The following is a 71,742-nucleotide window of genomic DNA, read 5'->3' as shown; positions in this document are numbered from 1 at the left end:
GGAACAAAGTTCCAGTCATTTTTTTTTTATGCAGCAGGGGTTCAGGGACAGTGATGCAAAATGTGTGTTATGGGACCAGGGGAGTTTGCCTGGAGGCTGCATCTCCTTAAAGGTACTTTATTTGGATTATGCTTTTATTTGGGGTGGCATGGTGAGCAGATGGCAGCTTGCAGCAGCGGCAGTAGAACCCGAAGCTGCTCTAAGTCATCCCTGCTTTCAGGTGTGTGATGAAATGAGTTCCTTCCGTGGGTCAGCAAGCAAGAGAAGAAGCCAGAGAGATGGGACCAGGGGGCAGGGAGAGGTCTGGAGTCTTAAGAAAAGGTAAGCAGGAGAAAAAGTGTTTCAGATACAGTGGCTCCTTCCTGAGAATCGTTTAGGAAAGTGGCTGTTTATGAACTGCCCAAGACCATATCCAGGGCCTTCCCACAAAGACACTGTGGCTGGGGTGGAGTTGGGGGGAGGCGGTGTGCAAGGGTAGAAGGTGAGCTGCCTACAGCCCATGTCTAAGGGCTATAAGGACCAGGTCTCCTCTCCCCACAGAGCCCTAGTTTAGGATGATGCCTTGTTCATGGCTGGCCCTTATTAGATAATCAGGAACATTTTCCCATCTCCACTCACAGATTTAAGAGGGGAATACAATTACTGGAGTAATTTTCTTGAGATTTGATCCTCTGAGCTTTCACCTGGACGGTTCGAGTAGGGGACTCACTTAGTCCATCTGGACCTCCATCATCTTGTTTATCCCACAGCCACCAGAGCCGCCAACCCAGTTTCTGCTCCTCCTCTCAGAAAGCCCCAGCCCCCACAAAGACACAATGCCTCTTTCCCTGTCCCCAGCAGCCCAGCTGACACAGGCTGGCATTTTAAAAAGAACCTCCCTTCATCGCCCCCTCCAAATAGGAGATAATGAATAGGAAAGAAATGATCAATAACATCAAATGGAAGCCTCCCCAAAGCACGGAGACAATTAATTGGACTCACTCACTGGCAGAGAATGGAGTTTCCCAAAGCAGGTTTCAGAGAATGCCAGTCCCACTGGATTCTGAAAGGTGGCTCTGAGGAGAAATCTGGGCTGTGAAAGGCTGGGTTAACCAGAGTTTAAAAAATTTTTAAAAAATGTTTCCACTCTGAGACTGCTCAGAACCTCCAATATCCTAATAGGCATTATGGTCTCTAAAAGATGGAGGGCATGGATGCCATTTAGCAAGCGCTTACTGCTAGGCTCTGAGCTCAGTGCTCCGCATGTACTAACTGTCCCGTAACCCTCATCCCATAAGACAGATGCCGCTGTCCTCTTCATTCTAGAGATAAGGTAACTGAGGCACAGAGAAGTTAAGTAACTTCACCCAAGGTCACAATCTATAATTAGCAGAGCAGATACTTTGGGAGATCACGCTATAGAGTATCAGGTCAGGGTGGCAGAGACTAGAGATGCTCACCAAACTCATTCTTCTTCTTAAGGATCTATCCCCAAATTAAATCACCCAGGCTCCCTTGCAATGAGGTAGTCAGTTCTCACCTTTGGAATGTGAACAGAAACAAAGTGAGGCAGTTAAGAAAGAATCCTTTTGCCTCCTTCACCTTCTCCCTTCTCCCCTCACCTCTTGGCAAAATATAGAGGATCCAGTAGAAGACTCCAGGGACGGAGAGGTATCCAGGCCACACTATGAAATGAGCTTGGGTCGCTAGATGACTGTGTAGACCAGAGCCCCTCAGCCCAGCCGAACCCTACTCTTTCCAAGCAGCCTTGGAGTGTAACATGGATAAAAAATAAAACATAATTGTTGACTGCATTAACCCACTGAGATTTAGGGGGTGTTTGTTACAATATCCTGTCCTATCCTGATTAATACAATCAATTCAACACAACATTGTAAGTCAACTATATGCCCATAAAATTTTTAAAAAATAAAAATAAAAAATATATATTAGCTCCCCCAAAATAAAAATAAATTGGGAATATAACATTTTTTTAAGTATTTTTCCCCTAGAATATTTCCTGAAACAAGGATTCTAAGGAGTTTACACTGAGGAACATCTATGTAGTATAATGAGTACCAGCTTTGAAGTCAGTCAGAACTTGGAGTTCCCACTGTAGCACAGTAGGTTAAGAATCTGACTGCAGGAGTTCCCGTCGTGGCGCAGTGGTTAACGAATCCAACTAGGAACCATGAGGTTGCGGGTTCGACCCCTGCACTTGCTCAGTGGGTTAATGATCCGGCGTTGCCGTGAGCTGTGGTGTAGGTCGCAGATGCAGCTCGGATCCCGCGTTGCTGTGGCTGTGGCGTAGGCTGGCAGATGCAGCTCCGATTCGACCCCTAGCCTGGGAACCTCCATATGCCGTGGGAGCGGCCCAAGAAATGGCAAAAAGACAAAAAAAAAAAAAAAAAGAATCTGACTGCAGCAGCTTGGTTCACTGCAGAGGTGCGGGTTCAATCCCTGGCCTGGCAAATTGGGTTAAAGGATATGATGTTGTCACAGCTGCAGCCTAGGTCGCAGCTGTGACTCAGATTCGGTCCCTGGCCCAGGAACTTCCATATGCTGCAGATGCAGCCATAAAAACAAAACAAAACAAAAAAGTCAGAACTAGATTCAGATCTCAGTTCTGCACCTGCCATGCTACACTGGGCAAGTCACTTAACTCTTCTGAGCTTCTGTTGCCTAATTTAAAAATGGAGGTAATAATGCCAAACTCAAGGAGTAGTTGTGCAGATTAAGTGAGAAAGTGAACAGAAAGTCACTGATGCACTGTAGGTGTTCATTAAAAGGTAGCTATCATTATAGGAAAGCCCTGCCTGACACAAAATAGGGACCTAATAAAGAGTAGTTCCCTCTCTTTAATTCCTTCCTGCATGCCCGTAGCCTAAGGGCTGGCTTAGGCCAGCACTTTCTTGGGATTTCTACCCACCAGTTCCCTCTTAACCAGTGCCTTCCTGGCAGCACCTTCGTTTACCACACCCTCCAGAGCTGGTCCATGCCCCATCATCATCCTATCCCCGACGAATCACCAAACCCCAAGGGCAATGACTCTTTACTAAATACCTGCCTCTTTAAAGGGTTTTGTAGGGTGGATAATGTCCCTCTTCCCAAATCAAGCCCTCAGCTCAAAGCTCCTCTGGAGTCCTCCGAGCTGATTCTGATGGCTGGGATGGGCAGGACTACACTGCCACCTTCCTTTTCCAAAGTCTAATCTAAGGCCACCTTCAGTGCACAGGGATCAAATGTGCATCCTCCAAGGGTCAGCCAACATGGTGCCACTGAATCCTGCAAAGGGGCATGGCCAGGGAACACCAGAAGTTGCAATGGCTGCAGAGGACTGGGCTGGAGGTATGGGAGGGAGTGCCTGCTACAGAGAATTCTAGTGGCAAGGGGCTCCTTGATCTGTGGTGAGATGTGACCACTCCAGGCAGTGATCCCGAAAATTGAATTCACACCCACTTGCCTCTTCCTGGAGCAGGCAGAACAAATGGTTCTTTCTTCCTGTCCAGCTCTGGCACCCTCCTAATGCCCAACCCCAAATAAAAGAAAATAATAAGTTCAGCTATTTTTAATTCTCTGAGTCTTCAGAGTTGTCCTGGATCTCTCAACTGTTTTTCCTCTTCCCTTTGGCCTGGAGTTTTCATTGATTTGAGACTCTCTTATTCCCTTAGGCTGATCAACCTCCCAAGATCACCTCTTTGGAGGCTTGCATTGGTGAGTGGGTGGCCGTGGGGAATATGCTCTTGCTGGAGACATGGAACACCTTCCCTCAGCCCCAGCAGGCCTCAACCTCTTCCTGAGCTCCTTTGGGTGTTTCCTGCTGTTCTTGACTTCAAAGCTCAGAGGCACCTATGTTCACTCTCAATCTAGACGATTCTGTCCTCTGTGTGAAGTAGATGACTGGGCCTTAAGCCCAAAAGGAATGATGGTGTTGAAATTAACACACACAGAACTTCCAGAAGTCAAGGCTTCAGGGCTGATTATATTGGGCTGAGGCTGAGCTAAAAATCCAAGGAGAGAAACCCTTAGAAGATTCCATGACCCCTCATCAGGGCAGGGATCTAATAGAAACTTGAGAATAAATCTTCCTGCCTATCCCCTAGACAGCAGAGTAAAATAACATCAATAACAATTGGATTGGGGATGGGGGGTTGGGGGTGGGTGGAGAGACAACACTCCCAAAAGGCAGACAAGCTCCAGCCTTAGCAGGCCACGGCTGGCCGAAGGATGGTCCATTATTGACCTCATCCTGCCTTGACTGCAGGTGGAGAATGGGGAAGGGAAAATAACGAGTACAGCTAATAGTAATTATTATTAGTCAATTATTAGTAGGGGTAGTTATTGAGTGTTTTGGTATGTGTCCAGCCCTATTTTAACCACTTTATGCACAATAGTATGTTCAATCTGTAAAAAAACAAAAAACAAAACAAAACAAAAAACCTATAAGGAAGGTGTTATTATCCCCATTTTATTTTTTATTTTTCTAGTTTTATTTGATTTTAATTTTTTTTATGGTCACACACATGACATAGGGAAGTTCCTCAGCCAGGGAACCAAATCCAAGCCACAGTTGCAGCAATGCCAAATCCTTTAACCCATTGTTCAAGGTTGGGGAATGAACCTGTGCCTCGGCTGCTACAGTAGGATTCTTTTCTTTCTTTCTTTCTTTCTTTCTTTCTTTTTTTTTTTTTTTTTTGATTTTTAGGGCCAAACCTGCAGCATATGTAAGTTCCCAGGCTAGGGGTTCAATCAGAGCTATAGCTGCCGGCCTACACCACAGCCACAGCAACACAGGATCCAAGCCAGCCATGTCTGCAACCTACACCATAGCTCACAGCAACGCTGAATCCTTAACCCACTGAGTGAGGCCAGGGATCAAATCCACCACCTCATGGTTCCTAGTCAGATTCGTTTCTGCTGTGCCACAACAGGAACTCCTACAGTTGGATTCTTAACCCACTATACCACAGGAGGAACTCCTATCCCCATTTTAGAGGTGAGGCAACTGAGGCACAGAGGGGTTACACAGCTGGTAGGATAAGAACCAAGGTTTGAACCTAGACAACTGGCCTTCCAATCCCATGCTCCTAACCACTGTGCCTAGTGCCTGGCTAGTGTGCTTCTGTATAGATGAGCCCCCTCCCCAGCCTTCCACCTCCTGATTTAGTCCCTCTCCTCTCAGGACCTGGTTCCCTATGCCTGGTGGCTTCATCTACCTCAGAGAAAATCCTAGTGTTTTGCCCTAGTAAGGCCCTGGGTCTTTGGGCACAGAGCAGGGAGCCCCTGGGAGAACTCTGAAGAGGGCCAGGAAAGGAAAGGAGGGAAAGTAGCTAATTTCTTTTTTTGTTCTTTCTTTTTTTTTTTTTTCAGGGCTGTACTTGTGGCATATGGAACTTCCCAGGCTAGCGGTCGAATCAGAGCTACAGCTGCCAGCCTGCACCACAGCCACAGCAACAGAGAATCCGAGCCACATCTGTGACCCACACCACACCTCTCGGCAACATGGGATCCTTAACCCACTGAGTGAGGCCAGGGATCAAACCTATGTCCTCCTGGATCCTAGTCAGGTTTGTCAGCATTGAGCCACAATGGGAACTCGGAAAGCAGCTAATTTTGATGTCTGGAGAAGGAGGCAGCTAGTAGAAGTAATTGCAAAGCAAGAGAGGATGCCCTCCCTCCACCCCTCCCCAGTCAATACAATTATTCACCAAGCCCCTCCCCCATACACACACTTGCACATACTCACAGGCACATAGTTCTGTGCTCAATTATTCCAGCAGAAGGGCAAAGCAGGGCTGCCAGAGAAGAGATTGCTTGTTAGCGAGGGAGCTTGGCAAACATGCCCTCCAGCTCTGCTTTTGAAAGCTCCAGCGTGTTGGGAGCTGGGTGACCTGCAGAACTCCTGGTGCTCAGAGAGCACTCCTAGCAAGGGCAGAGTCTTAGAAGACACTAGGCTGTGTGAAGGACTGGCTTGCTCAAGACCCTGTGGCTAGCCTCCTGGACTCCAAATCAAGTCCCAAGGCTCCACTCTAGAACCTTTCTAAGGCAGACTCAATAGGGATATGCAGAGAGACCCCCTCCATCTTCTCATCCAGGAGTCTTGCTGAGAACGGCGCTCAGGTTCCGCCAGTTCCGGAGGCTTTGACTCCTCTGCATAAAAGTACAGTCCTGGAGTTTCCCTGGTAGCCTAGTGGTTAAGGATTCAGTGTTGTCACTGCTGTGGCTCTGGTTCAATCCCTGGCCAGGGAACTTTCACATGCCATGGGCACAGCCAAAAAAAAAAAGTACATTCATGACAGCCCTGGCATCTGGCCCCTCAGTTCCCCAGGAATAAGCACACTAAACATGAAGCAAAGCTGCCCACACTGGGTCATTAGAACCCATCCACTTCTCATCATCTCACATCTCTGAAGTTACCACCTACTTTTCTTTTCTTTTCTTTTTTTTTTTTTTTTTGTCTTCTTAGGGCTGCACATGCAGCATATGGAAGTTCCCGGCCTAGGGTTCAAATCAGTGCTGCGGCTGCTGGCCACAGCCACAGCCACAACACCAGATCCAAGCCATGTCTGTGACCTACACCACAGCTCATGGCAATGCCAGATCCTTAACCCAGTGATCGAAGTCAGGGATCAAACCCGCATCCTCATGGTTCTTAACCTGTGGAGTCACAACAGGAACTCTGTCCACCTATTCTTCTTACTCTTCTACTTCCACAGACATATGGTCTCACATGTACTTACATGGCTCAGTTTACTCCTCCGTAAAATGAAGATGATACTGCCCTGCAGTCTCCTAGAAGTTTTGCAAATCTAATGAGATACAGTTCTGAATGCTCTCATAAAGTACGCACAAGGCTGCACGCACTAGAAAACATGTCCGTCTCACCCACCAGCCTGTGAGCTTCTCCTCTACTTCATTGTTTCCTTCCTAGTGTCCAGCAGAATATTTCACACCTAATCAATCACCCAATAAAATGGTGCTTCACCAATTCAAGATGCGACTGGGAGCATAGGATTTTAGGGCTGCAAATGACAATCAAGCCTCAGTTACCATGAGCTGCTCCCCAACATAAGCCTGAGACCAGACTCTCCCATATTTCCAAAAGCAGCATCAGGTGGCACCAAGTGAAGCCAACATCACTCATTTTTCTTCAGAGGGGTCCAGTGGGAGTAGAGCTGTGTGGGGCTAAGGAGACTGGGTCAAGGCACAGTCTCTTTGCCATTGATTGACAAGGAGAAGGGGGTGGGCAATACCTAGGACCAGCACCTTGGTGGCAGAAGGAGAAAGGAGGCCAGCAGAAGACAAGGAGACTGGGCTCTGGCTCTGTGTTCATTTCAAACTGTTTCAGACCCAGTCAATGTGAGCACAGTGAAAGAATAAGGCTGGATGAGACCAATTCATGCTAACAGTGGGCAGATGGCCTAAGACTGGAGAGAGGAGAAATAATCAGGAACCCACAGACAAGGATGGATGGGACCTTCAAGGAAACTTCCTTGATTGTACAGTTGAGCCCCAGAAACCTGAAGTCTTTCACTCAAGGTCACAGAACTGGAGAAGTTCATAGTCACGAGTGGAACCTGGCAGCCCAACTCACAGACCAGTGGTCACTCTATTCTCCATCTTCCCACAGTGGGGGAATGGTTCTTTATTCTTTCATACCTCCTAACTGATTTATCTCTGTGGCAATCCCAGGAGGCAGGCAGGACAGGGGCTGTCATTTCCATTTGATACCAGAGGAAACCGAAGCCCAGAGATGTGTTTGCATTAATAGCCACAGATATTGGTGACAATGCCAAGGGCATAACCTAACGCTCCTGACAAGGGCAGCTGAGTTATCAAGGGCACCACAGCTGGAGTCCAACAAACCTGGCTTTGAATCTCAGCTCCACAGATTACTGTCTCTGAGACTCTGGGGAAGTTACCCATCCTTTGGGGGCCTCAGTTTTCTCAACTATTAACTGGAGAATGATAATAGCACTGACTTCAGAGGTACATAGGGATGCTCTATAACTCTTACAAATTCTTCTTTTATCTCTGTACCCTCATCCCCACCTGGCCCCTGCCCCTCCTCCTGCTCTCATCTGGCCAAGGACACTAGACAAGAGAGTCCTCTGAGTGAGCTGGCACTCCCCATGCCATTTGTGTTCCTGGGCAGGCAGCCTGAAACATCTTTAAATACAAATCTGAAAGAAAAAAAAATCAGCAAATCCCAATTGCCTGACCTTGGAAGAAAAGAGACAGACAGATAGACAACAGATGAACAGGGATGAGCCAGGAGGACTGCTGGCCCCACAGCTTGCAGGAGCGGGAGGAGGTGGAGGTGAAGAGAAAACGAAGGCAAGGAGGTAAGAGTGCAGAAAGCATGGATGCTAACCCTGTGACTAGGTCCCTTTCCTCCTAGACAGACAGACAAGCAGATTTGTGGCCTGGTGGGACCAGGCCTCCAGCTCCCTTAGCACTACCAAAACCAAGGTAAATGCCAAGTCCTGGCTGCGAATCCCAGCAAGTGGGAGCTGGGTGCAGAAGAGGAGAGAAAATGATAAGCAATTGTTCTTTCCCCAAGCCCTTCCCCTTTATGCCCTCATGCATACTTGTCTGTCACTTTCCCATCAATACCGTTTTCCTGGTTCTTAGAACCCTGGCCTGGTTCTGTCTTGGGACCTCTATGAAGAAATGTCATCTCTCAGTTACAAGATAGGTCAGAGCCAGAATGGAGACTTGAGGCTTTCCTGTCTGGTTGCCTCCACCATCATGACCTGGAGTCTCACAGATTGCTCTTCCTAAACTGTGCCCTTGGAAGCCATACTTTGCCCATTCTTTCTCTTGCTTCTCTTCTTTAGCAGCAGGTCCCTAAAGGCTGCTCTCTCCATAACGGGCCCAGGTCAGGCTGAGTTAGGCTGGGCTAAACTGATAGGTCTCCAGCCGAAATCCAGCCTGTGGCCAAGTGAAAAGTAGGCTTTCCAGGCACCTCCCTGCTAGGGCCCCTCCAGCTCAGCATGTGGGCTAAGTTTCTTCCACAGTATCATTGCCTCTGGTTTTGTTTCCTGTGTCCTTATACAAGAAGGGCAATTTCCTTAAACCAGCTGTCAAGTGTCTTGACCCTTGGGTTCCTGGGCTATAGAGTCCATTTCTCAGAGCAACCAGGGATCTCTGGGTTGGTACAGGGTTGGATCAGTCAAGAGAAGAGCCAAAGCATCTCTCCATCCTTGAGTGAACAGCAAGGATAGTCTCATTGGATCCGGGACTGCCAGGCTAGCAATGCAATTGACTGGGCTCCTTAGATTAAGTTCTCAGTACAAAGATGGTGGGATTACAAACCTGAAGAGCAAAGGGAAGTCACATCATAATGGGAAACATTCAGGATGTGGAGACCTCTGACTAGTCTCTAACCATGTGTCCTCATTTCACTCTTGGTGTCCTCTAGCAGGGGCACCTCTTCCAGGTGGACCAACTGGCATCCATGGACAGATCCAAATGCCCAGGTGTTTGGCTTCTGGGCTCTTATTACTCCCTACTCACTGCCATTTCTCTCTCAAAGAAGAAAAAAAGATGAATCAGGAGAAAGGAAATTCACATTTGCTGAGCAAGTATCAGTTGCTCAGCACTGTCTTGGGCACTATCCTATACCTTCTCCAATTTCTATTGTCTATTTTTTTTTCTGGTGGGGGGTAGGGGTTGTACCTCAGTTGCAAAGAATGATATTGCTTGGAATTCTGTTAAAGTTACACTATCTGTTCACACATGGCCCACTTTTATTTCTATTTTTATTCATCTTACTTTTTTTTTTGGTCTTTTTGTATTTTTCTAGGGTTGCACCTGCAGCATATGGAGGTTCCCAGCCTAGGGGTCTGCTCGGAACTATAGCCGCAGGCCTATGTCAAAGCCACAGAAATGATGGATCCAAGCTGCATCTGTGACCTACACCACAACTCACAGCAACGCTGGATCCTTAACCCACTGAGTGAGGCCAGGGATCGAATCAGCAACCTCATGGTTCCTAGTCGGATTTGTTAACCACTGAGCCATGACAGGAACTCCTCATCTTACTTTTTAATTAAAGTGTAGTTGATCTACAACATTGTGCTAGTTTCAGGTGTACAGCAAAGTAATTCAGTTATATATATACATATACATATGCATATATATATATATTCTTTTTCGGATTCTTTTCCATTAAGTGTTATTACAAGGTACTGAATATAGTTCCCTGTGCTACACAGTAGGTCGTAGGTGTTTATCTATACATCTTAATTTATTTCTTCCCCTCTTTGTCACCTTTCCAAGTGCCACTTGGACACCCACTTTTATATGTTTGATTTATATAAATGATATTATTATGTACATCTTTTTTTTGCTTCTTTGTTTCACACGGTATCACAATTTTAGAGGGCTGATGATGTTGATCTCTATGGATCTAGTGTGTTCGTTTTGACTACTACATAGTATTCCATGATTTGTATATTTTGCATTTTATTTATTCATTCCCCTTTTGGTGAACATTTAGGTTGTTCCTGATTCCTCTCTGTTGCAATATTGCAATGGACATTTTCATATAAGACACTTTGTGTACCTGTGAGAACAGCTCTTGTGGGACACATATCTAGACATAAAATTGCTCTGTCATAAGGTAGGTATAAATTAAAATTTTCTAAGTACTTGCAAATTCCTTTCCAAAATGGCTGCTTCCATTTACACAATTCCCAGCAATGTGTGAGGATCCCTATTTCCTACATTGATATTAACACTTGTTATTAGTTTACTCTTTTTAAATGTTTTGCCAGTCTGATGGGTATTAAAAAAAACCTTGCTGCTGTTTTAATTTGCTTTTTCCTAATGATAATGAAGTTGAACATTTCTTCAGATGATTACGATCCTCTTTTTTGAGCTTTCCCTTCTGTAAGTTTTCTATTTGTATATTTTCTGTTTTTTTTTTTTCTATCAGATTTCCTGTCTCTTTCTTGCCCTACATATTCTGGATATTAATCCGTTTTGCTCATATACATTGCAAGTATTTTCTCCAAGTCTGTCACCTCTCTGTTCGATTTCCTTAGTGTGTTGTCTGTAGAAAAGAATCCTTTGGAGTTCCCTGATGGTTCAGCAGATTAAGGATATAGCATTGTCATTGCTATGGCTCAGGTTGCTGCTGTAGCACTTTCTTTTCTTTTTTTTATATATATATTTTTTATTTTCCCACTGTACAGCAAGGGGGTCAGGTTATCCTTACATGTATACATTACAATTACATTTTTTCCCCACCCTTTCTTCTGTTGCAACTAGCACTTTCGATTTTGATCCCTGGCCCAGGAACTTCCGAATGCAGTGGGCACAGGCAAAAAAGAAAAAGAAAAGAAATCTTTACTTTTAACAGATATTAATCAAATCCATTCACTTTTGTCTTTATGGTTTGTGTTCTCCATACCTTAAGAAAACATTCCCACCACAATGCCACAAAGATATTCTCCTACATTTTCTACCGAGTTGTATAACTTTGCCTTTAATATTTGTCTTCCATATCTCTAGAGTTTATTTTGTATATGGTGTGAGAAAAGCATTTAATCTTATTTTTTCTATGTAATAAGCCAATTTTCTCACTATCGCTACATTATGCCAGTTTTACATAAGGCCTTTCCTCAGTTTATTTTTTAATGGACAAATAGGACTATATGAGTCCACATTTTATTTACCCATTCCTCAGTTGATTGACATTTAGGTTGTTTCTACAATTTGATTACTATGAATAATGCTGCAATAGATATTCATATGCAAAAAAAAAAAAAAAAAAGAATGGGCCTTTCCTACGGCCTTCAGTTTTGATCAATAGTAAGTCAAGATCCATTTCCCAAGCCTCTACTGTGTTCTAAAGCCCTAAAGAGGAAGACCAGTGGAGCTTATGGTACCAAACCTGCCTTTAGGAAACATGCCATCTCACTAGAAGAATAAAACATGGACAGAAGGACTTGAGAATATACACAAAGCAACACACAAGTGAGGATGCATAAAGAACTTGGAAGCAGAGAATACAAGTTTAGAGAATTAAAAAGGGAGCAGGGTCCCTATTCCAAGGCTAGGATGGATAAAAGATTTGGATGAGCGGTACAGAGACAGCATTTGATGTCATAGCTCTGAGATGCTCATCCAATCAAGCTAGCTCTATGCAATTGCCACAGAATGAAAGAGGAGATGGGAGCTGCTAAGACTTCACCATTTGCCATGACCCAGCTTTGTAGCTACACTCAGGGTTTCCTTCCCATGCCCTTCTTTCTTCATAGAGTGCCCCAGCCCCAGGATACCAATTAAGAAGGAAGGAAAGTCATTTTTGACTAGAGTCCAGGCACTCACTCCACAAAATCTCCCTGAATCAACTGTCTCCTCAGAATATTGGACCAGATTGAAGGGAACTAGTTATAAAATAATAATACTCTCACAGCCCTTCTGGAGCCCCCATTTTCTCCACAAATATGTTCTCCCTCGGTCACCACCAGGAAGGGAGGCAGCTGACAGAGGGGAGAATGTGTGGCCTACGTGCCTGAACTTTTCCAGTCAAAGGACCTTGGGATGAGAGAGATTCCGGACACGGAGTTCCCAGACTGACAGGACTGATTTGCCTCCCTTTTTCCAGAGATTTCCCTCAGTCCAAACTCTTGGCTTTTTTTTTTTTTTTTTGGTCTTTTGTATTTTCTAGGGCCGCACCCTCAGCATATGGAGGTTCCCAGGCTAGGGGTCGAATCGGAGCTACAGCTGCCGGCCTATACCAAAGCCACAGCGACGCCAGATCCGAGCCATATTTGCGACCTACACCACAGCTCATGGCAACGCTGGATCCTTAACACACTGGGGTGAGGCCAGGGGTCGAACCCACAACCTCATGGTTCCTAGTTGGATTGGTTAACCACTGAGCCACAACGGGAACTCCCCAAATTCCTGGCTTTTCGTTTGCCTATGCTTTTACTCTTCTGTGGCCAGAAAGGGGAAATTATGGAGGCTTCAGAGAGCAAGAGCGCATGCCCCCCCACCCCGCCCAGCAGTGCCCCTCTGACTCAGGATGTGTGCCACGACCACACAGGTGTAACATCTTGCCTTCCAAATGTGGCTCTCCCAGGAGTCTGCATTGCAAAGTACATACCAGTTTTCCTCAGCAGGGCAGTCTGTATTTAGTGTAGCCCGCATCAGGAACTGATTTTGCTCCTGGTAATCTCCTTCTGCTTTAGTGCTTTGAGACTTTGGATGGGTGAGTGGGAGGGGGAACAGGGGGGAAGCGGGGTAGGGGAAGAAAAGCAAACAGAACTCATCAAAACCAACAAACAATAAAGTGCAAGCTCCTAGCTCCTTAATCCTCTCAGGGCCTACTCCTCACCATGGCAACCAGTAAGCCTCCAGGCCTCGTCAGTCCTCAATCCAGTTGTTAGTGAAGAGCGGAGGCTGGGTGCTTTGCCTGGGATGATTTCAATACTGGGCAAATTAAACTGGGCCTGAGGAGATGAGGAAATTGAAGGAGGGGGAAAGCGACAGAGAAAGGAGAAGGAAGACTGAGGTGAGGAATGGCAGGTTTCCGTTAGGCAGCATCTCTGAAGAACTCTCTTTGGAAGACGGAGGACCTCCAGTGCCAACTTAGATTAACCCTCAAAGGTCCACGTGGAGGCTGGCCCTCCCCACTTTCTGCGCCATTCCCCTTAGGCAAGGCTCTGCAGTCTGAGGGATCCTTCGATGTGAGTGGGTACCAGTCAGCTCTTTGTAACCCAAAGTGATTTGCTCTTTCTCTGGCCCAAAAGAAAAAAAGGAGCTAAAAAGTTAAAGTCAGCGGGATTCCCACTTTCACCTCGCACGCCCAGGAGGTAGCTGGTCAGTCGTGAGGGGAGGTCTCTCTCCCTGAAGAAACACAAGGCATTCTCCTCAGGAAAGCTTCTGGCTGCTCACTGCCTCTGAGCAAAAACTCTGCCTCACCAGGCCCCCCAGAAGCACCATTGCCACAGGCCTCATTTGGCGTAGTCTGTCAGCTAAAGGGCCCTGACCACCCCACCACCACCACCCTAAGGGTAGACAGTCATCTGCCAAGCTGGGTGGTCCTTCAGGTCCTATCAGAGGCTCTATAACTCCCACTAGCAACTGCTTTAGCAACTCTCTTTCCTAAGAAACTGAGGCTGAAGCTGGGTACAGGGCTGGAGCAGAGTCACTGACCCGAAAAATGGGATAGGCCTTGACTTTGGAAATCACACCTCAGGCTAATGCCCAGGGTGCTCACACTGGCCCTACCCCACAGCACTGTGGATGAATTCTTCCGTCCTTTCCTGAGTGTGTGCTTTGACAAGGAAAGAAAAGGCAATAGGCTGGGCAGGAAGGCCCTCAGGCATTTTGCTCATGGCCACAACTGGTGAAGGATTGCTTGCTCAATTTGTTCCTAGTGGGTTTGATTTCTCCTCTTGCAAGGGGAACTGGACACCCTTTCCTCCTCTTTTTTTTTTTTTTTTTTTTTTGGTTTTTAGGGCCACACCTGCCGCATACGGAGATTCCCAGGCTAGGGTCGAATCGGAGCTACAGCTGCTGGCCTACACCACAGTCACAGCAACACAGGATCTGAGCCATGTCTGTGACCTGCACCACAGCTCACAACAACGCCAGATCCTTAACCCACTGATTGAGGCCAGGGATTGAACCCACCACCTCATGATTACTACTTGGATTTGTTTCCGCTGTGCCAAAACAGGAACTCCCTCTCCTCCTTTAAAACACATTCTTTCCTTCCTATCATGTCCTTCTGCGCCTGATACCATCTGCACACTCTTTCCATGTGCTGATGGTGCCATGATTTTACTCACCATTTTGTCTCCAGTGCCTACTTGGCGCACAGTAGGTATTCATTTTAGATATTTTTGAATGAAGCCTACTACGTGTATAATTTCAGAGTTTCTTGAGCACTTAAAACAACAGCAGTGGGATTTCCCGTCGTGGCTCAGTGGAAACAAATCTGACTAGCATCCAATAGGACACAAGTTTGATCCCTGGCCTCATTCAGTGGGTTAAGGATCGGCGTTGCCGTGAGCTGTGGTGTAGGTCACAGACATGGCTCCAATCCTGCGTGGCTATGGCGTAGGCCAGTGGCTACAGCTCCAATTCAACCCCTAGCCTGGGAACTTCCATATGCCTCGGGTGCGGCCCTAAACAGAAAAAAAGACAAAAAACAACAGCAGTGGATTTCCCCAGTGGCTTGGCAGTTAAATGATCTGGCCTTTTCAATGCTGTGGCTCAGGTCGCTGCTGTGGTGCAGGATCATCCCTGGCTTCAGAATTCACACACGCCATGGGCATGGCAAAAAAAAAAAAAAAAAAAAAAAAAAAAAAAAAAAAAAAAAAAAAAAAAACAGAAGTGGCATCTAAAGCTTCCCTTTATTGAACAACTATTATATGCCAGCACTTGCGTTAAGTGCTTCAGATGCCCACTCTAATTAAAACCTTGTGGGGGTTCCCATTGCGGTGCAGCAAAAATGAATCCGTCTAGGAACCATGAGGTTGCAGTTTTGATCCCTGGCCTTGCTCATTGGGTTAAGGATCTGACATTGCCATGAGCTGTGGTGTAAGTCACAGACATGGCTTGGACCTGGAGCGTTGCTGTGGCTGTGGTGTAGGGTGGCAGCTGTAGCTCCGATTCAACCCCTAGCCTGGGAACCTCCATATGCCGTGGGTGCAACCCTAAAAGGCAAAAAAATAAAAAATAAAATAAAACCTTGTGACAACACGGAGGGGTAGAAAGTATTATTTAATTCCATTCCATAGATGAGAATAACGAGGCTCAAGGACATTAATGAATTTTTCCAACTCCTATGGTTAATAAGTGGCAGAACTTTGTACCAAACCGAGGTCCCTTGGATTCCAAAGACTGCCTCCTTATACTGGTGATATGGAAGTGCCATTGAGATTAAGGAAACTATTTGGCTCCCCAAAATGCAAGTTAACTTTTCACAGAGACAGTTTCTTGGCCACATACTTTGTTCCCAACACTGGCAAATCAGTTTGTCTGAAGGAGTGGGGGCAGTGGGGGCAGTCGGGGCGGCGAGAGAGTGTGGGGTGCTAAGTGTGCCTTTATACTTATCAATATCCCTCACCCAGGTACAAAGCTTTGATCTCTCCTATAGTCCTCACCTCAATCAGAAGAGTTACTATTCCTCACTTTACAAATGAGGACCCTGAAGCTCAAAGGAGGTGATACTGTTGACTAAAAAAATACGCAACCTGAAAGTTGAGAGTTAAGTTTTATTTGGAGCAAAATTAGGACTTAAGGCCAGGAGACAGCATTTCTGGTAGCCCTGAGAAATCTCTCCAAGGCAGTGAGGGAGGGAGGAGCTAGGATATATAGGAGTTTTTGCAACAAAGGGCAGGGAGCAGGAACAAAAGAGGCCTGGGCTCCCTGAAATCATTCCCTTGATATGCACCTCCACTCTCAGGGCCAGTATACCGAGTTTTCACAGCCTGCAGGACTCACCAGCTCTCACCCTTGAAGGTGACTGCATCCACAGATGCCTGTGACTTTCTTTATCCTTAACTACAGACCAGGCTGAAATACCACCCAAGGAGGAAAAGGGGGAACATCAGGATAGGATAAAGGGGAAGGGGAGGTGCATACAGCACCCACACATTGTGCAAAAGTTTGTGGCTGATCTCCTGAAGGTCACTACCAGTCCCAAGGAGCAGACCTCTCACCATGAAGGATTTCGGTGTTTTTCTAGATATGAGGAGATGCAAGAACTGGGCACCTAAAATCTTCTCCTAAAACATGTGACTATCTGAAGGCCTGTTCTTCCAGGTTTCCCAGAGCACAGAGTGCCTCACTCCTGGTCTCCACCCTGAGCTCCACTCAGGAGGTGCTATGGGTTGGTAGCTGCAGTGGCTCATGTTTTACTTCCTGTGGAGGCTGATGGCAAGTGTCAAACTTCAGTTCACAGTACAAATTGCCTAAGGTCACAAAGTCAAGAAGTAACAGAGCTGGGGTTAAAAATCCACTCTTTTTTGGACTCTTAACACTGAAAAGCAAGAGCCACCAATTCTCCTTGGCACGAAAAGCAATGGAGATATTGCTTCGTGGTAAGTGCCAGTTCCTACTGAAAGACGGCTGCCTTCTATTTAGACAAAAATGATCTAAGGCACCAGCACTGTGTCCCAAATTACCAACTGGGAAGAAGCTTGGCATCTCTTATGTGCTGTCAGAAGTAGAAATACATCACCTTGCAGGCAAACCTTTTGATTTCTCCTCAAAGGTGCTCTCGGAGAATTAGCCTCCCCTCCACCCTGCCACCCCCTAAACTAGGCAGGGATATGTGCTCAGATGCACTGCAAGCTGGCAAGGGCTTTTGTGAGTTTGTTGGTTTTCCCCTGGCACCTAAATGAGGACCAGGAATGCATGTCACTTCTTCCCTCCATCTGTCCTCTTTCCCTCTGAGAACTCTTCATCATTTTTAAAGTCCAATGAATAAAGAAAACAGGCCACCACCCCTAGAGATTATAGCACTGTTCTCTGGAAGTAGGCATTGGTCATAACAGATCACTGCTGGATGGGGCAAAAGCCAACAGATTAGTGGGGATTTGCACCAGCCTAAGTAGGCTTAACTCCTAAGTGGCAAAGTGGCTTGGACAAGGATCTCTCAGAATTCCATTAGTGCCTCTAGTACAACCTTTCTCCTCCTCCACCACCGCCACCACCGCCTCCTTCTCTCCTGGACTGCTGTCACCATGCCCTCATCCTTCCCATTATAAGATGCAGCCCTTCTCTGCCTCTCCCTCTGTCAAGGGACTCTCCTCTGAAAGAATAACATTTCCTGAGCTTCCTTCATTGAATTATTCATCTTTGCTGCCTGGGCATGACAAACCTTCTCATTAACAGCCCTGAGTCGGGGTGACCCACCCCGCCCCAGCCCACACAGCTAGCCCCAGAGAAAGCCAGAAAGCCAGGGCAGGTGAGGGAGGGATGATGCAGTGCGAGGTTCCCCCAAAGGGCCCAGGAGATGGGAGACGAGTCCCTGAGACCCGGGGACTCGGGTGGGTGATGGGACTCGGGCAGGCTCTTCACCGCGGGCTGACCTGCATGCTGCTCTAAAGCTTTGGACAAACACGGGAGGCCTGGTCCGGTCAAGCTTCTCAGCCTTAGAGCCTCCAAGTGCTGAGCAGTCAAGGAATTAGAGTCATGGAATTGAGAGGAGCTCAGCCTCTGTCTCTGCCATCAGCACTCTGCCCAGCTGGGTAAAGTAGGACAACCTACGTACCCCTATTTTACCTGGAGGGACAGAGCTATTGGTGGGGGAGCCCGACTGGGGAGAGGAGACCTCATTTCAGGTCCCCGTTCTGCCATCAGCTGGCTGTGTGACCCTGGGCACTCCGCTTGGCTTCTCTGGGCCTGAGTTTTCACTTGTGCAAGGGAGGCAGCATACATGGTGCAGAGGTTCAAGGCGTGGGTTCTGGAGCCAGGCTGCCCAGGTTCACATCTCGGCTCTGCCTCCTCCGAGGTACGTGCCACTGACACACTCCTGTAGCCCCGACAAAGCCTCAGGCTCCTCATCTGTAAAACAGGGGCATCAACAGTGCCCCCCTCAAAAGAGAGCTGCCCACTGTCCTGCAGTCAGCACACAGCCTTGAGAGACGGGCAGGAAGGCAGCTGCCTGCCTCTCGTCAGAGAGCCTCTTTCTCCAGGGTTTGATCTTGTGAACTGAAACTTGGCACTTGCCATCAGCCTCCACAGGGAGTAAAACATGAGCCACTGCAGCTACCAACCCATAGCACCTCCTGAGTGGAGCTCAGGGTGGAGACCAGGAGTGAGGCACTCTGTGCTCTGGGAAACCTGGAAGAACAGGCCTTCAGATAGTCACATGTTTTAGGAGAAGATTTTAGGTGCCCAGTTCTTGCATCTCCTCATATCTAGAAAAACACCGAAATCCTTCATGGTGAGAGGTCTGCTCCTTGGGACTGGTAGTGACCTTCAGGAGATCAGCCACAAACTTTTGCACAATGTGTGGGTGCTGTATGCACCTCCCCTTCCCCTTTATCCTATCCTGATGTTCCCCCTTTTCCTCCTTGGGTGGTATTTCAGCCTGGTCTGTAGTTAAGGATAAAGAAAGTCACAGGCATCTGTGGATGCAGTCACCTTCAAGGGTGAGAGCTGGTGAGTCCTGCAGGCTGTGAAAACTCGGTATACTGGCCCTGAGAGTGGAGGTGCATATCAAGGGAATGATTTCAGGGAGCCCAGGCCTCTTTTGTTCCTGCTCCCTGCCCTTTGTTGCAAAAACTCCTATATATCCTAGCTCCTCCCTCCCTCACTGCCTTGGAGAGATTTCTCAGGGCTACCAGAAATGCTGTCTCCTGGCCTTAAGTCCTAATTTCGCCCCAAACAAAACTTAAGTAATCTCAACTTTCAAGTTGTGCATTTTGTGTGTGTGTCGACAATCTGTTAACAATAAACTTTCAGGTCTGCCGCTTGTCCCAGTGTTCAAGTCGCTGGGACCTGGCTTTTCATTCTGGAGGGAAGAGCATGACATTATGGTGATGAGATGAGGTTTGCAGGCAGCCCTCTGAACACGTGCCAATGGGCACCCTTCGCATGGGACATCCTGCACATGCTCGTGTGGCCCTCATTTTGCAGGCCCCCTGGGGAACACTGCTGTGGACACCAGTGCTCCTTGGCTTCCAAGGCCATTTGCCCACGACTCTGTGTGCCACAGGGTAAGGGCTGTGAGGGACGAAACATAACTTCCCCTCTACCCTTCCAGGTTCTTCGCTGAGATCCCTCACCCTGTAATAAAAGGCAGATTAACAGGAGAAACACACACGGATGCTTAATAATCTATATACTTCCTGTATACCTGGGAGAGCCCCAGGAAGACTCAGTGATCCCAAAATGGTCCAAGCCACCAACTTCTATGCCACCTCCAGGAGTTCCCGCTGTGGCACAGCAGATCAAGAACCTGACTGTGACAGCTCGGGTCACTGCAGAGGGGTGAGTTTGATCCCTGGCCCAGCATAGTGGGTTAAGGGATTGAGCATTGCCACAGCTGTGGCGGCGGTCACAGCTGTGGCTCAGGGGGTCATCTCTGGCCCTGGGAACTTACATATGCCACAGGTACAATGCATACATACATACATACATACATACATATCACCTCCAGCTAAGAACAAAAGAAGATGATGAGGGGGAGGGGAGGGCCAGTTATGAGAGGTTTTCAGGAAAAGCACAGTGAACAAGGGTGAGATTGTTATGCCTACTTACACTGTTGCCTTCTCCACTGATAAGGTTTCTAGAGATTTAGTCATCCTCCTCTTCCTGGTACAGAAAGGGAGACACTCTTACAAAAGGATATTTCCCTTATAATTGCAAATATCTCTTACTCAAGGGTAACCTCTACTAGCTTCTGGAGTTTTTCCTAGGTCTGCTGCTTCTTAGCAATAATCAGCCTAAAATAATCCTGATGTCACAGAGACCATATTTTGGGGTGGTAAATGCAATTCTTCCACCCTCTGTGCCCACCCTCAGGGAGCCAGAGGTGGGGAGGCCAGGGGAGGGTAAGAGGGCAGCCAGTCCCAGGGCCTCTCCTCCTCCCCCGAGTCTCTGGTACCCAGTCAACCAGCCAGAAATGTGCTGCTTCCCTTGGCCCTTTACACCAGACCTGGCTGCCTTGGCTTCCGTTTGCTTTCCACTTGGGGAGTGACCTAGGATTCTGCCTAGAGCTGTGAACCTGCAGAGAAGGGACCTCGACACAGCCCAGGTCACCTGCAAGTCCATTAATGGTATTGTAAGAAAACTTGCCCACAGAGCAGGCGGAGCTGGCCTCACAGAGGACTGCCACTCAGCACTGTGGTCCCAGTTGGGGCTGCCACCCGTGCCTCCCACCTATACATCCATCCACCCACCCACCCATCCACCCATCCACCCATCCATTCATCCATCCATCCATCCACCACCCACCCACCCATCCACCCACCCACCTATCCACCCATCCACCCATCCATTCATCCATCCATCCATCCATCCATCCACCCATCCACCCATCCACCCATCCATCCACCTAACCATCCACCCATCCATACAACCACTTACATACCCACTCATCCATCCATACAACCACTTACATACCCATCCATCCATCCATCATCTATCAATCCATCCATCCACATATCCACCCACCCACCCATCCATCCCTCCATCCACCTATCCATCCACATATCCATCATCTATCCATCCATCCATCCACTCACAGACCCACCCATTCATCCATCCACCCACCTGTCCATCCACCCACCCACCCATCCATCCATCCATCCACCCATCCATCCATCCACCCACCCACCCATTCTTCCATCCATCCACCAATCCATCCATCTATCCATGCATGCATGCAGTCATTCCAAAACATTTAGCTGTCACTTCCCCTGTGTCTGGCTCTGTACCAGGTGCCATGGCTGCTCAGCAATGAGACAACACAGGCCTGCACCTCAGGGAGCTTACAGTCTAATGGAGGGGGTGGGGCAGCAAATTTTAGGAGGATGCACACACAGGGATATGATTGTCAGCTGTGAGAAGCAGAAGGAAATAAAAAGAAGGGTGTTGTGAACGCCTGTAAGATGGAATAGGAAGCCAGGAAAGAAGCCCAAGGAGATGAAGCCTAGGCCTGCCTGACCTAGAAGGAAAGAAGGCACCAGCCAGGAAAAGTGTGCAGGGGACAGGAGGTAGGAGGGCAAGGTGTGCCCCTACCCCCTGGCTAGGGTGTTTCCAAGCCTCTTGCCTTGGTGGTCAGGCTCTGAGGTCTGGATGCCTGCTGGCTTTCACCTGACAGACGAACTCTGTAACTGCAGCCACCAAAGGCTTTTCAACACCTACCTAGCCCTCACAACATGGGCATCAGAGTCTGTGAGAAATCTTTATAACAGGTAGATGCCTGGGCTGCACAGCCCCCTCTGAGACCTGAATTTAGCTGGTCATGATGGGCCCAAGAATTTGCATTTTTAACAAGGTCGCCAGAGTGTTCTAATGTTATTGGAACTTGGAGAATCTCTTTATATACTATAGCATAAGGAAGATGGTTTGGTGGCAAAAACCAAGCTGTTAAATTATTGTTCAGTTTTATGAGACTGGATTAAATAGTGACTTTCTCTCAAGAGCCTTCTGTGGTCCCTGTATGTGACTTATTTTAATGCTTTTGAGGGGGGGGGGGTGGCTACCGGTGTGGCATATGGAGGTTCCCAGAGTAGGGTGGAATTGGAGCTACAGCTGCCAGCCTATGCCACAGCCACAGCACCTCGGGATCTGAGCCAGCTCGTGGCAACGCCATAGCTACACCACAGCTCGTGGCAACACTGGATCCTTAACGCACTGAGCAAGGCCAGGGATCAAACCCGTGTCCTCATGGAATTTTGTTTTCCAGGCACCACAATCGGAACTCTCTCATATGATTGTTTACTGTCAGGCTCTGAAGAGTATGGGCTTCATTCACCTTGGAATTTCTGAGTGGGCTTTTTTTTTCAAGGTTACCACCTGTCCCAGTCTGTCTGGGACTCTCCTTGTTGTACAATTGAAAGTTCCATGTCCCAGGAAACCTACATCCGTGTTAGCAAACCAGGAGGATTGGTCGCATTTTTTGGGGGGCCATGTTTGTGTCATGCAGCAGTTCCCAGGCCAGGGGTCACATGTTCACACAACAGTTACCTGAGACACAGCAGTGCCAATGCCGGATTTTTAACCTGCTGAGCCACCAGGGAACTCCTACCTTATTGCCCACTAAGATTTACCTTGAAAAGGAAGGAGTCACTAAGATGAGTTCCCCCATTTCTCTCTGGTCAAAATGCTCCCTAACCTGCTAAACCTGCCTTCTCATCTATTTGCAAAGAGCTACACAAACTGCTTCTCCCTCCATTCCCCAGCATACTCCCTCTCTCCTTTTTCTTCCTGGCTAAGTATCATTTCAAAAAGAAGGCATGACAACAAGCCAGTGGGTCCCATAGCATAGCCAAAGTTCTGGAGATGGAAACACCAAAGCCACACTGAAGGCTAAGCCCAAGACTTAGAAACTGGAGCAGAAAGGAGCTCTCAGCTGCTAGATTCACAGGGTAATAGAAAAGAAGACATATAGCATCACCATGGAAACCAGCCTCCAAAGGCCCCCAGCACCTGCTCCTTTCTACACAAGATTTCTCCAAACAGGAATATTTCTTCCTTCCTTGTTTTTTCTTTTCAATAAAGATGTTAATTTTATTTCCCCTCATTTGTGCTTAATGTTCCAGTAGCAAGTTAGCTTTTCCTCGGCTCTCCAGCCCCTCCCTGTCTCCCCCAAACCTTTTCTTCCCCTGTCTCCCCAGCCTCCCTTTCCCTTCTGTCTACCTCCTCTTGCTTATTCTGTCTGTCCTCACAACTTCCTGTTGCGGCCCCACCCCCACCCCCCAGAACATCTCTAACCATCTCTTTTCCCAGAGCTAAGCCCTCATCCAGGCTAGTTTCTCAGCTTCTGTTCTAACAGGCTGGTGAGCATTGCCCTTTGCTCTGGGTGAGGGCTATATGGTACTCCTTCCAAAGCCCACATCTTCTGTTCTTGTTTCCCCCACCTGGGGGTGGGAGACCCGCAGTGCAGCCAAACCACTTTAGCCCACAGAGCAGATGAAGCGAAAGATGCACTCCAGGGCCAAGAGTAAGAATAATAGTTTCTCAGGAGTTCCCTCTGTGGCACAACGGGGTTGGTGGCGTCTTGGGAGCACTGGGACACAGGTTCCATCCCTGGACCAATGCAGTGGGTTGAAGGATGTGTCATTGCTATAGCTGCGGTTTAGGTTATAACTGCAGCTTGGATCTGATCCCTGGCCCGGGGACTCCATATGCTGTGGGGCAGCCAAAAAGAAAAAAAGAATAATAGTTTCTCATGTGCTGACTATGTGCCTGGCCCTATGCTGGAGCCTCTTCTCACATTTAATCTTCATGACAATCCTGATGTCACAGGCCTTATATATTATCTTACTTAACAGATATAGAAGCAAGGCTTAGACTGGTCAAGTCACTTGTAGAAGGTCACACAGCTAATAAGTGATAGAGCAAGGATTTAAACCTAGACAGTCTAACACCAAAACCTGCCCCCTCGAGATTCTTTTTGGAAAAGGTTTGGGGAGGAAGATTCGGTTCTGACTCACCGACTGAGAAGGGGGCTCAGGCATACCCTTCAGTCAGCATTATTTGGAGGGGGCTGGGCAATAAAAAAATCCTAAATAACAAATAGAAAGGGAGTTGAGAAGATCTTTTTTCATTCAGCCAAGACACATTTAGCAAATACTTCCCATGAGCCAGGCTCCACTCAGGGCATAGGCATCTGTGTTGCTGTGGAAAGGCTGTTGGGTGCCAGGAGTCCTGTTGATGAGGCCTGGCTCTCCACTTGCCATCTCTGAATCTATTTCTGGGAATAATACTTGTGAGTTAACGAAAATCATGGCCCTAGAAGTGCTTGACACAAAGAGTGGTCAACTTTATAGAGGCAGAATCACTTCTACCTGGGAAAGTTCCAGTGAAACCAAGGAGGGTTGGTGCTGAATTCTCCCACAGGTGGGATGGGTCTGGGGGCGTTGGGACCCCACTAACTCTCTTCGGAGGGGACACTGTCAAAGCAAGTGTACCCAAGGCTGCCCACAAATGACATCACCTACTTGCCTCTTGAAGCACATAGATTCCTCTTTCCATCCTTAAGCCACTGGGTGAGGCCAGGGATTGAACCCACAACCTCATGGCTAGTAATCAGATTCATTTCTGCTGTGACACAAAGGGAATTCCAGAAACCCACTTATTTCTTTTCTCTTCCTTGCTCTCTCCTTTTCTTCTCTCATTTCTCCTCTCAGCTCTGTTTTTTGCTTTGTTTTGTTTTTGGAGGAGAACGACTTACTGAGTAAACAGTGGAGAAAGGAGCTTGTGTGTGTGGAATTTAGCTGACTCGTGGCTTAATGTAAAGGAGCTCCCTTGGCCTTACTGTTGAACCTTTACAGTGAAGTAGCAACTCGGGAAGGAAGACCAGATTGCCTGGGCCTGTCCTCAGCCAGGGGGAGCTCATGGCTACTGGGTGCAGAGTCGAGGGTAAGTGTGCCCACATGTGCCTTGTGAGGAGGGCCATGGGGAAATGTCACAGAGCACAAAACGGAGGTCCTATTTGACCTTCTGGTGGAAGGCAGGAGTGATGGGTAGCAACTGGCTTGGGAGCCAAAGTTGCTGAGATCTACTCCAAGCCCCACACCACATAGCTGGATCGCCTTCAGCCTGTCATTTCATCCTTTCCATACTTTCTTGGCCTTCGCACGAAGGAGATTGGATTTCACTTCTAACATCCTAACTATTTATTTATTTACTTACTTACTTACTTACTTATTGTCTTTTTATGTCTGCACCTGTAGCATATGGAAGTTCCCGGGCTAGGGGTCAAATCGGAGCCTCAGCTGCCACAGTAATGCCAGATCTGAACCACGTCTGCAACCTACGCCACAGCTTGTGGCAACACCGGATCCTAAATCCATGGAGTGAGGCCAGGGATGGAACCCTTATCCTCATGGATAGTAGTCAGTTTCTTAACTCACTGAGCCACAATAGGAACTCCATCCTAACCATTTCTAACATTCTACAACTTGGTGATTTTGTGTGAGATCTTTTTTTTTTTTTTTTTTTTTGGCCAAGACATGCAGCAGCTTAATGTGGGATCTCAGTTCTTAGACCTGGGAATTGAACTCTGGCCATAGCACTGAAAGCACCGATTCCTAACCACTAGATCACCAGGGGACCCCTTTGCATGAGATCTTGAGGGGTCCCTAGTGCTTCTTCATTTGCCCCATGCACGTCTCTGCCATTGAATTTTACTCTTTCTCCTCATTCCTCAACAAATAATATGTTTCAGGCACCCGGGGCGGGGGGGGGGGGGATGGGATGAACAGGGAGTTGGGGGTTAGTAGATGCGAACTACTACACTTATAATGGATGGGCAGGGAGTTCCCATTGTGGCTCAGTGGGTTAAGACCCTAACATAGCATCCATGAAGATGCAGGTTTGATTCCTGGCCTTGCTCAGTGGGTTAAGGATCTGGTGCCACTCAAATTCAATCCCTGGCCTGAGAACTTCCATATGCTGTAGGTGCAGCCATTAACAAAAGGTTTAGAATGCAAGGGCAATTAGGTCTTGCTGTACAGCACAGGGAATTTTATCCCATCTCTTGAGGATAGAATATGATGGGGATGATATGAGAAAAAGAATGTATATATATACATATGAATATATGAATATATATACATATGAATATATATGAATGGGTCACTTTACTATACAGCAGAAAATGGCACAACATTGTAAGTCAACTATAATAAAAAAAGAAAAAAATGTGGAGTTCCCATCATGGCACAGCAGAAATGAATCCGACTAGTAACCATGAGGTTGAGGGTTTGATCCCTGGCCTCGCTCGGTGGGTTAAGGATCCGGTGTTGCCATGAGCTGCGGTGTAGGTCACAGACGAGGCTCAGATACTACATTGCTGTGGCTGTGGTGTGGTTGGCAGCTATAGCTCTGATTCGGCCCCTAGACTGGGAACCTCCATATGCCTCAGGTGCAGCCCTAAAAAAAATCTTTAAAAATTAAAAACCACAAAGACATCAGAGGGAACGTGAGAGTCAATTGCATTTTCCTTCTTCTTGGTTCAAGCACAGGGCAGAGGTAAAGATGATTGATGATGGGGGATGGGAGGCAGTGGAGCAGAGCAGAGAAGAATCAAGCCCTTTAGGGAAAAAAAATCTGCTATTTTCATTTCAGCCATGATTCACCTGGTGGCTGGAAAGATCCCCTTACTATGGTAGAGACCACTTCAAAACTAACCACAGCAAAGTTTTACTTGAAAGGAAGTTTTGATTGTGGGCTATCCACTGTGCCTTCATGTTCTAAGGATCTAGTTTGTTCTCACTTGACTAGAGCAGCCAGTTGAGGGATGAGCCTGCTTGGCTTTGACACTTGGCTTCCTGGCCAACTAGTTTGACCTTTGGGGGATGAAAAGGCCGATTTCATGGACAAGCTCTGGAATGCATGCTGGAGAAAGTGCGGTTCCTTCCTACAACATCCTCCAGAGTGGCCTTCGAGTCACGAGAGCAGGATGTTGTCCTTCCACTCCGTGCTGACTTCCCGAGACCAGGGGATCTGCGTGGCAGAACCAAAGACTCACGATAAATCAGTCATTCCTTACTTTCTATTCCCAGATGCTTCCAAAGAATAGGCCTACACCTGGGAGTTCCTGTAGTGGCTCAGTGGTAATGAACCTGACCAGTATCTATGAGGACGTGGGTTTGATCCCTGGCCTCCCTCAGTGAGTCAAGGATCCAGTGTTGCCATGAGCTGTGGTGTAGGTTGCAGACAAGGCTCAAATCTGGCATTGCTGTGGCTGTAGTGTAGGCTGGCAGCTATAGTTCTAATTCAACCCCTACCTGGGAACGATCATATGCTGCAGGTGTGGCCCTAAAAAGACAAAAAAAAAAAAAAGACCTACACCCAATCCTCCCTGCACGTCAGTAGACTTCAGTTAATCTCTGGACAGTGACATGCTGAACTCGCAGGTGAGCAGAGGTCTGAGTAGGTGCAGAGTATTGGAAAGGCCAGAGAGAGAATATAGAATTGGATGTGAGAGTTATGCCTCCTGCTTGGTTTTTGTTCCTCAGGATTGCTTTGGCAATTCTGGGTCTTTTGTGGTTCCATATAAATTTTTGGATTATTTGTTCTAGTTCTGTGAAAAATGTCATGGGTAATTTGATAGGGATTGCATTGAATCTGTAGATTGCTTTGAGTAGTATAGCCATTTTTACAATATTAATTTTTCCAACACAGGAGCATGGAATAGATTTCCATTTCTTTACATTTTCTTTAATTTCCTTGATTAATGTTTTATAGTTCTCACCATATAAGTCTTTTACCTCCTTGGTCAGGAGTATTCCCAGGTATTTGACTTTTTGGGGTGCAATTTTGAAAGGTATTGTATTTTTGTATTCCTTTTCTATTATTTCATTGTTAGTATACAGAAATGAGACTGATTCCTGAATGTTAATCTTATATCCTGCTACTTTGCTGGAGGGGGAGGGAGTGGGGTGGGTTGGGAGCTTGGAGTTAGTAGATGCAAACTATTGCCTTTGTAATGGATTAGCAGTGAGATCCTGCTGTGTAGCATTGGGAACTATGTCTAGTCACTTATGATGGAGCATGATAATGTGCAAAAATAGAATGTATACATGTATGTGTAACTGGGTCACCATGCTGTACAGTAGAAAAAAATTGTTTTGGGGAAATAAAAATTAAAAAAAAAATAGAATTGGACATGAGACAGACATCTAAACATTTCCTCGACACTAACTACAAAAAGGAGCCTGGCTTCATCTCTGCTTCAGTCTCTCTTACTGGTTGGCTTGAGTTTCACCAAAATATTGTAAACAGAATAATTCAATTTGGGAAAGTGGAGGTAGAAGGAGAGAAGGGGTGCAAAGAAGACAGAGATGTGAGGCACCGGAGACAGAAATGAACTATTTGGTGGGTCTATATTTTCCCGTCTCTAACCTGGATCTAGGCAGAACCAATATTAGCAGACCAGATTGAAACAAGGAGTTAAAGACACTGAAATGTATCTAATAATAGTTATAAATCCCACCAACTTGGAAAAAAGAATCTTCTCTGCCTCTGACAATTTGGAAGTACTTGAATGCCAGAAATTTCTCTACCCCAGTAGCTAGAACTCCTTTCCAGTCTCCATGGAGACAAGAGCATCCTCTCAGAATAAGGAGATGAGGAGGGCCCTTTGGTATTATGGTGGACTCAGTTCTACACCCAGGATTCTTTATATTTTTTATTATATTTGATTTATAATGTGTCATTAATTTCTGCTGTACAGCAAAATGACTCAGTCATATATATGTATATATATCATGATCTATCCCAGAAGATTGGATATAATTCCCTGTGCTGTACAGTAGGACATCATGGCTTACACATTCTAAATGTAATAGTTTGCACTTACTAACCCCAAACTCCCAGTCCATCCCACTCCCTCCCATGTCCCCCTTGGCAACCGCAAGTCTGTTCTCCATGTCTGTGAGTCTATTTCTCTTCCATAGATACGTTGATTTGTGCCATAGATGAGATTCCACATATAAGTGATATCATATGGTATTTGTCTTTCTCTTTCTTACGTCACTTAAGATCTACCCCAGGAGTCAATCAATGCAATTAACATGAGCTAAGGCTCCCCAGGCACTGGCCTTCTTAGCACTGATTAACAAGCTCCCCAGGATTTGGTCTTTGGTCAGAAGGGTATCTCTTTAGTTTCACTTTATTTGGTAACGTTCTGACTGCTGCTGGCTGCTGCTTGATCTTGAATGGAATCTGAACCATCAAAAAAGAGCCACTTCAAATCCTTTCCCTCCAGTAGCTCAGGATGAGCTGAGCTCCCCTGCCCATTCTTCTGGTTTCCTGCTATACATGCTTCTCTGAAGTGTGAAAATATTTCCTTACTCAGTGACCCTTCTAAGTGGTCTTCTTCTGCTCCATTCTACCTTTTCATAGACCTGGTTCTGCACATTGAAAATAACTTGGTCTCCCAAGTGCTTTTGCTTCAAGTGATGCAACTGAGCAGACTTCCCTGGCTCCGTGCCACTGCTTGTCTGAAAATGTCAAGACCTCAGCATCCTATTTGTCTTTTCTGCAATGGACCATAATTGAGGCTAGTTGTACTGGGTTTGCAATTGTGAAACAGCACCTACCTTTGACTCAGCAGTGGGCACACCGCTGCAGAAAGTGAGGGGATTATAAAACACGTGGGATGTAATGCACGGCAGAAAGTCAATATGAAGGTTACAGAAACTGACAATGGGCAGGAAAGAGAAGTCCGAGAGAGTTCTCAAAGCAACGATCTCTCTGTGGGGGCAATGATGTTGCTGACTGTGCAGGAGTGTTTGGCAGCAAAAGCTGGTGCGCTGTGTGACCTGCTGGGGTTTGTTGTCAGATTAGCAGCTTAGGTGACTATTTGGGAATGCCTGTCATTGATTAGAATCTCTCGCTCCTAGCCATATGCTGCATAGCTTACACAAAATCAATTAACCCACCCTGTACACACAGAAGTGGTTCAATGTGCCATCTTACCAAGGGACTCCAATTTTTCTGTGTAAGTGACTGTGGCAGAAAGGGCCTCATTAGTGCAGTATATGTAGAAACCACAGCCACAAATCAAAGAACTAGATCCACTCACGCTTGGGAAGAAAAAAACTACTCATCACACCCCCAACTTCATCACACCCACAGTCACACTCTTGGATGATCATTGCTGGCGGCAGGAGCAACATCTTCAGGCTATCGAGAAGGGGTGTGTGTGTGTGTGTGTGTGTGTGTGTGTGTGTGCACTTGCTCACACATGTGTGTGTATTCAGATGGTGAACACTACAAGAGGGCAAGATTAAACTAGCACATCTTTTCTTTTTTTAGCTTTTTTTTTAGGGCCACACCCTCAGCATATGGAAGTTCCCAGGCTAGGAGTCAAATCAGAGCTACAGCTGCCAGCCTACACCACAGCCATAGCAACGCCAGTTCTAAGCCACATCTGCAACCTATACCACAACTCAGGGCAACACCAGATCCTTAACCCACTGAGCAAGGCCAGGGATCAAACCCATATCCTCATAGATACTAGTCAGATATGTTACCACTGAACCACAACGGGAACTCCTAGTGCATCTTTTCTAATGTTAAGTTCCAATTCCTGCCATATAAAATATGCTAATCTAACTGTAACTATGGTTGGTATCATTAATGCCAATTCAGCTTTCTGCATATTTCTACATACAGTCACCACTAAATTCTTCCTTACCTCCGTATCCAATATCCTATCTCGGACTTTGAATTTATTCATGGGAAAATCCAAAAAAAGAAGAAAAGGCGGGGGGACAGCCAGAAAGACAGACTGAAAGAAAGACAGAAAAGACATAGACATACAGAACAGACGTGGTTGCCAAGGGGGAGTGGGGTGAGGGATTGGGATGGACTGGGAGTTTGGAGTTAGTAGTGCAAACTATCACATTTAGAATGGATAAGCCATGAGGCCCTACTGAACAGCACAGAGAACTATATCCAATCACTTGTGATGGAACATGATGGAAGAAAATATGAGAAAAAAGAATGTATATGTGTGTGTGACTGGGTCACTATGCTGTACAATAGAAGTTCATACAACATTATAAACCAACTATGCTTCAATTAAAATAAAATAAAACCAGAAAAAATGTTTTGGAAAAAGAAAAGATACAGAAAAGGGGAGGAAGAGAGGTGGAGAGGGAGACAGAGAAAATGAATCCTAAATAATTGGAGACCACTTAAAGAAGCACCACAGCTAAGAGAGCCAGTAATCCCCCTGACTACCCTAGTGAGAAAGGTGCTTATTAGCAGTCACAGACCAATATGTATGTACCACCAGAGACACTCAAGGGACTCGGACATGTATATTCTGTTTAGGGTTGGATTATTGGAAGATAAGCTTCTTGGGAGGGTGTCTAGCAGGTGACGACCTCTTGTGATGTGCCTAGAAGACAGATTCCAGGATGGATGCAAATGAAGCTCCTTCCTGTCTGCTGAAAAGCCATGTCTCTTTTTTCTAGGCCATGTAATAAATGCGCAGCTCAAATGCTCCAAAAAATACTCAGGTCCGGAGGCACTGCTGATGACCCATGCAGAACCTTCTTTGGGATGTTACCCCACTAGAACATAAGATACATGAGGGCATGGGCTTCATCTGCTTTGTTCACTGTTGTATTTTACAGCACCTGGAACACCGGGCATATGATTTGCACTCAATAAATGTGAGTTAAGGGCACGTATGAATTAGTGGGAATGCAATCATTCCACCCAGTAAATATTTATTCAATTTTCCAAGTCCTGTTGCTTTTATGCTATGGAAGGGCTTTGCGCCTTATACACATGAATGATCACCATCCCCAAATGAGTGAAATAGGATATACTTGAGCATGATCACAAGCAAAAACCGATTTACTTTTGAGGAGTGGTGTGACATGTTCCTATCATCACCAAAAAAGAAGGTTCCAAAGTTATGACAGCCCTGAGACAAGGAGAATCAATGCAAACTCTGTGGGAACCTTAAGGAAATTCTCCTACATGCCTAGTAAATTGCTCCCAAGTGGATGAATAATGATGCTGAGGGTCCGACGGGGGGCAAACAGTGCCTGTCTGGTGCTAGTCAATACACCATCCCTGCCTGGTGCCCCACACCTCTGTTGTCTCCTGGACGCTGAACATCAAGCCCACAACAGAGGCGGGACCATTGCTCACTGGTGCTAACTTGGTGCTGATACCTGGTTCATCTTTGAGGACTGAGAGAAGCTCAGTCAACCTCTCTAGGAGCTCCCGCAAGTTAAGATACCCCAGGCTTTGTCTGAAAAACCCATGCCTGAAATATTCCATGAAAGAAGGAAGGCTAATCTTGGAAACATCGGGCTTAAATCAATCACTCTTCAAAAGTCTTAGGAGAGCACTGAACGTGTCTAACACATCTGCCATTTTGTTCTTTCTTCTTCCCACCACCACTGCCCGCACGCACTCTGCGTAATCTCCTTGAGGCTGAAGGGCGCCAGGGCCTCCCGCCTCTGCAGGCAGTGCTCCCTCAGCAGCAGAAGTTGAGCCCCCGCTTTCGAGTAAACCATCACATCCTTGGAGGTTGAAAATGACCCTGAAAAGAAAAACTCACACACAGCAAAAAAATGCAGCCTTGCTCCTTGGAGATCAACTGAAATGCCTGTTTTTGTCAGCAGATTTTTTTTTTAAAGATGACTGTCTTTTATTCCATACATTCCCCCAGCTTCTTGTCCCAGTGCTTCTGAAAAGTAGCTAATGCTTTGAGTTTCCTCGGATTAGGGACACAGCCTGACTTTTGAGGTACCCCCTACTCTACTTTCTGCTTCAATAAGTGGGACAGGCAATATGGGGGAGTTGGGTCCAACAAGGTATACCCAATGACTCTCCAACTCTGCCCCCAAAATTAAGCCCTAAAAGTCACTGAATTCACCAAATAATACCCTTTCCCACACAGACTTGCTGCTCCTCAGACTGAGGTTCCAAGGAGCTTGCCTGTCAGGAGGGCACAATTGTAATTTTCCTTGCATAGGGCTGAAATGTGACAGACTCTTTCCTGGAATGAAAAGCTTATGAAAATGTGCTTAAGCAATTTTTAGCAGCTCAGTAGTTTTTATCATGATGAAATAATATGTTTCATCCTGAAAAACACTTTTGTTTATTGTAGCTACTGCTGCTGCTTCTTCTTCCTTTTTTTTTCTTTTTTTTTTTTCTTTTTAGAGCTGCACCTGTGGCATGTGGAAGTTCCCATAGGGGTCGAATCAGAGCTACAATTGCCAGCCTATGCCACAGACACAGCAACTCAGGATCTGAGCCATGTCTGTGACCTACACCACAACTCACGGCAACGCCAGATCCCTAACCCACTGAGCGAGGCCAGGGATCAAACACACATCCTCATGGATACTAGTCAGGTTTTTTTCTGTTGAGCCACAATGGGGACTCCCTTATTGTAGCTTCTAACAACTTCCAGGCCACCACCCAGCCAGTTCTGCAGGCCAGCGAGATACCCATCTGCAAAACAATAAAAGGATGCAATACATTTTGGAGCATGGAGATTCCCATACACCATAGTTTGATAAGAAGAGAAAAATTTTATGGGGCAAGGCTGGACACAACTTTATGCCTCTTCCAGACCAGAAGATGCTAAGGTCATCTTCAGAAAGTGTGGCTTCCACAGGGAACTTTTGGATGGGCATCTCCCCTGCTTCTTGTCTCCTCCGGGGAGCAGCTTATCCAGTTCTTTGCCTCCCTAATCTCCCTTCTTCTCCCCCAAAGCTGGCTTCTAGCACCTTAGGCAAGCTGTATCCCTTCAACACACCAGCCATACTCTTGGTCATTGCTGCAGCCTCTCATAAGAAAGGGTCTTTTGGAGTTACCACTGTGGCACAACAGGATGGTGGCTTAGGACCATTGGGGTGCAGGCTCAATCCCTGGCTCCACATAGTGTGTTAAGGATCCGGCATTGCTGCAGCTGTGGCTTAGGTTACGACTGTGGCTCGGATCTAATCCCCGGCCTGGGAACTCCATATGCTGCAAGGCAGCCAAAAAAGAAAAGAAGAAGAAGGAGAAGAAGAAGAAGGAGAGATCTTTTCCTCCAGGAAGCTGACCTCATTATGCTCTCAGCATTCAGAAATCCCACACGGGGTTGAGACCTGAGACAATGGACCTGTCCCCAGGAGCCTATGCCTTCCATTAGCCAAGAATCCCAGATGGGAGTTCCTGTCGTGACTCAGTGGATAATGACTCTGACTAGGAACCATGAGGTTGTGGGTTTGATCCCTGGCCTCACTCAGTGGGTTAAGGATCCAGCATTGCCGTGAACTGTGTGTAGGTCGCCGATGCAGCTCAGATCCTCCGTTGCTGTGGCTGTGGCATAGGCCGGCAGCTACATCTCCGATTAGACCCCTAGCCTGGGAACTTCCATATGCCACAGGTGAGGCCCTAGAAAAGACAGAAAGACCAAAAAAAAAAAAAAAAAAAAGAATCCCAGATGATGACTGAGTGTGAGCCCACAGGACCGAGGGGCAAGGGAATGAAAACTGGTTTCTCATTTCTCCTCGTTACCAGTACCTCATGCTCGCCCTCTCACTCTCTGGGTCAAACTTATTCTCAGTTGACAGAGAAAGATGCAGAGGCACTGGGCTTGGAGAATTATCTCTGGGTGCCCAGGATGCATCTTTTAACAGATGTTCACTAGGTGCCTACAATGTGCCATGCTCTGGGCTGGGCCCTGGGGATTGGGTGGACCGTGTGTCTCTGCCCTCAAAGAGCTCACTGTGTATATCACAGGGATAAAGCCAAGTAAGCCGGCAGCTGTAACGGAGTGGTGATGGGTGCTGTGAAGTGGAAGGCCAGGGTCCTGTGGGGACAACACATTACAGGGTCTCCAAACCGAGACATGAGGGGGCCAGGAGAGCAGTTCAAGGAATCTTCCTTGAGAAGGTGACAACAAAACTTAGTCCAAAAGGATAAGGGTGGAGGGAAGAGTGCTCTGGCTGACGGAATAGCTTGTAAAACTGCTCAGAAGCTGGAGAGACAGGGAACTCTACATGCACCAGCGGAGGGGCAGAGTGACCAGGTCATGCAGTGCCCTCAACTGCAACTTGTGAGCAATAGGGAACAGTTGAGGCAGGGGAAGTGACATGATTAGGCTTGTCAGAGGAAGTGAGTTAGACAGGATCAAATGCCTCTGCTGCCTGCCCCCCTTAGCGCCCCAGCCTGGAGCTCTGCCCTGTGAGGTGCTGTAAGGCTTGGTTCTTACCCACAGTGTGGGGATTGTAATACTTGCAGAAAATGAAGAGGGAAGGTAAGCAGATGAAAGTGCCGCTAAAGATGTTTTTAGGAAAATCAGTACTTTGTATTTTGTACTTACTGGCCATATAAACGTGATCTGAGGCTTATATGTTTGCAGTCCCAATTCCAAGAGCCCAGCTCCCCAACAACATTTTAGTATGTAATCTTTAAAATTATCGTCTTTCCATGGAAACAACCTAAATGTCCACTGACAGGTGAATGGATTAAGAAGATGTGGTACATATACACAATGGAATACTACTCAGCCATAAAAAGAACAAAATAATGCCATTTGCAGCAACATGGATGCAGCTAGAGATTCTCATACTAAGTGAAGTAAGTCAGAAAGAGAAAGAAAAATATCACATGATATCACTTATATCTGGAATCTAATATACAGCATTAATGAAACTTTCCACAGAAAAGAAACTCATGGACTTGGAAAATAGGCTTGTGATAGCCAAGGGGGAGGTGGAGGGAGTAGGATGGAATGGAGTCTGGTGTTAATGGATGCAAACTATTGCATTTGGAGTGGATAAGCAATGAGATCCTGCTGTACAGCACAGGGAACTATATGTAGTCACTTGTGATGGAATATGATGGAGGATAGTGTGGGAAAAAGAATGTATATATATATGTATAACTGGGTCACTTTGATGTACAGTAGAAATTGACAGAACACTGTAAGTCAACTATAATGGAAAAAATAAAAATCATGAAATAAAAAATAGAATAAACAGAAAGGAAGAATCCATATAAGAAAACGAAAAGAAAAGACAAGAAACCCATGCATATGTGGTCACCTAATATTTGGTAAGAGAGCCAAGAATAGTCAGTGGGGAAAGAATATTCTTTCCAAGCAATGGGGTTGTGGAGTTCCCGTCGTGGCTCAGTGGTTAACTAGAGAAAATGGAGACAATGGGGAGACCAGAGAGAACAAACGGGGATGGAGAGAAATCGAGGGTAGAAGAAGAGGAGACAGACACTGAAGGTGAGATGCAGAAAAAAAAACAAAACAAAACAGGAGTTCCTACTGTAGCACAACAGGATCATCCATGTCCCTGCAGTGCCAGGACACAGGTTCCATCCTGGCACAGTGGGTGAAAGTATCCTGCATTTCTACAGCTGCTCAGAGGTCACAACTTGGCTTGGATCTGATCCGTGGCCTGGGAACTCCATATGCCTTGGGGCAGCCAAAAAAAGAAAATAAATAAATAGAAACAGGAAGGGATATGGAGAGAGTAGACATGAAGAAAGCTTCAGGGAGAGAGGGAGGAAAAGAATAGAGAGAGGGAGGCAGGATGGGAGAGGCGCTGGGGAAGTCCCAGATTGCTTCCAGTGGTGCTTGGTGCTTAAGTAAGTCTGGGGAAGGGTTGACAGGGAAAGAGGTGCTCAAGCACCTGGATGCTGTAAGCAAGTGAGAGCGGGGTACCAGCCCATCCTTACCCCTCTCTCCTCTATCCTGGACTGCGGGGCCACCAGGTCATTGCTCTCAGCTCCCGTGACTGCTCTGAAGCTTGCCGTGTGCCAGACCTGCCCTCCCTCTGCCAGGGACACCTATTCCTCTTCACAGCCTAGCCAGGCTTGGGAAAGGGGATTTCAGAGCACTCCGAAGCTCACCAGAGATGAACTGAGGGAGGGAAGCAGGCAGGAAAGAGGATGCGCAGCTGCAAAGATGAAGGAGGTGGGGCAGGCAGACGGACAGATGGACAGACTGATAGACAGGCAGACCACATAGGAGAAGGAGTCCTGAAGTTCCTCTGTATCATCCATCCCTAGTGTCTCCATCCAGAGGATTGAGAAAAAGCCGACCCTGCCCTTGGCCTCCTCCTGGCCTCCTCTCAGCCCTGAAGCTGTCAGCATGAGAACACCCAGTGGCTCAGCCTATATCCCCTCAAGTCTCTTTCCACCTTTTATAAAAATCATTAGGACTTCAAAGTTTGGCCCCAGCTTGGCTCCAGGCTAAAAGGGAAACTGCTGGGGAGGGGACATGGGGTGGGAGGTGGAAAGCGGGCAGCCCACTCAAACTCCTCCAGCTGGAGGGTTAGAAGCCAGACAGAACACCTCCGGCCCCTCTCCAGGCTGCAGCAGCCGCCCAAGCTCCTCCCCAGCACACAGCACACACTGACTGGCTCCAAAACCCCACTCCAGCTGCCGGGCGACTGTGCCTTTAAATTGCTGCTTTCAGAGGGTGCATCTCGGGTGGGGGGGAAAGGTGGGAGGGAGGGAAACGTCTTCCTACAGTCTCCCTCCTCCCTCCCCTCCAAGACTCTCCCGGGTTTGGAGAGTGATTGCTGCCCAAAAAGAATCTCCCTCAGCACCGGGCGGCAGGCTAAGGCCCTCCGGAGCCCCCAGGCGAGCCAGAGCAGGAGCTGGTAGGGTTATCTGTGTCAGGATCACTGCCAGGGGAATAGTTCTGGCCCCTGACTGGTAACGACAGGGCAGAGAAGAGAAAAGAGGAGAGAGACAGACAGACAGACAAAGAGAGAGTGAGCAGGCAACTCCTAGCCCCCCTCGGGTTCCTTGCAAGCGGCCCAAGTAGGACGAAGCCTCTGTACTTTCTGCTTGGTGGCCAGGCTGAGAAAGGACTCCAAGGGTCCCCTCGGAATGACAACTCTCATCCCAGCAACCCTCTCCTTCCTTCTCCTCTGGACCCTGCCAGGGCAGGTCCTCCTCAGGTGAGCAGAGTCGGGTGTGAAGGAGGTGCATGCAAACACTGGGCCGGGGGCGGCAGGGGCTCTGGCATCGTTGCCTCCAAGTTTGTCAAAAGCCCACAGTCTGGAAAGCTCTGAGGTGGAGGTGGTGGGGAGACACACTTTCCCCCAGTCAGGTCCCAGGAGCCTTTCATGAAAGGTTTCAAAGCCCCAGAGCCAGAAGAAAGTCTTCTGCATGAGTGAGAGCTTCATGGGCCAGGCTAGGGGCGAGGTAGTGAGCCCTCCTGGAGCAGAGGAAGCCCTCTGTCCTGCCATCCAGCCACATCTCCCTACCGGCTTGGCCACACACGCCTCAAGTCCTTAAAAATGACACCAACATCTGCCAGCTGCCCACTGAACAGGCTTAAGGGAGCAAGGGTTTGCCCCAAACCACATCCGAATGAAGCCGGGATGACCCAACCTTGATTCTTGGCTGTCACCTTACCCTGTGTGCCCCTGGCTCTCGCCATCCCCGGAAAGGCACTAAGTAGCTCTCCTTTCCTGGGCTTTGGGCTCCTGGTAAATGCCCCCCCAACACATTTCCAATTTCTCATCAGACCGGGAGCCAGTCGAGGTGGACAGGGACAGCTGAGGAGGAAAGATGGCTGTGGCTTGGGCTGAACTGGTCATCAGAAGAGCACCTCCCAAGGTGGGGGAGGGGTGAGCACCACCACCATAGCATCCTCCTCCTCCTCCTCGTTCAAGGAGCACACCAGGACAGCTGGCCTCCAAGGAGCCTCCGGTCTCACTGCTGCCAGACACATTGGGGGGCAGGCAGTGGGGGGAGGGGGGATTGGTAAACTTCTTCAGAGTGAAAATCAGCCCGCAGTGGAATGGCGGCTCAGCTGGAGTTGATAGAAGGATGCAGGCAGAAGGGAGCACCCAGCTGGCACTTGGTGGCTCTCCTGGAGGGGAAGTTGCATCAAGGCCCAAGCTGCAGTGGCAGCACCCCCCACTTGGGTGATTAGAGTAAGGCCAGCCCTTCAGAAGTCTTGGGTCCAAGACCTTCATCGTACATATGGAAACAGAGGCCTAGAGGAGGCATGGCCAAGGTTACTCAGGTACCCTGCAGCAGAATCAGAGTTCTCCTGGTACCCCACCCCAGGACCTTACATGAGAAAGATTATCAGCTCTAGAACCTCCCATCCTGCTAGGGTTTGGAAATTTCCCGGGATGAACAGGAGGAAGGAGAGGCTGCACACGGTAACTCTGCTCTGAGGTTCGCAGACAAGGGAGCCCCAGAAAAGAGGGGCTGCAACGGAGGTTGGGGCCCAAGACAGTGGAGCCCACAGCCTCACCCAGGATCCTGGATCTGGGGACTAGCAGGAGAGGTGACATGCGAGTGAGGCTGAGGATGGTGGCAAAGGTCTGGCTGGCTCACATGCAGGGCCACGTGGCCTCCTAGCAGGCAGGTGGCAGGCGGGGCCAGGAGCAGCACCTGGCCAGTGTGGACACCCCATGGTGAGGCCACAGACTTCTGCTTGCTCTAGCACCGCCACCCACCTCATTGGATTTTCAGAGCCTGCTCAGGCCACCTGCCCTGGCAGCCCCTGCTGGGGGCCAAGATGGGCTCTGTTCCCAGGGTAAGAGCTCAGGGAATTCAAGGAAGCAAGACTCTAGGGGTCAGGGGACAGGTGCCGCTGACCTTGCCCCACTTTGGTTCCTTGGCAGCACCCCCCTGGGCTGTCCGCATCATGGTATTAAGGTAGATGGACTTAGTTTTCAAGTCAATAGCTCTGGGTGAGAATCTTGGCTTTACTGTTTACGAGCTGTACGATCCTGAACAAGTTGCTCCACCTTGCAGAGCCTTAGTCTCCCCACCTCGATAAGGAGAGTAATCATGGGAGTTCCCGTCGTGGCTCAGTGGTTAACGAATCCGACTAGGAACCATGAGGTTGTGGGTTTGATCCCTGGCCTTGCTCAGTGGGTTAAGGATCCGGCGTTGCTGTGAGCTGTGGTGTAGGTTGCAGACGCGGCTCGGATCCCGCGTAGCTGTGGCTCTGGTGTAGGCCAGTGGCTACAGCTCCGATTCAACCCCTAGCCTGGGAACCTCCATATGCCACGGGAGCGGCCCAAGAAATGGCAAAAAGACAAAAAAAAAAAAAGACAGAATAATCGTGGTCCTTCTTGAGAGGAGTGATGGCAGAACTATACCAGATACAGCGTTTAGCATGATGCCTCAGCTATTTTTATTATTCTAGCAGTCACTGGCAGGTGCATAGATTTACTGAGAAAGAGGAGCCTGCTGGCTCAAAGGAGACTCAGACCCAGAAAGACAGCAGTCGCCCTGCCTCCCAGCCCCAAAGACGCAGCAGCAACAGGGGCAGTGGGGGAGCTAGCATTGGTGCGGATGGCAAGATGGGGCAGGAGGCACAAGACCCAGCCAGGAGTCTGGCCTGAGTGCAGACCCCTGCCCTCAAGCTCTTGCTGAGCCCCTCCCTAGTCCCTGGTCTAGCAGTTGGCTGGTAAGCAGATGAGTAAATACGTGGAAGGAACTCTGCTGCTCTTAGAGGGAAATGTGTTGGGGCAGAAGGGGGCTGGACTCTAGGCGAGGCCAAAACACACTGGTCCCCTTCCTCGAAACCAAGCTGTTAGAGAGAAAAGATGGGAGTTGACCTTCGTAGCATGGCCGCTTTACCAGGAGGCTTTCTCAAGCTCCTAGAACCCTGCTTTCCAGCCTGTTTTATTGCCAAAGCAAGTTTACCTGTCTACAGCTGCCATGGCCCTGAACTGAGGTCCAGTTCAGAACATAGCTTCCAGCTGGAGCAAATGCCAGAAGCCAAGCTGCCCTCTCCAGAAGCTGGGACCTGGCCCCTTGAGGCATCTGCATGAAAACCAAGCCACTGAGGTTAACCATCAGAGATGTAAATGGTCCTCGAGCCCTTCCCATCCTTGGCTAGGCCAGATGCGCAAAGTGCTGCCACAGCTGCATTATTTCTGTCACTCTTCTCTGAGTGAATTCAAGGCACCTTCAGAAAGAGAGCATTGCACGAGGCCTCAGCTTTGGGTTTGAGTCCTTATCCTGGACCCTGTGTCACTCACCAACTACAAGACTTTAGGAAAGTCACTCCTCTTTTGGCTGGTTGGTTGGTTGACCTATTATCTATCTCAGTATTTCTTAGATTCCACATATAAGTGAGATCCCACAGTATTTGTCTTTCTCTGCCTGACTTAGGTCACTTAGCATAATGCCCTCCAAGTCCATCCATTTTGCTGAAAATGGCAAATTTTCATTCTTTTTTATAGCCGAGTAATATTCCTCTCTCTCTCTCTCTCTCTCTCTCTCTCTGTGTGTGTGTGTGTGTGTGTGTGTGTGTGTGTGTGTAGGTGCCACATTTTTGTTATCCATTCATCTCTTGGTGCATACTTGGGTGGTTTCTGTGTCTTGGTTATTTTAAGTAGCGCTGCTATGAACACAGAGGTACAGGTATCTCTTCAACATAGGGTTCTTGGAATTCCCATTGTGGCTCAGTGGTAACGAAATCTGACTAGTATTCATGAGGGCGTGGGTTTGAGCTCTGGCCTTGCTCAGTAGGTTAAGGATCTTGTGTAGCCATGACCTGTAGTGTAGGTAGCAGTTGAGGCTTGGATCTGGTATGACTGGGAACTTCCCTATGCCACGGGTGCGGCCCTAAAAAGAAAAAAATAACACAGTGATCTCATTTCCTTTGGATCAATATTCAGAAGTAGAATTGCCGGATCACATGGTAGTTGACTTTTAATATCTGTTTTCCACAATGGCTGCACAAATTTACAGCCCCAGAGATCACTCCTCCTTTGGAAGCATCAGTTTTCTCACCTGCAAAATGGAAATAACAGTTTTCACCCCCTACACACATCACACTGAGAATTGTGAGAGCAAAAAGATTTGATATGTGTGAAAGCAGTCTTTTAGGACTAACTAGTGAGCTGCCATGTTGACTTACAGTTGTTTCTATTCTTCTCATTTTGCTAGCGGGTACCCAGAAACCCATCTCCTAATCCTCTGGCCTGATGAGGAGACCAAACAGAAGTGGGTGGGGACAGGTGAAGAGAGGGTCTGTGATAAAGGCAGAATACAACCCACTTCATTTATTAATTCATCTCTCCTGTCCAGGGTGGCCTTGGCAAAAGAGGAAGTCAAATCTGGGATCAAGGCATCCCAGCCTATGTCCCCCTCTGATTTCCTGGACAAGCTTATGGGGCGGACATCTGGATATGATGCCCGGATTCGGCCCAATTTTAAAGGTAAGAAGCATTCATCCCACAAGAACCCCTCCCTCCCCATTCTTTTCTTTTTTTTTTTAATTAGGTTTTTATTTTTTCTGTTAGGTTGATTTACATTGTTCTGTCAATTTCTGCTGTACAGCAAAGTGACCCAGTCATATATATACACACACACACACACACACACACACACACACACACATATACATTCTTTTTCTCACATTATCCTCCATCACGTTCCATCACAAGTGACTAGATATAGTTTCCTGTGCTATACAGCAGGATCTCATTGCTTATCCACCTCCCCACTACTTTCGGGGACACACTGGTGAGCCAGCCCCTGTTGCCTACCTCAGGGCCAGAAGGCTGGAGGCACAGGGCTCACTCTAGCAGCTCAGAAGGAGCGACCCCTCCTCTTTGCCCATGGGCCTGTGTCCCAGGCACTGCCTTCTCCTAACAGTGCTCTGGCCTCAAGCTCAGGGAGGGAGTCTTGGAAACATCTCCCGGATTCCTGGAATGTCCTGCCAGTATGGCTGTGCTTTGCTATCCTCAGGCCCACCAGTGAACGTGACCTGCAACATCTTCATCAACAGTTTTGGCTCTGTCACCGAGACTACCATGGTAAGGCATCACCCTGCTTCCTGCTCCCGCTCTAGTGCAAATGAGAGAAGCCCACCAAATAGCAAGCCTTTCCTCCCTCTGCTGTCTCCTTCCTGTCTCATGATCATGGCTAAAGCATGAACTATCTGAAATTGATCACTGGGAGGATACCTTTTCCCAGCTCCGGGTTTTAATGACTAAAGGCAGACTAGCCTCTACAGCAGATGGTCAAGTTTAGAAGGTCTCTTGGTACAGAGCACAGGCTTTGAGATCAGAAAAACCTGTATTTAAACCCTGACTCTATCATCTCATAGCTGTGTGACCTTTAGGCAGATGACTTAAATCTCTCTTTGTCTCAGTTTCCTCATCTGTCAAATGGGGATCATAACAGCACCCTCATCTCAGGGTTGGCGTGAGATTTAAATGAGATGATGCAGATGAAGAAAGCACTCAGCAGAGAGCCTGGCATAAAGCGAGTGCTTAATAAATGCCATTTTCCTTTCCATCTTTGCCATATCAGCGCAAGACAGGCTCTCCAGTGGAAAATGCCCATTGCCCCTGAGATGTATTCCCAACACTTCCTCCTCCTGGTCCTCCTGCCCAAGTAGGCTTGCTGAGGCTGCTGGAACAGCGCTGCCTCTGATGGACCCATCTCTGCCCTGACCCCTCCCAGGACTACCGGGTGAATGTCTTCTTGCGGCAGCAGTGGAATGACCCGCGCCTGGCCTACCGAGAATATCCCGATGACTCACTGGACCTCGATCCCTCCATGCTAGACTCGATCTGGAAGCCAGACCTGTTCTTTGCCAATGAGAAGGGGGCTAATTTCCATGAGGTGACCACGGACAACAAGTTACTACGCATCTTCAAGAATGGAAACGTGCTCTATAGCATCAGGTGCAGCTGGCAGTCGGCCAGGAGAGCTTGCCTCAAGGGGAAGAAGCTGGACAGGGCTGAGGGGTGGGAGGAGGGTGCCCTGTGCTGTGCTGAGCCCCAGTAAGTCGTCATCACTTCTTCCTGTCCCTGACAGGCTGACTCTCATTTTGTCCTGCCCGATGGACCTCAAGAACTTCCCCATGGACATCCAGACCTGCACCATGCAGCTGGAGAGCTGTAAGTGTCCCTGGAGCATCACAGAGGGCGGCCTGAGATACCAGCTAGTTAATCCCATCCCATGACAGGAAAAGGGTGGCCCAGAGTGGGGACAGACTTCCCCAAGCATGCACAGGCAGCTCTTGGCACAGCTGAGACGAGAAGCCAGGGCGGTTTGGAGGTCTGGCTGCCTCAAAGGGCCAGGGAGTGAGAAGGCACCAGCCTTACATCCAGATGTGCTTGTGCTGGTTGTGGGGGGGGCATTTGAGGGGTACCTCCTCTGTCCAAAGATGTGTTCCCTCTCACAGTTATCTGAAGTAATTCTACCTTTACTTCCCTTGACTTAAGACATTCAGGATGCCTACAAAAAGCCACAGTTGGCAGGGCAGGGGGAGTCTTTGAACCCTGATTCCTTTTGAGCACAGATAGGTTTTGTAATTGAAGTATAATTGATTTACAGTGTTGTGTTAGTTTCAGGCATACAGCAAAAGAATTCAGTTATGTATATATATTAAACTTTTTCAGATTATTTTCCATTATAAGATATTGGGTATATTTCCCTGTGCTATCAAGTAGGTCCCTGTTGTTTATCTACCTTCTATACAGTAGTGTGTACAGATCACTTTTGTAGAGAGGTGGGAGAGGACAGTTCTTGGTATAGGACAGTGCCCAGGGTAGCAAGGTCATCCAAGGGCCACCTAGGGCAGGGGGCGCCAGGGGGCAGGGGCTGCCAGACTGCAGGGGCTGCCCCAAGTGCAGAGAAGCTAAAAAATGACAAGGCTGGACCACTGCCCACGTCCACTCTTTTGCCATCTCTTGGGCAAGTGAGACTGTGAGATCAGGAGGCAGACATCTGATCCTCAGAGAAGAAGGCTTGTCAGGCTTGTTTCCAGCATATAATAACAGTGGTGGATAGACTGTGTCCTGCGTGGTCAGCTTTTTAGAGTTCCTAAACCACTTTCACAGCCAGGTCCTCATTTGCCCCTCACAATGACTCTGAAAAGCAGGTGGAGCCTTTTACAGAAGGGGAGGTGACTTGCCCAAAGTCACACAGCTACTCTGGGCCAGGGCCCCACACTGGACATTGTGAGCCTTGGTGTTTCTGCTCCCATGTCTACCCAACACATGAATATAGCGAATATAGTAATCTGTGCAGCAAGAGCCATCACGAACTTCCTGCTCTCTGTGAGCAACCTGGCATTTTCGGATGTTAGCTCTAAATTCGCCCCAGTTCAGGGCCCTGGCTAGGCGTCTGTGGTGTGCACATTGGCCCTTGCATGACTGGCAGGGTATAAATAGCTCTTACCTCCCTGGAGTGAGGTGGCAGAAGCCCCAGCTCTGAGGCTGGCTCAGCTCGAGGACACGTGGTCAGTACACATGCTTACTCTCCTGGGTTCGAGATGCGGCAGGAGGTTCCCAGCTGGGTACCTTGACATCTTTCCAAGCCTTTTGACGTGCTTTCTAGGTTTGCCAGAATAATTTCTCTTCGGGCCTTTCTGAAGCTTGAGAACTTTAGAAAGTTCCTCACTTGCGAGGAGTCTGGAATCTTGTGGATTTACCCACTTAGGCTGGGCCCACGATGCTGTTGACCAAGCGCCTTCTCCAGCAATGTTTTCCTTTCCAGGATCACCATGATGCTCCTAAAACCCAGGGCTTACTCCTCATCTGTTCTTTCCTGCCAGTTCTCACCCCCTCCCAACCCCCACTCAACACTCACACTCTGCAGCCCTCTGCCATCTCTGTCACTTTCAGTTGGCTACACCATGAATGACCTCGTGTTTGAGTGGCTGGAAGATGCTCCTGCTGTCCAAGTGGCTGAGGGGTTGACTCTGCCCCAGTTTATCCTGCGGGATGAGAAGGATCTAGGCTATTGTACCAAGCATTACAACACAGGTAAAAACCCAGATCTTTGCTGGTTGTGGGCCTCACAGAGGGCCTCCAGATGGAAGGGAAAGGGGCAAGGCAGCCAGCCTATATTGAGGGCCAATCTGTGCCAGATGTGGTGCTAAGGGCTTTGTATGTCTTATCTCATTATGGTAGGGATGATCCGCCCCATTTTTCAGAAAAGGAAAACTGAGGTTCTAAGAAGTTAAATCTGGAGCTCCCATTGTGTGGCTCAGCGAGTTAAGAACCATAGTGTCCGTGAGGATGTGGGTTCCATCCTTTGCCTCACTCAGTGGATTAAGGATCTGCCATTACCACAAGCTATGGCATAGGCTGGAAGCTGCATCTCTGATTCAACCCCTAGCCTGGGAATTTCCACATGCCGCAGGTACGGCCCTAAAAAGAAAATAAATAGAATTTTTTTTAAAAAAAGAGGTTAAATCGGAGTTCCTGTGTGGCGCAGCGGAAACAAATCTGACTAGTGACCATGAGGTTGTGGGTTCAGTCCCTGGCCTTGCTCAGTGGGTTAAGGATCTGGCCTTGCTGTAAGCTGTGGTGTAGGTTGCAGACGTGGCTCAGATCCTGCATTGCTGTGGCTGTGGTGTAGGCCAGCAGCTATAGTTCTGATTGAACCCTTAGTCTGGGAACTTCCATATGTCATGGATGCAACCCTAAAAAGCAAAAAAAAAAAAAAATTAAATTAAAAAATTAAAGACATTAAATCCAAGTCATATGGCTTATAAATAAATGGCTTATTCAGAACTCAAAATCCTGATCTATCTAACCCCAAAGTCCATGTTCTTGTCCCTATCACATGCTACAGAACAAATGCACCTATACCAGTGAGTGCCAGGCATGTTCCACTATCCTGGGCCCAGCTTCTTCTGGAAAGTGAGGAATCTGCATCTGGGAGTAGTCAGTGGTGACCCCAAACCAGGAGAGAGTAGAATTCAAGGCACCAGCTGGCTTACCGTCCACATCTCCTTACCACTGCCCCCACTACCCAACTCTCATGAACTGGCTTGGTTTCCCAGTTGTGGAAAGTGGGCCAAGGGGAGATCCCACCATGGTACAGGTAGGATCTGAGTGCAGCAGCTCAGGTCACTGGGGAGGTGCAGGTTCAATCCCTGGCGTTGCATGGTGGATTGAAGGATCTGGCATTACCACACCTGTGGTGTAGGTCACAGCTGAGGCTTGGATTCAATCCCTGACCCCAGGAACTTCCATACACTGCAAGTGCAGCCATAAAATTAAAAAAAAAAAAAGTTGGCCAGGAAATGGAGAAGAGCTGCTTCTCCAGCCTTAGCACCTTCCCCAGCCTTAGCACCTTCCCCATACAGCCTCCATAATGGCTGCTGATACCTTATTTTCTCTGGCAATTTGGCTGTGAGGAGCTAGGACCTTGAGACCTTGAGGCCACAAGCTGAAGAGGGGAGATCCTAGGTTCCTCCTATGGAGCTGATATGCTTTGAGTGTCACCCTATGAATATATGTCATCCAGTATGTGAGGGAGCAGGTAGTGGGGAGAGAAATGAACCACTGAATTTAGAAAATACTGGTGGAAGTGGAATTTTTGGCCATGCCCATGGCATCCTGGGCTAGAGATCGAATCTATGCCCTGGCAGCAACCTGAATCACAGCAGTGACAGTGCCAGATCCTTAACCCGGTGAGCCATCAGGGAACTCCAGAAATGGAAATTGGTATAACCTATTTTAGGGGGGAAAAAACCTGGCAATTTGTATATAGACCAATGGTTTTCAAACTTTGGTGTGCATTCTCTTTCCCCCAGGAGCCTGTTAAAATATTGATTTCTGGGTTCTACCTCTCAGAGATTCTGATTACACAAGCTTGAAGGGATGCCCAGAAATCTGCATTTGAATAAGTAGCCTGAGGATTCTGGTGCAGGTGGTACAGGGGGCACACCAAGAAAATTTAGAAGCTAAAATTTTTCCCTACTTATTGATCTAGTAATTCCACTCCTTGGAAATTATCCATTCCAAAATATCATATTGACTTTAGACCCCAAGAGGGCTCCTTAGTCATTGTTTACAGTGGCAAAAATTTGGAACTGCTCTAAATATCACCAATAGGGCAGAAGTTAAGTTATATAGCACGTCTGCTTGGTAGGATATTAGCCAGACATTTAAAAGGATGCTTGCAAGGTACTTATATCAACATGGGAAAGTACAAGTAGAAAAGACTAATGATTCAGCTGTGATAATTGGTACATGTGCCCGGAGCCAATGCACTTTTTGTTGGTGGCTAAAATGCTGCTGCTGGATGCTCCCTGGGAACCTGCTGCCCCCTGTCCAGAGCTGGTCCCTGCAGACATTGTTTCCAGATGTTTGCTATCCGGCTCTTCTTACTTGCTTAAGACACAGGCAGTGTTTATTTCAGTGAATCATTACCAGAGAGCTTTGGGGTCTCAGTACACTTCAGCCAGGCTGCAGCAATCTGAGTGGGGTCTAAGCTCATTGCTTGGTTAATACTGATAATAGTACCAGCTGCCTACATGCTCAACCCCTCAAATACATTATCTCATTTAATTCCTACCATTGCCCAGTGATGGAGTTGATATTGTCATTACTCTACTTCACAGGCAAGGAAATTGAAGCTTTAAAAACTTAGGTGTTTCAGAGTTCCCATCGTGGCTCAGTGGTAATGAACCCAACTAGTATCCATGAGGAAGTGGGTTCGAGCCCTGGCCCCATTCATTGGGTTAAGGATCTGGCTTTGCTGTAAGCCGTGGTGTAGTTCGAGGACACGGCTCAGATCCTGAATTGCTGTGGCTGTGGCATAGTTGGGCAGCTGCAGCTCCAATTCAACCCCTAGCCTGGGAACTTCCATATGCAGCAGGTGTGGCCCTAAAAAGTCAAAATAAATAACTAAAAGCTTAGGTGTTTCAACTGAGGCTACACAGCTAGGGAGTGGAAGATTCAGGATTCAAACACATACAGTGTGGCTCTGGGGCCCTCCCACTCTCAATCCTCCCCCCAGTCATGGAGGAGGCCTTCTGCTGGAAACTATAAAGTGCTGAGAGCAAGGGGTCAAGTCTCTGATGGCTGGTCTGAGAGATTCCTCCAAACATACATCTGGCACTCCCTGGGGCCATTTGGAAAGGCTCATTTACTGGCCCAGCTTAGGTGCCCAGAGGCTGGTCCACAGAGATAGGGCTGCCCTGGTCCTGCCTCTCAGGCTCAGCTGCAGGCTGGGGACCCTGTGGCCTGATACCTCACCTCTTTCCTTGCAGGGAAATTCACCTGCATCGAGGTTAAGTTTCACCTGGAACGACAGATGGGCTACTATCTGATTCAGATGTATATCCCCAGCCTACTCATCGTCATCCTGTCCTGGGTTTCCTTCTGGATCAACATGGATGCTGCCCCTGCCCGGGTGGGCCTAGGCATCACCACTGTGCTCACCATGACAACTCAGAGCTCTGGCTCCCGGGCCTCTTTGCCTAAGGTGAAGAGACATGCAAGGGAACTTACTTGCCATAGAGCTCCCCACTTCCCCTTCATCCCCTGTTTCTTCCTGCTCACTATTTTCCTTGGATTTAACATAGAGAAGAGCCATCAAACAAGAGCAGGTGACCCGCATTCTCCTCCCCCAAAACCTAGTGCTAATAGCACGGCTAACAGTGTGGAGGCTGGGGTTGCGGATGCTGTCTGGGGAACATGTAGAGACGTTGCCTGACTGGCTTTGTTTTTTGGGTTTTTTGGGGTTTTTTTTGTCTTTTTAGGGCTGCACCCTAAAAAGTATATGGAAGTTCCCAGGCTAGGGGTCGAATCAGAACTGTAGCTGCCAATATACATCACAGCCACAGTAATGCAGGATCCAAGCCGCATCTGCGACCTACACCACAGCTCATAGCCAACACTGGATCCTTAACCCACTGAGCAAGGCCAGGGATCAAACCTGCATCCTCGTGGGTACTAGTCGGGTTCATTAACCACTGAGCCACCAAGGGAACTCACTGACTTCCTTTGACTTTCAGCAGGAAATACTAGCAGGTCCAAGATCAAGGGACCTTAGCAAGTAGAAAGCCCCCACTCCCTTATAGTACAGATGAGGGCATGACAGCCTAGAGAGATAGAATGACATTCTCAAGGTCATGCCTCACAAGAAACAATCCAAGGAACACAAGGATTTTGAACTGAAATCAGACACTATTAGAGCTCTAGAGACAATGTCCATTCTTTTGGGGTGAGAAGACTTGGAGGTAACAAAGAGAAATCAAAGTCAGTGGACTCTGATCATCTAGGGCCTGGTGATATTTTGATTATACAGAGATATTTGTTCCAATGGGACTGAGCCCAGGTTCTCCCTGCCTCATGTCTTCCTGTATGGCATTTAGAGCTCATCACCTCAAGGTCCTGACAGTCAGGGAGCCTCTTAGAAAATCAAGGAGCCAGCTCATTCATTCATTCATTCAATAGATATTTATTGAGCAGGTACTATGTACCAGGCACTTCACTAGGCCATAGAGAAATTAATGGGAAACAAAAACAACAGTTTTGTGGATTTTACAGTGAACATATCCCGTCTTGCTCTGTTTTAATGGAAATCAGGCTCTGTGTTCTCCTGTCTCCCAGAACTTATTAAGAAGATTTTGGAGTTTTGTTTTGTTGTCTTTTTGCCTTTTCTTGAGCCGCTCCTGCGGCATATGGAGGTTCCCAGGCTAGGGGTCGAATCGGAGCTGTAGCCACTGGCCTACGCCAGAGCCACAGCAATGCGGGATCCGAGCCGCATCTGCGACTCACACCACAGCTCACAGCAACGCCAGATCCCAACCCACTGAGCAAGGCCAGGGATCGAACCCGCAACCTAATGGTTCCTAGTCGGATTCGTTAACCACTGAGTCAGGACGGGAACTCCAAGAAGATTTTGGAGTTCTTGTTGTGGCCCAACAATCACAAACCTGACTAGCATCCACGAGGACGTGGGTTTGATCCCTGGCCTCGCTCAGTGGGTCCAGGATCCGGCATTGCCATGAGCTGTGGTATAGGTTGCAGATGCCACTTGGATCCTGCACTGCTGTGGCTGTGGCATAGGTCGGCAGCTGCAGCTCTGATTTGACTCCTAGCCTGGGAACCTCCACATGCCACACAAGTGGCCCTTTTAAAAAAATACAAAAAAAGGAGTTCCCGTCGTGGCGCAGTGGTTAACGAATCCGACTAGGAACCATGAGGTTGCAGGTTCGATCCCTGCCCTTGCTCAGTGGGTTAACGATCCGGCGTTGCCGTGAGCTGTGGTGTAGGTTGCAGACGCGGCTCGGATTGCGCGTTGCTGTGGCTCTGGCGTAGGCCAGTGGCTACAGCTCCGATTCGACCCCTAGCCTGGGAACCTCCATATGCTGTGGGAGCTGCCCAAAGAAATAGCAAAAAGACCAAAAAATAAAATAAAATTAAAAAAATACAAAAATACAAAAAAAGAAGAAAAATATTTTTACTGAGGACTTAAACAGGGGGTAATCCAGACATCCAGAGTGAATTTATGAATTTCCTATATAGTGGTGGCGGGGGGTAGTGGGAGTGCGTATAGAGGTTGAGAGTAGGAGGTTAAAGTCAGGTAGATTTCAGGTCCCAGACTCATCATTAACTTATGGTGAACTTAGGCAAATCCATCAATCTCTCAGTCTCCTCACCTATAACATGGGAATATCATCTCTTCCATAGCATTATTGCAAGAAATAAATAAGATAATGTACTAACACAGAGAACAGTGTTTGGTACATAAAAGCCGCTCAATAAATGTTAGCTATTGTTATAATTGTTAGGTATCTAGGTGGAAAGAACTGGGTGGTAGACCTAGGCCTAAAGCACCTGGTGGTGTTCCCAATTTTTTTTTTTTTTTGAGTCAAAGGAAATCTTCGAGGTGGTCCTTAAACCCTCTAGGGATAAACAGTGACAAAACTCAGATTAGGATCTAGTGTCCCTGGGAATTGTCAAAGATCATTTCCTATACAGGCATACTTCTTTTTATTGCACTTCACAGATACTATGGGGTTTTTTTGGTTTGTTTTTTGTTTTTGGTCTTTAGTTTTCTGTTTTTTTTTTTAACAAATTGAAGGTTTGTGGCAACCCTGCATTGTCAGATGATGATTAGCATTTTTAGCAATAAAGTATTTTTAATTAAGGTGTGCACATTGTTTTTTTAGACATACTGCTATTGCACACTTACCAGACTACAGTATAGTGGAAATGTGACTTTTATACACCTTGGGAAACCAAAGTATTTGCATGACTCGCTTTGTTGCGACATCTGCTTTATTGCAGTGATCTGGGACCGAACCCATAACAGCTCTGAGGTATGCCTGTAAATGTGTTTCCTAAATGGGCAGGGATGTTGAAGAGGTTCTGAGAGGCAGACTGGACTTAGGCAAGGGCTACAGGGCGAAGTGGGTCTGTGAGAGCTGGGTTGTGGCAGCAGCCTTGTATGAAGACCAGAGCAGAAAAGTAGTTCAGGGATTTCCCATTGTGGCTCAGTGGAAACGAACCCAACTAGTATCATGAGGACACATGTTCCATCCTGGCCTCGCTCAGTGGGCTAAGCATCCGGCGTTGCTGTGAGTTGTGTAGCCAGCACATGTGGCTCAATCTGGTGTTGCTGTGGCTGTGGTGTAGACCATCAGCTACAGCTCCTATACGATCCCTAGCCTGGGAACCTCCATATGCTGCAGGTGTGGCCCTGAAAAGAAAAAGGAAAGGAAAAGTAGTTCAGACCTAAGAGCCCTGCCCTAGTTTATTGCCACTGCCACACAAGAAGGAAAGTCTTCTCTAACTCAGGGAGGTGCTGCAATTTATGCCTTATTCTTGCCAAGAGCACTTCTACCTCCAGTCCCCTCCTGGGAACAAGCACAATCCATCTGCTAACTTCATTTCCTCATGTGGAAAAAAAATAGAATTTGTTGGAGGGTTGTTTTGGTTTTTTGGTTTGGAGGTGGGGGCAGGGTTCAGTATTTGGTGACTTGTCATCAAATTTTGATGGCCTTTTCTTGGTCTCATTGACCAATAAGCAAATGATGTAGGCATGTACCCGGAACTAAGGAGCTTCATCGGCCAGCCCCACAGAGCAAGGGACAAAGTCAGGGAGCCTCTGCTCACTCTTGAGTTTTTGCAACATTAGAATTCATGGGAGCCCCCAGGAAAGAGGTGGGGCCAGGTCAGGAGCTTCTGAAAGCCACAGTAATCCCATCCCTAATACAACTCTAGTGGCCAGGATGAGAGCAGCAGAGGCACACCGGTAAGGAAACTCAGCTGGGATGGCTATTTCCCATGCTCCCAGAAGCCACTCTTTCCTTACCTTTATGAGGGTTAGGGTTCCCATTGGTACCCATCACTGTCCCTTTGCCAGACTCTTGATCTACACAACTACAGGTAGCTCAGTGCCTCATGGAAGAGTTAAATGGAAGTTTCTACTAGAGACTAACACATCAGACCTAAATTTGCAGCAGGGAGGAGGGACCCAATTGTTTGAAAAATACTGTGATCTAAATGACCCACAGCCCTTGGGGCAAGCAGTTAACAATGAGGGCCAGGAGAGCCAACAGAAGCTAGCAGAGACAAATACAAACCATCCAACCATCCATTCATTCATTAAATCAAAAGATATTTACTGTGTGCCGGGCACTCAGCTAGGCACTGGGGAAGGAACAGTGAACACAATAGAAATAGTCCCTGCCATTGAAGAGTTCACCTCTAATGAAGGAAATAGCCAGGTATATTTGATGGATGCTAAGAAGGGGGACGTGACCTGAGCACATACAGTAGGGGCAACCAACCCAGACTGGGATAATAGGGAAGAATTCTCAGAGGATATGACATCTAAAGTGAGAGTTTATGGAGTTCCTGTTGTGGCGCAACGGAAACAATCCAACTAGGAACCATGAGGTTTCAGGTTTGATCCCTGGCCTCACTCAGTGGGTTGAGGATCCGGCATTGCTGTGAGCTGTGGTGTAGGCTGGCAGCTGTAGCTCCAATTCGACCCCTAACCTGGGAACCTCCATATGCTGCGGGTGCAGCCCTAAAAAGCAAAAAAATAAATAAATAAAAATAAATTTAAAAATAAAGTGAGCATTTAAGTAAAAGTTAACAAGATAAAGGAGCGATACAGAGAGAGATGATCTCCTTAGGAGACTACTGAAATTGCTTGGCATGGTCAGGTCATTGATCATAAGAGGTGAGATGCAGCTGAAGAAGTAGGCAAAGGCTAGATGTCATGCCAAGGAGAGCACTGACTGTATCGTAAGGGTAATGGAAGGCCACTGATGGGTTGTAAGCAGAGGAGTGATATGATCAGACTTCCATTTTAGAAACAAAACTCTGGCTGCTGTTTGGAGAAGAGATTGGACGTGGCCAGTGTAGATGCAGGGAGACCACTCAGGAAACTACTGTAGTCATTCAGCTGATCCAGGATAGTGAGTGTATGGATTCCAGAGATATTTAAGGTTAACACACTTACAATTAATAAGACTTTCTTCCTGCTGCTTAAGGTGTCCTTTTCTTTTGATGGTCCAAAGCCCTTCATGGACCTCCCTTGTCATTGTCTCATTATGGATTTTTGTAATACTTCCTCCACATTCTTGGGGATGGGTGGGACTGGGAGATGGTGAATGAAATAGGATGCCCTCTTAGTAGAGCAGGTAGTAGAGCAGAGTGCTAGGGAGTAGCAAAGCAGGAACAGCAAGGGATGCTTAATCAGGGTTGCCTAGCAACCCACCACTACCACCTCGGTGGAACTGCCTTAAAAGAAATATTGCAGAGTTTCTCAGTCTCAGCACTATCATCATTTTGGATGAGATAATTGTTCTTTGTTGTATATGTTGGGGGGAGGTGTGTCCTGTCACTGCAGGATGTTTAGCAACATCCCTGGCCTCTACTTGCTAGATGCCAGTTGCCAGCACCACCCCCAAAATTGTGCCACCAAAAATGTCTGCAAACATTTCAAAATGCCGCTGGTGAGATGGGGGTAGGGGGGAGTCAGCCCTGGTTAAGAACCACTGGGGTGGAAGATTTCTCTAGTGAGACCTACTCCCTACATGGAGTCTGTAGCACCCTCACTATCCAACATAGCAGAGGCTGGTGAAAGCAGTTGTCTGTCATAAATCCTACTCCTGCTGGGGAGCCCCATAGGGTGAACTCAGCTCCTGAAAACTATATAGGGAGGCAGTCTGGTTGAAGAAGTGAAAGGACTTCATAAACCTGAGTTCTGGCTTTCCTTCTGGTTCCACCCAGCCACAACCCTGTTTCAGGAGAGGTGAGCATTCAATCTTCACAAGAGAAATGGGAGAGGAAAGTACACTCATCTCTCAGCAGGAGCCCCTGCAGATACCAGAATCAGCAGATGCTCAAATCCTTTGCATTTTGCCTTCATATCACCAGATGCAGAACCCATGGATACAGAGAGCTGACTGTACTTAAAAGCTACCAAGGCAGGTAGTAGAGCCGAGCACTAGGGACTGGCTAGGTAGAAGCCAACAGTGCCTTGAAATTACAGAAGCATCCATAGCAGGGGGTGGATGGTGCCCCATTGGGATCCCTGCCCTGTGCCGCTCTTCCTTGTGAGAGGTGAGGCCCTCGCTCACCACTGAGTTCAAATCCTCACCAGGGCCTCTCATGAAGAACAGCAGGAAAAATCACAGGGTCAAAGGAAGAATGGAGGTGGAGGAGGGAAAGGAAGGAACTCCTAGACTGCTATTGAGACTGCAGCCTAGGTAAATGGCAGCACTACGGAATTAAAAGTCCAGAATCCCCAAGCTCTAGTGCCATCTTCTCACTGGGTCTTCTTGGCTAAGACTTTTCCCCTCTAGGCCTCAAATGTCCTCATGCGTCTCACTTGGGAATAAAGCACCCTGCCCAATTACCACCATAGTGTGATGACCCTAGGAGACAACAGAGGGCAAAGAAACACAGCATTCATGTTTATTGATATTTATTCAAAGAAAAGAATCAGAAGAAAGAAAGAAAGAAAGAAAGAAAGAAAGAAAGAAAGAAAGAAAGAAAGAAAGAAAGAAAGAAAGGGAAGAAGGAAGCATGGGGAGGGAAGGAAGATGGGGGTGGAGGGTGGAGAGGGCAGAGAGGTGAAGGACCATGGGCAGGCAGATCTCTTTGACATGGGCCTTCAGATAATGGGACATAGCAGGGAAAGCTTCTTTAAAAACCAGAAGAGGAGTTACTATGGTGGCGCAGTGGAAACGAATCTAACTAGGAACCATGAGGTTGCGGGTTCAATCCCTGGCCTTGCTCAGTGGGTTAAGGATCCAGCATTGCCATGAGCTGTGGTGTTGGTCGCAGACGTGGCTCGGACCTGGCGTTGCTGTGGCTCTGGTGTAGGCCGGCAGCAACAGCTCCCATTTGACTCCTAACCTGGGAACCTCCATATGCCACACATGGGGCCCTCAAAAATAATAATGAGAAAAAAATCAATAAAAACCAGAAGAAATTCAGGATAAAGCTGAAGAAGAGCAGGCAGTTGATATGGACTGGCAACCCACTGGATAGGTCATGGAAGGACCCCAAGAAGGTTGACTGTTCCATTGGTGGATGTTGCAGGTGTCCTATGTGAAGGCAATCGACATCTGGATGGCCGTATGCCTGCTCTTTGTGTTCGCTGCCCTGCTGGAATACGCTGCTGTCAATTTTGTCTCCCGTCAGCATAAGGAATTCATGCGACTTCGAAGAAGGCAGAGGCGCCATCGCATGGTGAGTATAACTAGGGAGGGGCCCACTTCCTTTCTCCTTTGGACTCCTTCCTCCCTACTACTCCTCCCACAAACCGAGACTCGACTTGGGCTGAAAGTACTGGACTGGTAATCAGGAACCCTGGATTCTAGTCCCAGACTGGTCACAGATAAGCTAAGTACTTCACCTGCTTTGATTCCATTTCTTTATCTGTCCAATGAGACATTAATTCCTGTAGGGCAGCCCAGTTGAGTGATTAAGAACATGGACAGAGTGCCTGGCACATAGTAAGCACTAAAAAAAACATTAGCTAATATTAGAACCTTATCAAGTGAGTTAACACGAGATTGCTTTGAGAATTAGTAGTGATTGCTCCTGGCTCTCCTTCTGCCCAGGAAGAAGGTACTTCAAGTTGTCATATACTGATTGCTGTTTAACAATTCAAGAGTCCGACATTGGTGCCTTTCTAGGGGAGCATTATAAAAGGCTCCCCATAACTAAACTGGAATCGAAAAACCACTACTTGCTTCTTCTGGCTGTTGGACTTCTTGGCCTTGATCTTATTTGATTGTATTGTCTTTCTTAGGGCCGCACCTGCAGCATATGGAAGTTCCCAGGCTAGGGGTTGAATTGAAGCTGTAGCTGCCAGCCTACACCACAGCTCACAGCAATGCCAGATCCTTAACCCACTGAGAAGGGCCAGGGATTGAACCCACATTCTCATGGGTACTAGTCGGGTTCATTACCGATGAGCCTCAATGGGAACTGCTTGGCCTTGATCTTTGTTGGGTGCACTGGAGTTGTTGGACATGAGCTGTTCTCTCTCACTCTTGTTTGTTAACCCCGGCTCCCCATAACTAAACTGGAATCGAAAAACCACTACTTGCTTCTTCTGGCTGTTGGACTTCTTGGCCTTGATCTTATTTGATTGTATTGTCTTTCTTAGGGCCGCACCTGCAGCATATGGAAGTTCCCAGGCTAGGGGTTGAATTGAAGCTGTAGCTGCCAGCCTACACCACAGCTCACAGCAATGCCAGATCCTTAACCCACTGAGAAGGGCCAGGGATTGAACCCACATTCTCATGGGTACTAGTCGGGTTCATTACCGATGAGCCTCAATGGGAACTGCTTGGCCTTGATCTTTGTTGGGTGCACTGGAGTTGTTGGACATGAGCTGTTCTCTCTCACTCTTGTTTGTTAACCCCATTTCTTCTCTTGTTGAGTGATCACCTGGGGAAATGGAGTAGGAAATCTGTCGTCATGACAACAGAGGCAGTTCCTCCTCCCCACCATTGCCCACACAATAGGTGCTAGGTACGTTGTCATGACAACAGAGGTGCCTGGGCCACTGAACAGAAGCAAATGCCCAATTATGAGCAAAGCTAAAAGCCTTTGCTGAGCTACATACTGGTCGCTTAATCATCAGACGCAGAGTTCTGGTCTTGAGCTCCAACTCCTTTTTTTCTGCCTAATTTGGAGGCTCTAAACACAAGGGGAAAGCACATATGATGTCGGGGGGGGGGGAGAAACAATGATTTCTCTGAGCCCACTGGCTCTAGCCTGTTGGAGCCACTCTAGCTCTAAGGCTCTTTGCTATTCAAACACCCCATCCCCTATGTCATTTGCTCCTGGAGTACCCCTTACCATATGTGTGCACTAAAAATATCTCACAAACTACCTCCAGAATTTCACGCCCCTTGCTAAGATCCCTTTCTACTGAGGGCAGGGATCCTGTCTCATCTAGTGATTTGTCAGAATTTATCAATCCTTGCCCAGCTTCAGTCCTTTAGTTGGGGCTTGGGAAACGCCCTCTAGTGGATTGATCCGCAGCTGCATCTCCTTGAGTAGGACCCATTCTTCAAGAGACCGCCTTTCCTATTGATTCCCTGAGGCTTAGAAAAAATATATATATAACGACTTGGCAGAAGGAAAAGAAAAGTAGATGCACCCTTTCTAAGCTAACTGTCCCCACCTCCTCCTTAGCTGTGTCAAACCTGCCCGCAGGTACCTAAATCTTATCCTTATGGGAATTTTGATCCTGATGCCTTCTCAATGCCTACCTTGGAAAAGAAGAGCCAGCTTCCAACCAGTTGCAGAGTCCTTTTGGCAGCTAAATTGTTGCCTGTGTGGGTGTCCCAGCAACAGAAGACTGCTGCAGTGACCGTAGAGCTCCTCCAGGTTGACTAGTCCCATCCCCTTCCGGGAACCTCTCCAACCTCAAATGTCCACAGCCTATCCCCACCTGGTCCTGTAGAGTGGATCCTGATCTCATCATCAAATCCATCATAACCAGTGCTCATTTACTGCAGTTATAACAGGAGCCTCGGCCCCACTTTGGCATCAGGATCCTTCCTGAAAGTGGGCTAGGCTTCTTACCAATGTAAATAAAACCAGAAAACCAAACCCTGTGCCATTAGTCATGTCCCTTTTCCAGTTCCATAAAGCCACTGCCACCCTGGAAATGTAGCAGAACCCTGGAGGTCACTAAGCAAGCTTAAAAAGTTGACCCAGGGTTCATCCATTTCTAGAACCTCTCTCTGGGCCCAGCTAGAGAAGCAGCTTTCAGTCTAAGAGGAGCCATCTTGGGGGAGAGAGAGAATTCCTATAATTTTCGGGGATTCCTTAGCCAAGAGCAAGTTAGGAGTGTTCTAAGAGCAAGCCAGCTGTTCGCTCTGCTCCCGTCTTTATCCCTTTCTTCTCAAACATCTCCACTGCATAGTGGTGTCCTTCCATGTCAGGATCTAAAACAGTTTAATTTTTTCCCAGACATTTCTGCTTGGTCTTCCCAGCTAGTCTATAAGCTTCACAGGGAAGGGTCTGTCTCCATTTTTATAACCTCAACAGACCCTAGCACCAGGTTCTGGACACACAGCAGCCATGGAATCCAGGCCACCAACCTTTGTGGGCTGATTGGCAAGGGCTCTCTTTCAAGTTGGACAGGGAGGAGCTCCCCTGTGGCTCAGCTGGCTAAGGATCCTGTGTTGTCACTGCTGGGTCGCTGCTGTGGTTCAGGTTCCATCCCTGGCCCAGGAATTTCCACATGCAAATTTTTGGCACACCCAAAAAGAAGAAAAAAAAAAGATAAGAGAAAAAGCCTTACCATTATTGGGAGTTCCCATTGTGGCTCAGCAGTAACAAACCCGACTAGTAGCCATGAGAATGCGGGTTTGATCCCTGGCCTTGTACAGTGGGTTAAGGATCCGGCATTGCTGTGAGCTGTAGTATAGGTCACAGACGTGGCTCGGGTCCTGCATTGCTGTGATTGTGGCGTAGGCCAGTGGTTACAGCTCCAAATGGACACCAGCCTGGGACCTTCCGTATGCCTCGGTTGCGGGCTTAAAAAGATAATAAATAAATAAATAAATAAATAAATAAATAAATAAATAAATAAATAAATAAATAAATAAATTTATTTTAAAAGCCTTACTATTATCAATAGAATAACTTGAGAAATGGAAGAAATTTCAAAATATCGCCAAGTCCTCTCAGGGGCTTGGTCCCAGAATTCTGCTCAACTCTTCCCATCATCCCCCAGGACCCTCCTTCATTCTCAAATCTTCTCTCTTCAGTGCAATATATAGCACCCAATTCCTATCCCTCCTTCCTATCTCCACACCTTATCCCCCACACTGTGTATCCCCTCCCCAGCTTGGTTTTGGAATATCTTTCCTCTCTAGCTCCCCCTCCCCAGTCGATATTCACCTCAAAAAAGTTCTGTTTCAACAGCCACGGAAGTTACAAAGTGAAGTAACTTTGTTAAGTCTCTGTTGTTCCATCCCAATACACACACACACACACACACACACACACACACACACACACACACACACACACCTCAGAATTAAACCTAAATAGGTAATACCCAAAACTAGGACTCCCACCCTTGATTTCAGGGCATTCATTTCTGCCTCCTCTCCCCCAACTCCAAATGGTACAATATGTTAAAATCAAAAAGAGCCGAGGGTAACTTGTTTCCATTGGCTGTATTTTCTCTCTTGGGTAAAAAAGCTTTTTCTGGCCTGATAAATAATCCCCTTTAGATTTACTGGGATTGGAGAAAAGGGAAATAATTAGATCTGTAGATATGGAGATAGCGATTGGATTAAACTTGCTCTCTCAGAGCTTTTTGCCAACAAATATAGTCCATGCTTGTAATCTCTGGCTGGAGAGCTGAGAGATCAGGATGAGCAGCAGGGAACAGGGAGTCTAAGGCCCTCTGAACTGCAAAGCAGAAGAAAAAGTCATTTTATTTACCCCCTCATTTTTTACTTACTTGGGAAATATTTTGTTTGCCTCTGGTTCTTTGTCTCTAAAATGGGTCCAGGAGTTCCAACTGTGGCTCAGCGGTAACAAAACCGACTAGTATCCATGAGGACTCAGGTTCGACCCCTGGCCTGCTCCAATGGGTTAAGGATCTGGTGTTGCCATGAGCTGCAGTGTAGGTCACAGACGCGGCTCGGATCTGGTGTTGCTATGGCTGTGGTGTAGGCCAGCAGCTATAGCTCCGATTTGACCCCCAGCCTGGGAACTTCTATATGCTGCAGGTACAGCTCTAAAAACCAACCAAATAAAATGAAATGAAATGAGATGAAATGGGTCCAGCACAACCTCTCATGTAGGAACATTGTAAAAATGAATTACAGAATGCAGGTGAGCTGAGCCAAGGCCCATGGTGACTGAGGTTATGTAAATGACTTCAAGGAGAGAGCTGAGGCTTCCCCACTGTGACAACTCAGGGTCGAAGCACAAGTACAACAGTGAATTGCCTCTGGCCTACACATATACAACTCTCTCCACAGCATCTGGCAAAATCAAGGAGTGGGTAGCAAAGCTCCCTGGTGAGCAGACTTGGACAGACTCTTTCCTACACCAAAGATGCCACTTGTTCTGAAGGCTGAAGGCTATCAGGCCACTGAGCAGAGATGGGACAAGGAGTGGTCTTTCTCCTTGTCAAGCACTTTGTAACCAAGATCCTCTTCTGAGTAGACTCTTCAATTTGAGATCCTGAGAAGATGCTGGCTTCATGACAACAAAGCCATTCCCTGTCCTGTATTCTGAGGCATGTGACGCATTAGTTCACTCATTCCTTCAGCAAAGATCTACTGGGTGCCTACTGGATACTAGCAGATGCTAGCACTATGCTAGGTACTGAGGACACAGCAGTGAACAAGACCAAGGAATGCCCTTCCAAATTCTGTATTATGAGCCCACAGGAAGCAGAGAAAGAGATGGGATCTGCTGGTAAATCTCTGACCTGAGCTTGTCCTCTCCCAATGTCCAGGGACAGGCTAGGCCTTCCAGTGCTGTGATAATCAAGGGCTACTGGGACCCACCACGGCAACATCTCATTGATGAAGCCATTTTTCAAAGGGTTACTATAGTTACAGAGGAACCATTATAAAGATCCTATGATGTCCTTCTAACTGCATAGTGTGTGTAAAGTCTACTTTTTATCCACATTTTATGCGTATCTTGTCTCATGCATTCCATATACATGGACCTTATTCGATAGTATTCCTGAAAGTCCTGAGTCTCAGGAAGCCCTCAGTCCAGGAAAACTGAGAAGGTAGTTGGCATCACCCTACAAAGGGGCATTTCACCTCAGGTTGTTCCTTACATAGCAGAAACTTCTCCTCCTGTAAACATCAAGACTGTTTTAAATGGCAACCATTTTTATTACAGACACACAGACATAGGGAACAGACTTGTGGTTGCCAAGGTGGGGGAGAAGGGGGATGGACAGAGAATTTGGGGTTAGTAGATGCAAACTATTACATTTAGAATGGATAAGTAATGAGGTCCTACTGTACAGCACAGGGAACTGTGTCCAATCTCTTGAGGTAGAACATGATGGAATATGAGAAAAACAATGTATGTATATGTATGACTGGGTCACAATACTGTACAGCAGAAATTGACACAACATCATAAATCAACTATATGCTAATGAAAGATTAAAAATAAAATACCATAACCATCTTTGAATGAAGTATTTCTAGGTTCTGTTATATACTTACCTGTCCTCTGTCTAATGTCCAGGCTGTGAACCACCCCTTCTGATGGCAGTGTGTCCTTTAGAAGTAGGTCAAATTGGGCAAGTTTGGGTTGTCTAGAAACTAAGAGTAAATAGGCTCTGAGTGGGGCTCTGAATGGAGTAAAGTCCTATTGATCACTCAGGGGCTTTGGTTTCCTCTCCCTCTCCCTTTAACACTCCCCCCTTCTCTTTCTTTCTGGCCTTACCCTCTGGCTCTCAGGTGTGTTAGAGCTACTTCAGGCTGTCAGTTAGACAAATGAACATTGTGTAGTCTGCTACTTTACTTAATGCTTATATCAAATTTACCTCCTCAGTGTTAATGTTCATCAGAATGCATGGGTTGTACATCAATGGAATGTGTATTGGGTAATAAATGTTACCCAGGATGTACTGACCCCTATGTCAAAATCCACTGATTTGCAGAGAAGCTTATGTATCTGCAATTGCATAATCAGCTCTACCCTAATTCGGATAACCCACTAGGTTATTTGAAACTTTTGGAATTTTCGGCTTTGAGTCAAGATAAACCTTTTTTAAAGACAGTATGTACAAGGAGAATTAATTCTGCAGCTTTTGGAAGTCATTAAAGTCAAGTTCCCAAGTCTAAATATCTCAGCTGTTCTTTCTAAAGGTTTCATTGTTCTGTTTATTCTGTTTATTACCAGAGAGAACTTGACATTGAGATGTTCCTCGCACAGTGAGTTGGCACTTCACGGGGTTTTAGATGTCTATAAAGGATGCTATGCATTTTAAAAAAGCAGCTCGGAGCTTATCTGCAAATGGAATCATAACATATCATACGTACCACGTATAGCTGCCTAGCATACATCTATCTCATGAGTGGTTTTGTGACCATAAAATAAGCACACAATGGGCCTGTGTACACAGCCATCCTATCTGCAGAGATATGATGTGTGGCCTGGGCTATATTTCTCTGCCTTAGAGTTGTGATCTCAAATTCTGCCTTTTCTTCTATGTCATTCCAGGAGGAAGATATCATCCGAGAAAGTCGCTTTTATTTCCGTGGCTATGGCCTGGGCCACTGCCTGCAGGCAAGAGATGGAGTTGCAATAGAAGGCTCTGGAATTTATAGCCCTCAACCTCCAGTCACTCTTCTAAGGGAAGGAGAAACCCTGCGGAAACTCTACGTGGACCAGGCCAAGAGGATTGACACCATCTCCCGGGCTGTCTTCCCTTTCACTTTCCTCATCTTCAACATCTTCTACTGGGTCATCTATAAAGTGCTACGGTCAGAAGATATCCACCAGGCAGTGTGAACAGGAGCTAAAGAGTCCAGCTGTTGGCTTCCTGCTTCCTCCTGGGTGGGCTTTCCCCTTCCATTAGATTCCATCAAGGGCTTGGACTGTTCCTTCCTGACCTCCCACCCAGTTTAACAGCCAATCCCAAAGCTATATGGGTCCACAGCGCATGGCGCCAATGGTGGCTCTGCTTAGAAAGAAGGCTTATCTACCCCATTCTAGATTTTCTCCATGCTATCCTATTTCTCATGAGAGTAAGATCCGGCCATGTTCCTGGAGTCAGGATGACCTTCTTCCCTGGCTGCAACTTCTCTGTTTTTCCATTTTCCAGTGGAGAATATTCAGGCCACTGCTACTAGATTCTGGCATTTGTCATCTTAATCTGTACCAGTCTTTGCCCTGCCACCTCCTACCTGGCACCTGGCCTTTACTGTGCCCTCTGTCCCTCCTACCCCAGGCTCAAAGACGGTGTCTTTCCCACCCACAAGTGCTGCCCTGTGTGACCCAATCAGGTTTCCTTGACTGTGGGAGGAAAGTAAAGGGATAGATTCCCCACCTCTCAGCAAGGTTGGAACAGGCTTCAGCTGTACCAGGGTAGGGCATTGCAAAACAAGCCAATAGAGAGGCCTTCAAGTTTCCTGTCAGAATAGGGTCAGGAATCTTGGACTCTCAGAAAAACCACCCTTCCAAATCTACCTAAATTTCCTGGTCTCAGAAACATTTTATTCCCTAACTAGCACAGTGGCAGGGTGTGTTTGACTGTTGTGGAGTGTAAAGAGAAAAATGCTGGAGTTCCCATTATGGCTCAGCAGGTTAAAGACCCAGTGTTGTCTCTGTGAGGATGGGGGTTTGATCTCTGGCCTGGCTGAGTGGGTTAAGGATCTGGCATTGCTGCAAGCTGCAGTGTAGGTCACAGATGCGGGTCAGATCTGGTGTTGCCATGGCTGTGATGCAGGCCGACAGCTGCAGCTCTGATTTGACCTCTAGCCTGGGAACTTCCAGGTGCTGCAGGTGCAGCTGTAAAAAGAAAAAAAAAAGACAGAAAAATGCTGGAGTTCCCTGATGGCCTAGTGGGTTTAGGGGTCCATCTTTGTCACTGCTGTGGCTCAGGTTTGATCCCTGGTCTAGGTACTTCTGCATGCCACTGGCATGGTGAGAGAGACAGATAAATGCTTAAGTCTTCAAGAAAGTTATTTGATGATGCTAGAAAGTTTTCAAGAAAAGTGAGCTCCAAGGTAGTAGGACCTAGGAGGAGGAGTATACAGAAACTCTCCTCAGAGAGTCTTCTGTTGGTTGGGATTTCATTTGTTTCTTCTTTTTCTCCGAAGTCTCTATTTCCCAGGACCCCTCATTTCCAACTTGCTCCTTCACCTCCTTTCAGTGAGGAAATAATACTGCCATGCAACCTTATCTGGGATAACACAGGCTTTGAGGTGTCTGGGAAGAAGCTAGGTATAGAGAACCCCTATCCTGGACAAACGTTGACCTGGCCAGTCTCAGGATGGAGTTGTAGCAATTAGAAAACCATAAGTTGGAGCTATTTCTTAACCTTTTTCTTGCTTCCCTTCTCCTTCCACAGTGTGGAGGGAGAGCAGTCAGTTGAAGCTACCAGAAATGTCAGAATAGAGAGAGCATGGAAGAGCCCATCTCAGGCCTGAAATACCACTGGGACAAGAGGAAGCATGGACCTGGATACTCTGAATCCTTTGAATAACCCAACTGTGAGGACCTGAAAAATGGGTGATTAAATTGCAGGGATAGGGAGTTCCCGTTGTGGCTCAGTGGTAACCAACCAGAATAGTGTCCATGAGGACTTGGGTTCAATCCCTGGCCTTGCTCAGTGAGTAAAGGATCCAGCTTTGCTGTGAGCTGTGGTCTAAGTCACAGATGTGGCTTGGATCCTGTGTCACTGTGGCTGTGGCGTAGGCTGGCAGCTGCAGCTCTGATTTGACCCTTAGCCTGGGAACTTCCATAAGCCGCCGGTGCAGCCTTAAAAAATAAAATAAATAAAATAAAGTGCAGGGCTAAACAGCTGGAACACAGAGGTGATCAAATGATCTCTTAAACATCTTGTCCTTTTCTCTGGACCTAGAATATTTAACTATGTGTGTCCAAACTCTCTCTCTCTCTCTCTCATCTTTCTCCCTCCCTACACTCCCTCCCTTCCTAAAAAATGATGTTCAAAATTGAAAGTCAATAAATCCAATGACCAAAGCAAATCCAATAGTCAAACCAAGAGCTCATTTTTCTTCCCCCCTTTTACCTATTGAGCTTGTCTGCCCTTTTCTGTTCACTGAGATCCTCCTCTTGTCTGACTCTTGGCTTTGAGAAGAGCATTCTGGGCTGGCCAGGGGAGCTGGACCAGAAATTAGTCTTATTGACAATATTAATTATGACTCTGGTGGCCAAAGAGATTCAAAACTAAAGGACTGGCTTAAGAGAGGAGACTGAATTGAGAGGGCAGAGTCTCTGTTTTCCCATTTCTGCCCAGGTAGTGCCAATCAATGAGAGGCCACAGCAATACCCTTTTGAAAGGAGCAGAGAGCATCTCTTTGATACTCTCCATGGCAGGGCTGGGGTGTCAGGCTGCTGCAGCCCGAAGGCGGGGGTAGCGGGGGGGGTGGACTATGGAGATGAGTTATCGCACAGAGCTCTACTTGTTATAGATCTTGTCCAGATGGGCCAACTGCACAAATCTGCCCTGTTGGAAGTCTCAAGAACAATGCCCTGGAGACAGCTACAGCACTGAGCAATAGAGCCTGCCCAACTGGGACCCAGCTCAGGGCATCAGCTGGTACTGGGAGCCAAAGAAGCCAAAGTACCAACCAACATAATAGCCCAAAGGAGTTTACAAAGCTACTCAGAGGCAATGCCAGGTGGAAGGTGCTCTTCCTCCCCATAGGAGCCCTCAAGCGGAGAAGGGAGACACAGGGTGTCCAAATCAGGTGCAAATGGCTTTCATTTTCCTCACCCTTCCCACATAAGTGTGGGGGCCAAGGGAGGATGCTGGGTCTCACCGGAGGCAGTCTGTTCAGTCACGGAATTCTTGAAGTGGGACGCTTCTTACAGTGAGTTGGCCGGAGGCAATATAAGAAACTCACCCAGGAGTTCCCATCATGGCACAACAGAAACGAATCCGACTAGGAACGTTGAGGTTGCGGGTTTGATCCCTGGCTTCGCTCAGTGGGTTAGGGATCGGGTGTTGCCGTGAGCTGTGGTGTAGGTCGCAGATATGGCTCGGATCCCGTGTTGCTGTGGCTGTGGCGTAGGCCAGCAGCTGTAGCTCCAATCTGACCCCTAGCCTAGGAACCTCCATGTGCCACAGGTGTGTCCTTAAAAAGCAAAAAAAAAAAAAAAAAACTTTCTATGTGGAAGAAAGGTAGTGAATAAAACTTATGCCTTTCATTTTCTCCCATAAGCCTTTTTCCCCATGTATCACCAAATAATTAACATACTATATCTGAAATGTTGATTCTCACAGTTATTTTTCCTTTTCACTGAGCCAATCAAATCTCTCAACTTTGTCCTGAACATATCACTTGGGAATCTTGATATGTGTCCCCACTTGCCTCTCTCCATTCTAGGTTTACTATTATCAATGTTATAATTTTTATTATTATATTGTCATTTGGGGCTATCAAAACCTTAAATCCAAATTCACTATGCTCCCGCTGTAGCTTATCGCATTAAGAACACAACTTAGTGTCTGTGAGGATGCAGTTTTATCCCTGGCCTCACTCAGTGGGTTAAGGATCTGCCATTACTGCAAACTGCAGCATAGGTCACCAGTGCAGCTCAGATCCAGCATTGCCATGGCCGTGGTGTAGGCCTTAGCTGTAGCTCCTATTCGACCCCCGGCACAGGAAATTCCATATGCCACATGTGTGGCTTTAAAAAGAAAAAGAAAATCACTATGTTGGGATTTAAGGTAGTATTATCACTTGCTAAATGGAAGAAATGTAGAATAAGGTCTTTGAGAGCAGAGACTGCATCTTATATAACTTTTTAACCCACACAAATCCTAGTACATAGCAATACTCAGTATGTCTATGTATGAAAGCATGACTTCTCATGTGGTTTACTATATATCACATTTGCATTCATTTGCTTTCCATTAACCTATTGATCACTGAAAAATAAACTTGGAAGGGAAGTTAGAAAATCAGATAAAATTTGCACACACACACATGCCCACACACACCTATCCAAGCTGGTCCTTGGGTAGAACAGAACCTAAATTAAGAAGATATCAAAACCTGGTAAATTGCAGAGTTCCTGCTATGAGGCAGTGGGTTAAGAATTCAACTGAAGCAGCTTGTGTCACTGCGGAGGTGTAGGTTCAATCGCCAGCCCAGCGCAATGGGTTAAAGAACACAGCTGCAGCTGTGGCATAGGTCTCAACTGTGGCTTGGATTCAATCCCTGGCCCAGGAATCTCCATGTGCGGTTCAAAACAAAACAAAAACAAAACAAAACAGAAAACCTGGTGAATTTTGTTGCAAAGAATGATAACGATATGAGTGAACATTAATAATATTCCAAAGATGAAGACTAGTATCAAGCTATATTTCAAAAAACAATCACCTAATGAAAACCCTGGCAGTGATGAGCGAGCACAGGAACAGGGATTTTGACCATAAAACCATCTGCCTCTCCCTGCTCCATATGCTGTTCCCACCAGAGAGTCAGTCATCCCTGAAGGGATAGCAATTAGGCTGTTCTTCCCAGCCTCTCACTCCTCACTCCACTGTACCTCATGTCTAGGATAGCATTGACAGTCTACACACTTGGACCGGCGGCATCAGAAGAGCTTGTTATTGGAGTTCCCATCGTGACTCAGTGGAAACGAATCTGACTAGCATCCGTGAGGACACAGGTTCTATCCTTGGCCTTGCTCTGTAGCTTAAGGATCTGGCGTTGCCATGAGCTGTGGTGTAGGTCACAGACGCAGCTCAGATCTGGCGTTGCTGTGGCTGTGGCATAGGCCAACAGCTACACCTCTGATTTGACCCCTAGCCTGGGAAACTCCATATGCTGCAGGTGCAGCCAGGAGGAGAAAGGCCATCAGAGCCAGGGGCTGTCTTGCTCAGAGAGCATTCTCTTCATGGAAGAACAAGTACGGCTGTCACAAAGGCACTAGAAAAAGTCACATGAGAACTCAGCTATTACCACCCCACCCGGTTAGCTCTGTTTTTCTCAGTCTCTGCTTTCACCATGAGGAGTCACACAAATGCCCCGGCTGTGTTATACCCAGTGGTGCATTAACAAGGAAGTACAGGCTCTTGCTGATGCTCCCTGGAATAAGGGCAATTTTTACCCTTACTTAAGTTCAGGGGATATTTTGCCTTACGGAGCCAGATCTAGAAAAATATTCACATATTCTCTATTTTAAGCGCTTCCACTCATGACAGTGTAATGATTAAGAGTGTGGCTCTGGTACCAGACAGAGCCTAGGTTTGCATTCCATACAACTCACTAGATATGGGTTCTTGGACAAATGACTTCACCTCCCTCAGCATCAGTTTCCTCCTCTAAAGGATCATTTGAAGGCTCTGAGAGATCCAGCACACAGTTACTATGTGGCCTCAAGCAAATCATTGACCCTTTCAGTGTTTCAATTTTCACATCCGTTCAATGAAGGTGATAACAGTACCTACCTCATAGGGTTGTTGTGGGGATTAAATGAGTTAATGTAGGTAAAGTGCCTAACTCGGTGCTTGGCACATAGTAACTGCTCAATGAAGATTAGTTATTATATGACCAGACCACATCATTGTCATCTCCCATCTACACCTGTCCAATTTTTAGCACATGGGTCTGGTTGGAACTTTAGATCACCATTTTGTGTGTCTCATCTTGCTGAGTTCACATTCACAAAAAAGATCACATGAAAATCACCTCTCTTTTATATTTTCAGTCCCTTCATTGTCACTGGGTTCTTGCTGCTTAAAAACTATGTAACCATGGCAAATGGCTGAATCTCTCTGAACCTCAACTTTTTCATTGATAGAGAAAAGAGAGAGACAGAGAGAAGAAGGTGGAGGGGAGGGAGGGAAAGTCTCTTCCATTCAAAATGAAAAATCAAAGTCAAAACCATCCTCCATATGACCCTAAAGTTCTCCCTAGCTTTTGATTTATTGCCCTCCTTCCATTCATCATCAAGTTTCTTAAAGGGATGTCCTTATTTGATGTTTGCATACTTCACAATTACCATTTACTCCTTAAACACTGCAATCTGTCCTCTGCCTTCTTCCCCCTCACTCCATCTCAGATTCCTCATACTGACTGTTTTACTTTTATTTTTGCCATGCCCACGGCATAGGGAAATTCCCAGGCCAGGGACTGAACTCATGCCACAGCAGTGACAACACTGGATCCTTAACCTGCTGAGCCACCAGGGAACTCCTCACATTGCCTTTTTTTTGGGGGGGGTCTTTTTAGGGCCGCACCCGAGGCATATGAAGTTCTCAGGCTAGGGGTGGAATCAGAGCTGTAGCCACCAGCCTACACCACAGCCACAGCAACGCAGGATCCGAGCCACATCTGCATCTGCAAGGCCAGATCCTTAATCCCCTGAGCAAGGCCAAGGATTGAACCCTCATCCTCATGGATACTACTTGGGTTCGTTACTGCTGAGCCACAACAGGAACTCCCACATTGCCTTTTTAATTGCTGTATCAAGTCAACACTTTTTGGTCCTAATCTTTCATAACTTCCTCTAACATCTGCCAGAGCTGTCACACTTTCTTTGTAATTCTCTCCTCTCTTGGCTTTCATTCTCTAGTTTCTTCTTGAGGCCCTTTGGCTGTTGTTTCTTGCTGTTCTCATTCTCCAGGATTTCCTCTCTGGCTTTTACGTCTCGTCGCATGCCACCTGCTTGGCTGTTCTCAACTATCTCCGTGGCTGTGATAACCCATGTTTTTGATTCTCAAATTCCTACCTTCAGTTCGGACTCTCCATAGTTCTAATCCTATTTTCCAATTCTCTGTTGGATATTCCAACCTGGACGCCCACAAGGACCTCAAAAGCAACATGGCTACAGCCAAGCAACTCACAATCTCCTTCAAACTTCCCCCTCCATTGTTCCCAGTCTTCATGAGTGGCACTTCCACCTCCCAGTCACCTAAACCAGAAACGTAGGAGTCAGCCTTCCCAACTCCTTCTTCTACAACCTTCGGATGAAATCAATCTCCAAATCCTGTCAGTCTACCTTTCAAATATTTCTAAAGTCTGTCCCTCCTTCTCCCCCTTCTCAAGCCTCTCTGATTTTACCTTGGTTCAGCTTTTGCTCCCAATATCATTTCCTATCATCCACGTTATTGCCAATTTGATCTTCCTAAAACAGAAAACTTTGGGCAACTCTTCCTTGCTTTTCATCCTTCAATAGCTCTCTATTGTCTTCAGGGGGAAAAAGTCCACATTTCTTAAATTGACCTCCACGAACTTTTCTGTTCTGGCTTCTGCCACTTCTCTCATCACTCCCCTCACTCCCCTAAAGGCATGCTGCATTTGAGCAAGTCCTTCTACCCACAGACCCCTGAGTCCAATAACTCATCCTGTCTAATGTGTGTCTTTGCACATGCTGTTCCCTAGCCTTTAAATGCCCTCCTCTGACCTCTCCCACCTGAGGTACCCCTACTCATCTGCCAAGACTCTAACCAGATATCTCACTTTCTGTGAAGCCTTCTCAAACCCCTGTCACCTCAACATCTAGACAGGTTTGGGCTCTCCAACAATGTCCTATACATAGTTCTATATTTTTACTTGCAAGATTATATGGTAGTTTTTGTAGGTTTCCCTCACACCTAAATATGAGTTTGAAGTCAAGAATTATAATGTATTTATCTTTGAATTCCCCATACCAAGCTCATAGCATGAAATGAATT

At 47.2% G+C, this 71,742-nt stretch overlaps 1 protein-coding gene across 1 annotated transcript; it reads left to right on the top strand.

Moving 5' to 3' along the window:
- The first annotated feature begins 37,662 nt into the window (after positions 1 to 37,662).
- On the top strand, positions 37,663 to 66,072 carry LOC125118562 (glycine receptor subunit alpha-4). The gene is made up of 9 exons (XM_047765192.1): positions 37,663 to 38,084; positions 42,196 to 42,326; positions 42,859 to 42,926; positions 43,579 to 43,802; positions 43,936 to 44,018; positions 45,750 to 45,890; positions 49,133 to 49,347; positions 56,436 to 56,585; positions 63,585 to 66,072. The coding sequence occupies exons 1-9, from the start codon at positions 38,014 to 38,016 to the stop codon at positions 63,873 to 63,875; spliced, it is 1,374 nt and encodes a 457-aa protein (XP_047621148.1). The 5' UTR covers positions 37,663 to 38,013; the 3' UTR covers positions 63,876 to 66,072.
- The last annotated feature ends 5,670 nt before the right edge of the window (positions 66,073 to 71,742 follow it).

This window comes from Phacochoerus africanus, chromosome X, assembly GCF_016906955.1.
Source record: "Phacochoerus africanus isolate WHEZ1 chromosome X, ROS_Pafr_v1, whole genome shotgun sequence".
In the NCBI taxonomy this organism is placed as follows: Eukaryota; Metazoa; Chordata; class Mammalia; order Artiodactyla; family Suidae; genus Phacochoerus; species Phacochoerus africanus.
This window is presented reverse-complemented; position numbering and strand designations above follow the sequence as displayed.

Coding starts and splice junctions, on each gene's coding strand:
- LOC125118562 (XM_047765192.1), top strand. CDS start 38,014: ATGACAACTCTCATCCCAGCAACCCTCTCCTTCCTTCTCCTCTGGACC. Junction 42,327..42,858: donor GATTCGGCCCAATTTTAAAG/GTAAGAAGCATT, acceptor TGCTATCCTCAG/GCCCACCAGTGAACGTGACC. Junction 42,927..43,578: donor CTGTCACCGAGACTACCATG/GTAAGGCATCAC, acceptor GACCCCTCCCAG/GACTACCGGGTGAATGTCTT.